Source organism: Mesoplodon mirus, assembly GCF_964341445.2.
Source record: "Mesoplodon mirus genome assembly, contig: SUPER_3_unloc_4, whole genome shotgun sequence".
In the NCBI taxonomy this organism is placed as follows: Eukaryota; Metazoa; Chordata; class Mammalia; order Artiodactyla; family Ziphiidae; genus Mesoplodon; species Mesoplodon mirus.
Window position 1 is genome coordinate 479381 of NW_028295514.1, and position 72089 is coordinate 551469.

Below are 72089 nucleotides of genomic sequence, written 5' to 3' on the forward strand. Positions count from 1 at the left end.
TGTTTTTAACTCCCAGAAACTAAAAATCAGCTCTGCAACATGCAATCAGCCATGAAGAAAGAAACAAACAAAAACCCAGTATTGAAAATTTTCTGCCTGATACCTGAATGTATTGGCGAACAAGCCTGCTACTTCTAGTATTTACATAAAGACAGTAGTCAAATAACCAATGCAGTAAAACAAACAATTCTTCTGTGAGAAAAAAGAATGATGCTTCTTACAGTTGACGGACATGAACTTTAGGAATTTTAGAGCTGAAAATAATCTTGGAGGCCTCCTTTTATAGATGAGGAATATGAGGTCTATGGTTGTTAAGTGAATTGTCCAAGCCAGAGATGGGTCTAGGGTCAAAGTTGAGGTCTTCTGCCAGGATGTTGAGCTTACTCTTTGAACTTGCTGGGTGTTTACATATTGCATCAACAGAGCCCATATGTACTGGATTTTCTTCCATTTACTAATAGAAGCAAGTTAGTGCCTTTACAGGTATTGTAGTATAAAATCAGCCCATTCAGTCAAACTAGTCAAAAATTAGTCCATCTAGGAGTCCCAAAGAGACAATGCTTTGCAGGCTTTTTCTTTTCTTTTCTTTTCTTTTTCCACTGGAAATGGGAATTAGATAGATAATTCATGTTTGTGTGTATGTATGTATATATATATATATATATATATATATATATTATATCTTGTTCAAATTTAAAAGAATACAATTTTTATAGTCTATGTATGACATAAAAATAGAACGTCATTAATCAAATACATTTGCAGTATTTATTTTTGTAAGTAACTTCCTTTCTTTATGTATCTATACAGTTTTAAAGATAATGGGACAACACAGAAATATTATTCATTTTCAAGCTAACACTGATAAATAATGTTTTGTAAGTGCCCTAAAATATGTAAAGACTAAAAGTTCCATTGTTCTATATATTCTATGGAAAGTGGTTGATGTTTAGCTATGAAATAATGTATCAATCTCAGGAAACAATTCTTAGGTTAAAAAACTCATTTTCCCCGTGATGTCTTTTCTTTTTTTTTTATTTTTATTTTTTATTTTTTTTATTGTTTTTAATTTATATATTTTTTTATTAGTTTCTGCTTTATAACAAAGTGAATCAGTCATACATATACATCTGTTCCCACATCCCTTCCCTCATGCACCTCCCTCCCTCCCACCCTCCCAATCCCACCCCTCCAGGCGGTCACAAAGCACCGAGCTGATCTCCTTGTGCTCTGCGGCTGCTTCCCACTATCTATCTACCTTACGTTTGGTAGTGTATATATGTCCATGCCTCTCTTTCGCTTTGTCACAGCTTACCCTTCTCCCTCCCCATATCCTCAAGTCCATTCTCAAGTAGGTCTGTGTCTTTATTCCCATTTTACCCCTAGGTTCTTCATGACATTTTTTTTTTAATTCCGTATATATGTGTTAGCATACGGTATTTGTCTTTCCCTTTCTGACTTACTTCACTCTGTATGACAGACTCTAGGTCTATCCACCTCATTACAAATAGCTCAGTTTCGTTTCTTTTTATGGCTGAGTAATATTCCATTGTATATATGTGCCACATCTTCTTTATCCATTCATCCGATGATGGACACTTAGGTTGTTTCCAGCTCCGGGCTATTGTGAATAGAGCTGCAATGAACATTTTGGTACATGTCTCTTTTTGAATTATGGTTTTCTCAGGGTATATGCCTAGTAGTGGGATTGCTGGGTCATATGGTAGTTCTATTTTTAGTTTTTTAAGGAACCTCCATACCGTTCTCCATAGTGGCTGTACCAATTCACATTCCCACCAGCAGTGCAAGAGTGTTCCCTTTTCTCCACACCCTGTCCAGCATTTATTGTTTCTAGATTTCTTGATGATGGCCATTCTGACTGGTGTGAGATGATATCTCATTGTAGTTTTGATTTGCATTTCTCTAATGATTAATGATGTGGAGCATTCTTTCATGTGTTTGTTGGCAGTCTGTATATCTTCTTTGGAGAAATGCCTATTTAAGTCTTCTGCCCATTTTTGGATTGGGTTGTTTGGTTTTTTGCTATTGAGCTGCATGAGCTGTTTATAAATTTTGGAGATTAATCCTTTGTCAGTTGCTTCATTTGCAAATATTTTCTCCCATTCTGAGGGTTGTCTTTTGGTCTTGTTTATGGTTTCCTTTGCTGTGCAAAAACTTTGAAGTTTCATTAGGTCCCATTTGTTTATCTGTGTTTTTATTTCCATTTCTCTAGGAGATGGGTCCAAAAGGATCTTGCTGTGATTTATGTCATAGAGTGTTCTACCTATGTTTTCCTCTAAGAGTTTGATAGTTTCTGGCCTTACATTTAAGTCCCGTGATGTCTTTTCACAAAGATTTAATTCAAAGAATTTGCCTTTGTAAGATCTCCATCACTTTTCACCATTGTTCCCATGCATGTTCCTGTTAAGAGTGCCTGATTCTGTTGCTAAGCAACCTTGCAGTCTTGTTGGGTCATGATGATGAACTAATAATTATTTAAAAAGTGTCTGTTTGGATAGGGTCTTTTAAAGAATATCATGATACTTTTGTGTAAGAGGCTGGGTAAGAGGGTTCTTCATTTCAACTTACAGTTCGACAGGAATATAAGTGACAGAATGATGTTTTCCAGAAGAGTTGGAAGAATGGCAAGAGTACACTAAAAAGCACTAGGTCTTACTTCCTCCTGGTATGCTTTTTTTCTAGAAAAGGGTAAAAGTCAGTCAGATGACAAGTCAAGAAATTTACCAAAGGACTTCAAAGAAATATGAGGAACATCAATATTCCTTTTATTGACTAGATTAAATTATTATGTTTTTCCTTCTCATCCCAAATTCTTAAGAAAAATTGTCAAGCCATATTATGTTGAAAAATAAGTCCCATGTAAGCGAGACATGGGTATTTGAATTTTATCAGGCTTCCAGAGAAAACTAAATTGTTGAATAAATCCTCATCCTGCTTGCTCTTGTCTCAGACATCCCTCTCCAGTTCAGGAATATCCTCCTTTAAATAGCTTATTTAACCATATGGGACTGATGCCAGTAGCCTTAATATTTTCTGTACGGTATACTGTGATATATAAGGGGACTACCATCATATCTCTAGCATGTAGTGAGAGTTAGTAAATAGCATTCTCAGTGTGTATCTGGAAAAACAAAAAGGTTGTTCCTTTAAACCATCTTTTTTGGTGATAAAGCAAAGAATCAAAGGTATTTCATTACTAAAGAATCCGAGAATGTCCTAACTCTAAGAGAAGAGCACTTCTAATGTCATCTCAAAATCCATCCAATCCAGAAGCAGAGCTGATGGTGCTACCAAGAGACAGAGTCTCCTTGTGGTGACACCACCTTCAAAAGTTTGGCAAGGTACCCCCAAACATCACCAGTTTTCTTTACAACCTTGCTTGTCTCTAGTATTTAAAGACACATCTGATACTTATTGATTCTATTTATATTTTGAGGGTGATCCCTTCTTAGGGATATCATCTCATATGCAAAGTTAAAACTATTGATCATTTTTCTCTCCTAAACTTAAACGATTATAATTTATGTTTAAGGCAGCCAAATTTAACAGCTTTGGGGCCATAAAGGTGAGTGTTTAAATCTTGGTTCACTGTTCTGTAGGTGGTATATGGCCACTCCAGGTATCAGTTTTCTTACTTATAAAATAGGGTTTGCAGTGCTTTCTTCACAGATAAAGGATTAAATTTGATATGCTAACATAGTGTCTACCATATAGTGTACATTAAATGTGAGCCCTCTTTCCTATCTCCACTGGGTGTGGCCAACTTCTAGTTTTCTAGGATTTACTAGAAAATTTCATACCTTCTAGGAATATATGGCTTCTGATCATATTCCCTTACCATCTTCATTTTACTAAACTAAAGGCTCTTAATTTTTTTGTAATCCCCACATTCTTATTTCCTATCTCAGCTACTTTTCTGTTAATTTTTTAGAATTCAGTTTATTTTAGCAGGCATTAATTGAGGTAAGGGGAATTACAGTAGGTCCTGTGGTTACAAATGTAAACAGGATCCCTGTTCTCAGGTACCTTACAGTCTAGTGTCAAGAGTAGTAAACAGACAAAAAATTGCAATTTCACCTGATAAATTCTGTGATATTGGTAAGCCTGTGACAACACAAGGGAAATATCTAAATCAGATTAGGGAGGATGGGAGATTAAAGGTAAAGGAGCTTGCCGTACTTGTAGGCTTTTCTCTAGATTTGGCAAACATGTTCAAGGTTTAGATTGACCAAGACAGCCTTCACATTCCTTTCAGCTTAATAAAACTTTAGACAGGTTTCTTCCTGACTTATAGGCCCTTGACCTCCCCTTATTTAGAACATTTACTCTAAAAAACATGCAAATTCTTTTTTCACCCCTTTGACACGTAAATCTTCTTCTAGTAATCTTGCCAGATTTACAACCCAGGAATATCTTTCTCACGGACATGGGAGCCATTTTTCGAAATGTAATCATCAAGAAAGATAGCACCGCATTCTCTGTGGGAGGGCAAGAGTCTAACTTCAATAAGTGCTGATTAGAAAACACAGATGGCCTAATCACATTAACCAGTCTCCTCCTAATGTCCTCCAGTACCAGTCCACTAGCTCACTCCAGAATTGATAAACTGTCCCACCTTTTGTTTCAGCAGAGTTTAGTCCAATCTCTCTCTCCAATTGCAATCGTTTTCAATAAACTTTCCCTTGCCTGTTTAAGTCTGTCCTTGGACAGGATGCATCCAGGTTTTGTACAAGGGGGAAAAACTGATTTTTGCCCAATAATCTACTCACTGATGCCTGGCACTTGGTCAACTTTTGTAATTGCTGATTAAAATAAGTCCATCATGTCAATGTCTAGGGAGAAATGTTTTCAATGGCTCTAAACACTTTGAGCAGTGATAAATGAAATCTCTGAGTTCACCATCTTCTAACTGGAACTAGAATTATTTTTCCAAAAATATATTTCTCTACACTTATGCACAAAATGAGCCTCTGCCTCAAAGAGACTGTGAGTAGGCTCAAGTATCCACTCGTCCTAATAGCTTTATACTCGTTCTTTTGGTATTTCAATTATCTCAAGTGTTCAGAATCATGAATAAAGTTGGGAGCAATTCATGATGATGTTAATCAACTATAAATTACTCAACAAGGGCTCCCCTTATTATACTCTCCATGAAGCTCCCTAGAGGATCAGCTCAGGTACTGGCCTCATGCACAGTCTACATTGAGAGGATTTCCAATAATTGATGGTTTTAGCCAAAATTTTGAATTCTAAAAATGGATGGAAATTTGGAAATTCTAAATCAATCATAGCAAATTACAAATTATCATCAAGAAAGACTGCATAATAAAAATTTCTAAAGGTTACTGTAGAAATTAAGCTTAAATTCAAATTTAATTCTAAGGTAAATAAAAACATGTACTCCATTTTCTTTTTTTCATTATAAAATTTATAAAGCCAGAATTTTCCTTCTAATGTGCGCATTGGGTGTACTTGCTTTTTCTTTCCAAAAAAAGTTTCACTAACTTAAGGACATATACAACATATGGCACCTTAGAATTAAGGAAATATGGGAGAATGATTTTGATTACCTCCTCATGCTACATGAAAATTCATTACTTCAAACTTTCTTGGACAATTTTTTAAAAGATGCCAGTTATCTAACTCATACAAACACCCATATACATATGTACATCTTTCTTGTTGGGGAACAGACTTATATTAGTGTAAATAAGTGGTCATTAAAGTTAATGTGTTCATTTTATATAGTTATAATTTAAGATATAGTAGAAATTGGTTTGAACATGATATATACCTTTTTAAAATATATTAGAGACTTATAGAACCACCTCACAGTGACTGTATTTGTCCATTATGAGGTTTAGAATATATTTTACTACTTAAATGAGTTGAGTATGATATTTTATCATTATACCTTTGCTTTTATCATATATTGTGGATGTAGAGTCTTTGGTCAGAAACACCCTCTATATTATAAAAACATCATTATAGAAAAATGCAGTATTCTTTTAATATATAATTTAACATGAAACTAGGACAGATTTTCAGCAGAAGAGGGGAGCTGCATATATTTGGCTTTTACTGGCAGGCCTGTTTCTGCCCAGTAATTACCCAGGCTTTACATACATGTTACAGTTCAGTGCTTTTAAGGAAATCCAGCTTTCTTTGCTCTCTGATCTTTTCTTCTCACAAAATACTTAGCAAACACATAGCTATTAGCTCCATAGGAAGTGGTTGTATATATCAGGTATTTTTCACAAGCCCACTTAACCAAGGTACCAAGTAATTTGACTAGAATCCAAACCAAATCAGTTGAAGAGCTAAGTGTGCAAAAAATCCTGTAACACACTAGATTCCAATGAGCCACAGTTTTATTAACACTGCATCACTTAGCAAACTCAGATGGGGTCTTTGGGTCTTTATGTTGAGTTTCTTTAATTGGCAAATGCTTAAGAGCACACTTTATTTATTGATTGATTGATTTATTAAAGAATCATCTTTTTTAAAATTTATTTATTTTGGGCTGTGTTGGGTCTTCACTGCTGCACGTGGACTTTCTCTAGTTGCGGGGAGTGGGGGCTACTGTTCGTTGTGGCGCGCGGGCTTCTCATTGCGGTGCCTTCTCTTGTTGCAGAGTACAGGCTCTAGGCACGTGGGCTTCAGTAGTTGTGGCACACGGGCTCAGTAGTTGTGGTGCATGGGCTTAGTTGCTCCACGGCATGTGGGATCCTCCCGGACCAGGGCTCGAACCTGTGTCCCCCGCATTGACAGGTGGATTCTTTTTTCTTTTTTTTTTTTTGCTATATGCGGGCCTCTCACTGCTGTGGCCTCTCCTGTTGTGGAGCACAGGCTCCGGACATGCAGGCTCAGCAGCCATGGCTCACGGGCCCAGCCGCTCCCCGGCATGTGGGATCTTCCCGGACCGGGGCACGAACCCGTGTCCCCTGCATCGGCAGGCAGACTCTCAACCACTGTGCCACCAGGGAAGCCCCGACAGTTGGATTCTTAACCACTGCGCCACCAGGGAAGTCCCTAAGAGCCCACTTTAAATGCAGTTACACAATGACATCATGATAAGAAATGCTATAGGAATATAGGCATAGAAAAAAAAAATTATCATCACTCACATATGCCCTGAGCATTTTCTGCTGAAGAGAGAATCTGAACTCCATAATGAGGGTACTAATACATTACATGCTTCTGATAGTAAGTTCTTATCACTTGAGAAATATCATCAAACATTATATCTCTGCAGCTTAATCCTTCTTAACCTGAAATATACCTTTAGAAATAATATTTTAACAGTTTGAGAAAATTCAGCTATTACATAGCTATTTATCTAAATATTTACATGAGATAATTATGAAGGCATTCTATTAATAATTTTGTGAAGACATTGTAATAACAATTTAGTCTTAGAATTTTAGAAAAAAAATAAACCAATAAAAAGGTACTTCTTCTGGTTCAAACTGTACAAATGAAAATTCTGAAGCTAAGTAAATTGGGCAAAGTATGTTGCTGTTTCATAAGTTAATGAAAGTAAATTTATTTATTAAATTTTTATTTATTTATAGTTTCATGGGTTTATAACACATAAGGTTCATGTGTATAATATTATATTTTGACATTTATATAAACTACAGTGTGCTCACCACCAAAAGGTTAGTTGTCAACTGTCATCATATTGTTGACCCCCTTTACCCATCTTGCCCTCCCTCCACCCCCTTCTCCTCTGCTAACCACTACTCTGTTCTCTGTATCTATTTGTTTCAGTTTGGTTTCTTCATTCATTTTGTTTTGCTTGTTTTTATATGCCACATATGAGTTAAATCATATGGTATTGGTCTTTCTCCATCTGGTTTATTTCACTTAACATAATACCCACAAGGTCCATCCATGTTGTCCCAAATGCCAAGATTTCATCTTTTTATGGCTATTATTCCATTGTAAGTGTGTGTGTATCTTCTTTATCCATTCATCCATCAGTGAACACTTAGGTTGTCTCCACATCTTGTCTATTCTAAATAATGCTGTGATGAACACAGGGGTGCATATATCTTTTCAGATTAGTGTTTTTGTATTCCTTGGATAAACACCCACAAGTGGAATAGCTACATCATATGATAGTTCTAGTCTTAATTTTTTGAGGAATCTCCATGTGATTTACCATAGTGGCTGCACTAATTTACATTCCCACCAAAAGTGCACAAGGGTTCCCTTTTCTTCACTTCCTCTCCAGCACTTATTTCTTGTCTTTTTGATAATAGCCATTCTAATGGGTGTGAAGTGATATCTCCCTGTGGTTTTGATTTACATTTCCCTGATAATTAGTGATGTTGAACATTTTTCACATGCTTGTTGGCCATCTATATACCTTCTTTGGAAAAATATCTATTCAGTTTCTCTGCTCGTTTTTTAATTGGATTGTTAGCTTTTTTGTTGTTGAGTTGCTTGAATTCTTTATCTATTTTGGATATTAGATACATGATTTGCAAATATCTTCTCCCATTTGGTAGGTTTTCATTTTGTTGATGTTTCCTTTGTTGTACAGAAGCTTTTTAGTTTGATAATAGTCCCATTTGTTTAGTTACGCTTTTGTCTCCTTGCCTGAGGAGGCATATGCAGAAAGATATTGCTAAAACCAAAGTCAAAGCGAATACTGCCTATGTTTTCTTCTAGGAGTTTTATTGTTTCAGATCTTACATTGGAGTCTCTAATCCATTTTGAGTTGATATCTATGTATGGTATAAGATAGTGGTCTAGTCTCATTCTTTTGCGTGTGGCTATCCAGAAAAACTAAATTTAGATGCTCTCCATCCTTTCATCAAATTTTCAACCCATTCAGATTAATCTGCAAAACTGCATCAAGAGGTTTGAGGGTAGAGAACTTTTTACTGTCTAGCTGATTTTTAAGAGTGATTAGGGCAGAGTTATAAATCAAATTACTGCAAAAAACGTTCTGGCTAGTCCATGTCAGTCACTTTCCTAAATTTCAAGGTTATTGACTGCTCAACTTATCTTATGACTTTAAATTTGAAAGCCTCAAATTAGCAACAAGTTCTCATAGGATTCAAAGCAGTAGGGGTTTTACAGAATGATTCTGTTAAATTAATCTTTTCCTCATTTGAAACATAGATGATTAAGATACATATTAATTTATTCAGAAAAGTCATACATTTTTTCAATGGAAAAAATCTTCCCTTCTGTGCTCCCTAGGGCTATTTGTGTGCAAAATTTAACAAATATTGGTTCAACTCTTTTTTTTTCTGATTCAAAACTTCAGCATGAGTGATGATTAGTTGGATGGCTAACGAGACAGTAATCTCCTCAAACATCTTTTAACCCACTTGTACATTCTACATGAAGCAGCAGCTCAGTAACTGTTGAATGAACGAGTGGACAGATCCCACGTACCCAGAAGACTGAATTCTTCTTTAAGAATCTGAGGTTTAATTTTGTGGTCAAATGTTTAGAAATGGAAATAGAACTCAAAGTTCCACTTGACTTATAACGTGACTTCTGTCCTCAGCAGATGGTTAAAAAGGTTAGTTCTACCAGTGGCTTCAGAAAACATACAGAAGGTGTTAGCAGAACCATGATATTTACGGTATATAGTTGATTGTTTCAAGAACTGAGTGAACAGGTATTACTTGTAAGGGCAATCAGGTGCCAATTTCAATGATCAGGCCTGAACTGCAGGGGTTCCACACTCAGCCCTGCTGCTTGTTAATTCTGGCTTCACTCATTATGCTTCCAGATGCTGCCACACAGCTCCTTATTTTGAGGTAACAGGTGATCTGACTATGCTTTTTTGTTTGTTTGTTTTTCTACCGTTACACAGAAAGCTAGAGTCAAAAATTTGTGTGTAGTCTGAGAATGATACTTTGGATATATTGCTATTTATGATAAGCCCAGATTTACATGTTTACCTCGAACTGGAAAAAAATTGCTAACTAGAATTTCCCCCGTAAAAGTAATTACTGACAATGTCTTCCTCCTTAACCACATGGACCTATATCAAGGCTGCTTATCTGTGCAAGATACCAAAGTTGTTACCACAGGACTATGCTATCAGAAGCAGATTTTCTGCCAGTGGGCTGGGCCAGCTTTTGCAAACTACAGGAAACCTGGGTTCCTAAAATAACCTAAGGGACACTCCTGATCTAAACTCAAACAGAATGGGGTTAATACATAAATCCTTGCAGGAAGTTTGGACACTGAAAAGATCTGTCACTGAGGATGGCGATTCAGCTTAACAAATGAGGCAATGAGACTGATGGAATACGCCCTTTCCAAAGAAGTTACAATGATTTCCGTTGATACTATCAGTATTTCCACAGTCCTCTGTTTCCAGGAGGTTATATATAGTATCACAGAAGAACCCTGAGAACAGATAATCAAGCCTTTATAAAGAATCAGAGAAATATATTAAATGCCTCTTAACAAGGAGAATTGAACTTTTTTTACTAACAATAACCATTATTATCATTATAGAATTATTATATTGTTCTTAATATTTTATTATTAAATAAATATTATCTGCAGGGAAGGCAGATTGGCATCACATAAGTGTTACGTCACTGAAAACTAATCAATACACACACAAAATAAGGTGCTAAGGCTACACTAGGGAGTCTCACTTCTGATCTCAAGGTTATGCCAGTTTATCCTAATTTCTCAACAAAACTCTTTATCAAACTTATTGTATCTTATCCCGCACTATATCGGAACTGTTTTAAAAGGGATCTTGTTAGTCATTTTCCTTAAAAAAAAAAAAGAGAAATCCAAATCATGCCTTTTCTATGAAATCTTTGGAGGTTGCTATGACAATGTTATTTGTAGCTCAGCCCACAATTCATATTCTTCAGCTTTTACCCAAAGTAACCTGGTTCTGCTTGCTAGGTATCATCTTCTAAGACTCCAAGAGATATTGCCAAAGCTTTCTCCAGAGACTAGGATTGGAAAAATGACGGCATTATTAAATGCTGAACTTTACAAAAATCATTTCTATTTTGAGCACCCTAACATAGTTATCTTCATTTTGCATAATCCTTTTTTTTTAAAACAAGGATGTACATTTTTACATGGTTGCAATTACAGCAAACACAGGGTTTTGTGTTATTCCTTCACCATTTCCAATAACGAAAGCATTTTTCATATATTACAATTGGGGGATTATTTTAATGTTAAAGAATACATGATATTTAATGGATACAATCTATATTTAATTTAATCAGATTCCTATTACTAGCTATTTGTCTTCATTTTTTTTCCTTATTACAGATAGATTCACAAATAATATTATTATGAATATTTTTTTCCTCTACAGAATTGTTTCTTTGAATGAGACAGGGGTTATGGATTGTTTGGCTTGTATCGACAGTATTTATAAAAGTGTAAATCTGAATGTGTTTAGGTGAGGCAAGTACAGTAACCTGTATTCCCATTGCCTTCCCCCAGGCCAACATTGTACATTTAGATTACCTGCTTGACCCTGAAAGCATTTGAATTTTTGACTCCTGGATTACTGGGTCAAAGGCGTAAGTATCTTTATGACTTTCAATAACAATGATCATTTAACTCTTCTAAACCAGTTATACATGTATTTCAATGTCACCAACTTTCATTTATTTGAGTACTTTCCAAACGTTAGGTGCTGTATAGGCATTGGGGACACAATGAGCAAGTAAGACAATGAACAGGGAGTTACAATGCAGTCTGAATCAATAGAACTTAGAATAGGGTACTAAGGGAACCCATAAGAGAAGCAGAAACAAGTCTTCTCCAAATCGGGTCATTACATGGGGAAGTGGTAGCAAGTAGAAGAACGGAGGAAGGAGAGAAGTCCAGGCAAAGAGAGCACCACATGCAATGGCCTGGAAAACATAAAGCAAGCATATTTTAAGTATTATGAGAATGGAGAGGGTGAGGTTAGTGTTGAAAGACATGAATATATATATATGAAAAAGCATATATATATGATTTTATAATGTAGTCATCATTAGGTATCATTTAATAATTTTTTGTCAAATTTACTAACTATATAAGCATGTTATACATGTAAAGTAGATTTAGTATGCATCACATCTAAGAAAATCCAATTCCTGACATAATCAGCAGAATGAAAAGTGACACAGAGATTAGAAAACTCCCCAGCACTTGAGAGAAGAGAGGTTTGTGCAGTTTGATGGCAGCACAGGCCCATGTGTAGGAGAAGGGGAGGTGATGGAGCAGCAGGGATAGGTTAGAACAGTTGGAGTGCCTGGAGGGCCAGGCCAAGGAGTTCACTTTGTATTAACTCAATGGTCAATGAAATTACATAGCCATTTTAGAGGAAACAAAATTATAATTAAAACTGTAGAGGAAACACTCATTCCTTTCACTAAAGCAAAATGCAGAACATCCTGGTGTCAGCACTGGAAAACAATCTCCAGGTAATTGAAGCAGGAAAACCACATCCATTTAGGGGTTCTCTCATTTTCATTATGACTGCTACCACCATAGCAGCCTCTAGGCTTCCATTCTAACACTTTTGTCCAGGTATGGAGCAATCAAAAACATCTTGCTTTGTTTCACTTTAGTACAAATGATATAGAAAAGACATCAAAAGAATTTATTAAGTGATAAGAGAGAATAACTGGGAAACAAAGCGTGTGTATGAAATATATAAACAGTCTAGTTTACAAAGAACTACTTTATTCTTTATAGAACATTGTTAGCCCATAGTCCATGTTATTCTACATTGGACACCAAGTATCTGTTAACCCTATGAAATAATATGTAAGACATTATGTGCACTTATATAGTCTTTGTATACAGGATGTGATGGAAGAGGACCTCTACCAATAGATAGAAAAGAAGTTCTTGTAATTGTGTGTTATGCAAGCCAAAAGCGGATGGGGTAATTTGCCAGAAATAATACTATAAGGGATATAAGTAATTTGGTCCAAGTACTCCACTCTCTGGGTTGCATTATTCAAGAGTAAATTTTAGAATGTCTGGAAGCAGAGGTCTTACCCAGTGTTCGAGACATATGAGGTCTCTGAGAATTTCTCTGAAATCACACTGAACATCTTGTGTACATGTATGTGTGTGTGTATATCTCCTGGGAAGTCTTTAAAAGGCTCAGAAGCTCTTTTATGGCACTTCTTCAATTCACTTCTGTGCTGGACCTCCCCATTTATGAAAGCAGAAGTTTCAGCCTCTGAGACTTTGGGCACAAGTCAGCAGGTGGTGACAGCTTTCTCTTCCAACACTGCATCTTTTAAGCATTCTTAAGAAAACAAGCAGCCATCAGTTATGAACATCATTCAGGTGACGTTCTGTATGTATGAACTGTATTTGAGATTAAAAGACGGGGAAGAGATGGGAAGTGAGTAGACATGAGACTATTATAGGGCTCAGGAGAAAAGTGGCAGAATCTAATTACGATGGGATGAGTGGGAATACAGAAATGAGGATGGGCAGAGGATGCACATCTTGGTATTTGGTATATACCGCAGGGTTTTTTTCACCAAGTTGTCATTCTGTGTTTGGAAAACAAAATTGGGGGGAAAATGAAATCAAAGAGTAAGTCAGTGCTTGGCATATAATAGGAATGTAATAAATTTTGGAAAGACTCACACTAGCATGGTGAAACTTTTAGTACTAAACATATATTTAGTATTAAACATATATTCATTTGCAGAACAGACAGAAGTTGGACTTTTATATTACTAATGCTTACAATACTTCAACTTCTGGTCATCTTATACAAGTTCATTAGACCACTGATCGTTGTTGCAATGGAGTTCTATAAGTTTAATTTTGAGATGTGAATGAGAAATGAGGTCATGGCATAGATGAAGGCAGGCAATGAAACTATAAAATTGGTAAGCTTGGTCTATGAGAACCTATATGAGCAAAGAATCTGAAAAAGAATAGATATATGGATATGTATAACTGAATCACTTTGCTGTACACCTAAAACTAACACACTGTAAATCAACTATACTTCAATAAAATTAATTTTTTAAAAATTAATTAGTTAAAATTAAAAAACATTAAGCTTGGTGAAGTGTAGTTGACCTCATTCAGGAAAGTAGAAGTAGGCACAGGTTCTGGAGGATACAGGAGTGGTTTGAATAGAGAGAGGGCCAACTTTACTTCCTAACAGTAAGTTAAAATTAGGGGAATACAGAGATTATAGAATAATAATCAGAAAGTGGCCTAAATGTAAGAAGCAGGCTGGCTCTTCTTATACTAGAGAAAGAGAAAGCTAAATTTGTGGTGGAGATGGTAGGGGAATCATTTGAAACAATCCAGATTTCAATTGAAGTGAAGAGGTCAGAAAATATTAAGGATAAATAAAGCTTAGTTTATTCATTAGGAACATGGAAATTAGGAACAGGGAAGTTAGAGTTAGTAAAAACCAGTCTCAAAATGATAATTCTCTAATTTGATAATTCTGAACTAATCAGAAAAAAATATGAACTATAGTGCACATTAAGTCAATGTTGAGGAAAATGATGTATTATTTGAGTACAATTCAGTTGTTATTTTACAATGCTTTAACAAAAGTACACACTAAATACATAGAATTTATATATACTATAGTATAAGTATACTTTTTAGCATAGAAAATTACAAAATTATCTAATCACTTAAAAGAAAATAGCATTATCCTTCTCACAAAGTTCTGAAATTAAAGAAAATAATTATGAAGATATAAACTATTCACTGAAGTTTCTGAAATAATCAGAAAGCTTGAATCAAAGAGAGATTGCATTTAAGGAGGATGTGTTATTGTTTAATTCAATGGTTAAAGAAACAGGAAAATAAAATGGGAACACATTTCTGTTAAACTTTCCCCTCGGGCAGCCGGTATAAATAAGGGAGCTAGTATGGACCCTCCGTTTCCCTTGAACAGGTGTTAACTTCTTCCTGTTTAGAGGGTTTCACTTCATGGTTAAGAGCATGGCCTCTGGGCTCAAATCTTTTGTGCCTGAATCCTAGACATGTCACTTGTTAAGTGTGCAACTTTTGGCAAGTTTCTTACTTTCTCTAAGCCTCAATATTTAACTGTGTAATGTGGATAATATTTGTGAGGGTTAAATGCCACTGACAAACGGTAACTGGTATACATTTAAGCACTCAATAAATTTGTCTATCAGGAGGAGTTTGGACATAGAGGGAGATGGTAGATAGATTCAGAAGGGAAATGTGAGAATTCGTTTAGAGTGAACAGTTTCGAGGAAGATGACAACTGAAAGGGGGGTCCTCCTTCCCATTCAGCTGCTAGAAAAAGAGCTGTGTTTAACAGAACAGAGAAAACAGGCTGAAATCTGGTGGCCCTGTGGGCACTGGAGGAGGGGAAGCATGTTAGAAGTGTTTCACACACAGACCGAAGAAGCTAAATCCTACACATCCAACAGAGCTGCGGATATCTATTTAAGTATGTCTGTAGGTCTATCTGTACAATGTTTCTCTTGAAAAGTCAGCAAGCGCTGTGAAGATAGAGCTCCAATCCTCTCTGACACTTGTTTAGGGGAGGGGCGGCAGCAGAGAAATCTCAGAGTGGAAGACAACCTACAAATACCTGCAGGGACACACATGACTACTTTCCACTTTCCTCCTGGTATCAGAAGGCAAACACGCTAGCACCTCTGTCTTGGACTTCCCAGCCTCCAGAACTGGGAGCAATAATTGCTGTTGTTATAATCTACCCAGTTGGTGGTATTTTGTTATAGCAACATGATTGGAGTAAGATAGCATCTTTCTACCCTAGAGGAATAATTCCTAGACTAATTACCTAGTAAAAGTTGTCCATTACCTCAACATACACCAAGTGATGCTGGATGAGGTAAAATCCAGAAACAAGGTTGCTGAAGAGTTCTGTCATGATCGACTCTCACATACTATCACATACCTCAGAGATACTACATATTTACTCGTGTTAGGAGCTTCACATGGCAGTGGTTTTCTTCATGGCAGTGTGAACACCAGCATCACTGCTACTTGCTACTCCTAAAGGAGCTCGAATGCCTCACTCCTCTTCCTTGGGAGCTATTCCAGTTTTCACTTGGCTAATCTTCAAGCTACTTATCATAAGTGTCCATTCTCTTGATTTTCAGGAACACTCATTACTATTATATCCCTCAGGGCAATTTTAGAAGTTTAAAGCAATGAAGAGCAGCTTCTTACGATAAGAAAAAAGAATAAGGTGGGTTGTTGTTCATTTACTGATCATTTATGAGTAGCTGTCATATGCCAGGCATTGGGCATTGTGCTTTTGACGTCAGAAGCAGTCCCTGCTTTCAAGTGGTCTCTGGTAAAGCTGGGAGGAGTTTCAACTGGACAGAATAGTATAACATAATGAGTAGATAAGTGCCAGGACAGGGTGCCAGGGTGGGAAGGAGGACACAGAGAAAGAATGAGTTCATCATGAAATATTTTTGAAGAACAGGACACCTGATTTGTGTTTTGAAGGAAATGTAGAAGTGTGAAAGACAACAAAAAAGTTTCAGAAGTGAACATTCTAGGCAGAGGCTACAGCAAGATTTAAAAAGCAAGAGGGCACAAACCACAGAGCTGATCTCCCTGTGCTACGTGGCTGCTTCCCACTAGCTATCTATTTCACATTTGGTAGTGAGTGTATATATGTCCTGTGACCACCTAGAGGCGTGGGATAGGGAGGGTGGGAGGGAGACGCAAGAGGGACGAGATATGGGGATATATGTACATGTATAGCTGATTCACTTTGTTATAAAGCAGAAACTAACACACCATTGTAAAGCAATTATACTCCAATAAAGATGTTAAAAAAAATAAAATTAAATTTTAAAAAAGACACGAGGGCATACAGAGCAATGGTGGTCCTAAAGAACTGCCAATAGGTATGTATGACTGGAGTGTAAGATCATTTGAGCAAGTAATGCAAAGGATACCAAAATGTGCAGTGGATAATCTAAGGTAAGGATATATCACCTTTCTTTTTTTCACCCTAGAAATATTTACTGAGTGACTCTTATGTGTCAATGATTGTTGTAGGTTCTGCAGGGAAAAAATCATGACTCTACCTGCACGGAATTCGCATTCTACCTAGGGAAGAGACCGAAAATAAACCAATACCAAAATATTGATATATTGTTTGGCAGACGGGAACAAACATATGGAGAAAACTATATCAGAGATGGAATGGAGCATGTGTAGGTTAATGTGTGCACCTGCATGGGGATGCACAACAGCTGTTTTTTATAGGATGATCAAGGTCTCACTGATGTGGTGACATTTGACCAGAGACTTGAAGGTAGTCATATCCTATCTATTATCATAACCTCTAGTATCATATTCTATTTATATGTGTATGGATTACTTTTCTAGAACATTTCCAGAGGATGAAATCGTAAATGCAAGGGCCTTTGGATGGGAGAACGTTGACTGTTGAAAGTACAAACTAAGAGGCTGGTGTTCCTGGTGTGGAAAGAGTGAGAAGAGCAGTGGATAAACTGGAGAGCTGGTGGTGGCGAAGGGGGTGCAGAAAAGATAGGGCTTTTTAGAGTCTCTTTAAGTACTTGTTCCCTTGTGGCTCCCCACCTCTTAGACAGAATCAAGGAACTGTCTAGTCACAGGCAGTGGAGAATAGGCATTTGATAGTTTTTGCTAAAGAGTTAAGCTTAAAAGCCTAAAATCTTTATGGACAGAGAGAAATTGTGCTCAATTTCTTCTTTACTACATCAGAGTAATAGATGGATAAATCCAAAGAATTTTCCACAAAGGGAAAGCGCCATCAGGATTTGCGTATTTTTTGTTTTGTCTTGTTTTTTAACAAGAGGGAAGGGAAATTACCGTTACTATTTGTAATCTAGAAAGACTGGGGTAAAGAGAGGTTAAATGGCTCATTCACTGCAAACCTGGGCTTAAGAGGACAGTCAAGAGTGTTCAACATGATGCCCTCGGGCAATCACTTACTCAGAGGAGGGACAATTACTTTTTAAATTAAATTAAATTTATTTATTTATTTACACAGCAAGTTCTTATTAGTTATCTATTTTATACATATTAGTGTATACATGTCAACCCCAATCTCCCAATTCATCCCACCACCACCACCCTTGCCCCGCTTTCCCCCCGTGGTGTCCATACGTTTCTTCTCTACATCTACGTCTCTATTTCTGCCTTGCAAACCGGTTCATCTGTACCATTTTTCTAGATTCTACATATGTGTGTTAATATACGATATTTGTTTTTCTCTTTCTGACTTACTTCACTCTGTATGACAGTCTCTAGGTCCATCCACGTCTCTACAAATGACCCAAGTTCATTCCATTTTATGTACGTACTACGTCTTTTTTATCCATTTGTCTGTCAGTGGGCATTTAGGTTGCTTCCATGACCTGGCTATTGTAAATAGTGCTGCAATGAACATTGGGGTGCATGTGTCTTTTTGAATTCTGGTTTTCTCTGGGTATGTGCCAGTAGTGGGATTGCTGGGTCATATGGTAATTCTGTTTTTAGTTTTCTAAGGAACCTCCATACTGTTCTCCGTAGTGGTTGTATCCATTTACATTCCCACCAACAGTGCAGGAGGCTTCCCTTTTCTCCACACCCTCTCCAGCATTGGTTGCTTGTAGATTTTCTGATGATGCCCATTCTAATCGGTGTGACTTTCAATACGCTTCCCTGGGGCAGTAGTGATTATCTTCCCAATAGCTTGGGCAGCTTGGTGAAGAAGATCAGAAGCTGACTTCAGCTTTTCATAGCTCTCTATCTTTCTACTTCCTAAATTCCCATTCCTTTTACTTGAGCAGTGGTTCATCAAATATGTAACAGCAGCAGAAGCTTCTCCTAGAAACTTGTTAGAAATGCAAATTCCCAGCTGAGGCTCCAGAAATCATTGTTTTGACAAGCCTTCTGATTCTAGCTATAGCTTGAGACCCATTGCTCTTCTTCTGATCTGAGAGGGAGGGAGGGGGGGAAAGAGAGAGAAAGCCCAGGAAAGAATGCTGGAAAGTAAATTCAGAGAGCTTTTTATATGGGGTTTTTACTGTGGTAACTTACAAATGGTTGAAAAACACCCACAAATTGAAACATGTAGCTACTTTAAGGACTCTTTAGCAGAAATCAATCTTATTCCCGATCTATTACTTAATAGGTCATTTCCTCATATGGATGGCTAACAGCAATTCAACAGAAAATGCTTTTTATATTTAAATAACACTTTCTGTTCCAAGATGTCAAAATGTTTGACAAGTGGTCAAAATGCAGCTCACTAATATTCTCAACCCCATGGTAGTAAATAACCCACATCTACCATCACTGCTGTTTACTGGTGATTGCTTTTCTGGGAAAGTTGAAGCGCCTTTGCTATCTCTGTAGAAAGTCAATGACTAAAGGAGGAAACGTCCTTCATCTTGGTTCCCATAGGAAACCAAATTGATAAGTCACTCACTGACTTCTATTATTGCATCTCAAGGATAGTTAACAATGCTCATCAAGGAAAAATCCCAAAGAACACTCTTGCCCTATCTCTGATTAAACCTGATTTTGGAAAATCATCTGGCTCAATCTACATTTAATTACAATATGAATGCTACTTAATTCCCTATTACTTCTGGTTACACAGGATCAATGCCACTTGAAGAGTAAGAAGCAAAGGTTCACTACATTGGGGTCTCCTTGACAGCCAAGCCTGTGCCTTAGTCATTTTGACTCCCTAGTGACCAGCTTGGTATCTGGAATAGTATATGTGATCAGTAATTATTTCTTGAATGTATGATGTATGAATGAGTCAAGATATCTTGAGAGTTGGAGTCATGGGTCAAGAGGAGAAAACGTGGTTTAAAAAAACCCACTGAATTCTCAGAAGCCGGTGCGGCAATGAATGCTAATAACAACTTGACAATGTCCTCTGTCATTGCAAATAATGTGATACCAACATCTACTAATCAATCAAAAAAAGACTTTCAGAATTCAAATTTGGATAGGATTTTGAGCTGGGGATTCCTCTCACCCACCTTTTCTTATGATAAAACTTGGAACTGTAGTGTCAATAGATAATATGCCAGGTTTTCACTTAAAATTGGAAAAGTTAATCTAATTTCGGAGGCATGAAATAAAACTGATGGGCAAATGTTAGAATTTCCATCAATGAAAAAGCTTAATTTCTAAAATGCTGAAGGTTAGTTTATCAAAATACTGAAATTGCCTCATATCATAAGTCAAAGCACCCTCTCTTTACTAAATAAGGAGCTACAAAGTTGTACAATTACTGTCAATAATTTTTTTACTTGGTTTGAAAAAAGGTTGCTTGTTTTAAATAGAACAAAGTTCAACTGAAGTGACTATAATATCATCAGTCTTGTAAAACTCCTTGTGTTAGATTTCTTCTATCCCCAAGATGCCAACCATGCATATTAAACGGACTCTTGTTTTTTGCATATGATTTCTGTACATCTTTCCTATATGAATTTTCATGTTAAGTACCCTTTCTTAGAGTGTGGATTGTAACCACTCTGTTTAAAACTCTATCGCCAGTACCTAGAACAGTGCCTGCCACATAAGAAACACTTAATAAAATTTCTAAATTATCTTGATTAAAATCCATACTCATCCTAGCTTTAAGCACATGAAGACAGAAATAGGTTCCAACTGCATAAGAACACGTGACTAATCCAGAGTAAATGTTAACTATAAATACAAATTATCTGTTGATTAAAATACAGAACATGTCTGAGATTTGGAATTCCTTCCTAATAACCCTGAGTCAGAGCTGTGGTAAAGGCTTACTGGGGGCATGGTACCATTTTCTGAGGACACACTCAGAAGAGGAAGAAGTTGATGAGACAGCATGCAAGATTTTCCAGGCTCAAAATGGAACTTGACTCATCTGCATGGAACCATCCAGCGAAACACAGAAGAGCTCACTCTTCTGCTGGATTAAGCTCACCCTGGTGGAATGGAATGGAACAGAAACAAGAGACTGAGGTCTAGGTTTTGAGGATCTTCACTCCACTTACCTGCTTTCACAGGACCAGGCAACGGACAAGAAGAAATGTGGAACTGTTGCTGTGTACCTCTAAACAAATACAGTCACCCTATGTAATAGGATGTGTCATAAATCTGACCAATTAGAATAATTCCTCCATTCTTGGTGGAGTAGCTCTGATAGAAATGGACAGAGCTGGGCTCGGGGTGGGAAGGGGGTGGTTTCCTTCTGTTACAAGCTCTAAACTTTCTTCAAGTTTCCTATGATTTAAGCCTAACTAAAATTTATGGACTTTTGAAAAAGAGTAGGTACCAAAATTAAATAAGCTGAGAGTGTTGAGGGTGAAAAACATGATAACAAATTTAAGGAAATGTAGAATTATTACTATGAGAATTACCAGAACTGTGTTTGTTCCAAATATGAGCCTGCTATAGCATTTTAATTATGAAGAGAATTAAACAGAAATTCACTTGCTGTCACCATCTGATAATATTACCAGAGACTTCCCTTAAGGAAATTTAAAATTATTTCTTCTATGTAAATCTCTACAAGTCCTTATTTTCAACCTTATTATAAGAAATAACACACAGTAGCAACAAGCTGGCAGAATTTTGACAATTCTCCTGCCTCCCTCCATTCCGCCTTCTTTTCCTCTTTCCCTCCCTCCCTTTCCCTCCTCTTCCCTCACTCCCTTTCTTTCCACAAAGCAAGTAAATGGGTACATAGAAAATAGTAGGGGTCACACGCTTTCATTACAGGGGTTGGGAATGTGGACTCTCACAAAAACAGACTTGATTTTAAATACTGTATCTGTGCCTTACTAGCTGTGTGACCATGAATAATTTAATCATTCTGTGCCTCAGTTTGTCCGGCTGTAAAATAGGTGCAAACAGTACCTACCTCTTAGGATTGTTGTCAGGGGGGATTCCAACTGGTTTTAAAATAGTATTTAGCACAGAGGAAGCATAATAATTATTATTTTTCACTTCTCTGAATATATAAAACATTTAGTATTGGGATTCATAGTCTCAAAATCTAACACTCACTGATGTGAATATCTGACTGGCTAAATGGAGAAAGACATTGTTATAGTAATTATTTCTTTAGTTTCTCATTTTGTTTTTTTAACTGAAAACCAGAATCACAATTTCTTGGTATTATCTGTTATCAATGAACAGTATAAGACTGTAATATTATTTTTGACAAGGCTCTGAATATTTGAAATGAAGAAAACTAAGAAATAGTAGTAAATAAAACTTTTCTTGTACTAATCCCAAGTGAAAGATGAAATTAATGATGATATATATGTGAAAACTCTGGAGAAGTCATACAGAAAGAACCTCAAGTACTTGAGGCACACTTGAAATTCAAATGACATTAAATGACTAATTCTTAAATCAAGAACCCTTCACTAAAATTAAAAACACAAATGCTTTCTTTTTCTTGATTTCTTGTAGGAAGTGAAAGAGTACTCGGTAGGTGTCAGACTATTTTAAAAAGCAGGTCATAGAGATGATATTTCAGGAGTGTAAAAATACTAAGGCAGATCTCATAAATGATTGGTATATTATTTAATTCAGGTTAGCATCAGAATTGTCAATGTTTGTTTCTTAAGCAATGCAATCCTTTAGGTAGGAAGCATGGTTCTTTGGAGAAGTTGAGAGACACAAGATACACAAACTGGAATATGGTGCAAAAACAGACAGTATCGATTTTTTAAAATTAAACCTAGGAATTATTTAACATGGCCATTTCTTTGGGCTGAAGAAAGAAATTCATATAGATTTTCCTGGTTCAGGCTCCAGTGAGGTTTATAGGCAAATTTGCAACTAGAGCAAGATTCAGACCTATTTCCATGTTTGTGCTTACCTCTTAAATATGTCCAGTTCCTACAGCATAGAGGAAAGCACTAGATTGGCCATGGCATGAATGGCCAGGTTAGGATTCTGGCCCTGCCACTTAATAACTGTGTACGGCTTAAATAGGCAATTTGCTAAACTTCATGAATTTCAATTCCCACTCTCCAACCCCCACCCTGGGCAAAATGAGTAGAATCTTTTTTCTACCAACTCTAGAGAGTTAGGATGGTCTGAGGAGAAAATGTACATAAAAATGCTTTGAAAATTATTTAATGCTTTAAAAATATTATTTATCATTATTATTTCAAAATGAGGGAAAACTCCCCCTCCGCTAATATATTCAGCTTTTTATGGCCACCTAGATCTTCCAGAAAGCTACATAAAAACTGAACATTTTAACAATACTCGGCAATGTTTAGATGTTAAAATAAAATTATCCAAACTGGCACATTTCTTCTTAAACAGTTCTAAAAGTAATACATACATAGTGCAATGAATTTGGAACTACAGAATGAGAACGGGAGGAAGTAAAGGTCACCCTGACTCTCTTATTTCTTGAGTTAACCATTGATAAATAATTTTTACATTTTCTTTGGGTCTTTTTTCTCTATGTGCGTGATATTCAAAACCAAGTGGTGAATATCCTGTATTTATTATTTAACATTCTTCTCTTCTCACTTGACATTTTACAAAAAACAATTTTAATTTGTTAATTTCTGTATTGTTTCCGATTCTAAGTATCATAAAATACTTAATAGTGAAGGTTACCTATGAGCTATTATGTAAAAAAAAGTTCAGCATCTATAACCTAAATAAATATATTAGAAATTCATATGCTTTAAAGCAGTGATCCCCAACTGTTTTGGAGCTAGGGACCGGTTTCGTGGAAGACAATTTTTCCAACAACAGGGTGGGTGGGGGGAGGATAGTTGGTTCAGGCTGTAATGCGAGCGATGGCGAGCCATGGGGAGCAGCAGATGAAACTTCGCTCGCTCGCTTGCTGGCCACCCACCTCCTGCTGGGCGGCCCATTTCCTCACACAGCCAGGGTGTTGGGGACCCCTGCTTTAAAGGATATCCCTATGTTTTTATGTGATTGACCATTTCAAAAGTTTCATAGACAATTCCACTATTTATATTTAATTAAAGACCATGAAACTTGTTTTTAGTATTTTTAAATAAAAGATAAAGATGACTTCATTTAAAAGCTGATAACAAACCTCTAGAACACGTCCTTCTACTTAAGTGAGGTGTTAGATTAAAAAAGCACTATAGAAATATAGATTATACTTGACTTTAAATAAAAATCTGAATAAATACTATAGAATTGTTATCTCCCCTTTATTCTGTTAATAATTGCTAATAGGAATATTATGGAGAATGATTGAAGCTTAATAGTCATATGTCAGTTACCAAGATCACATTTGTGTGGTACAATGAATTTGCAAAGGTAGACTATCAAATATATTTTATTGTCAAAGGTGGTCTGCCAACCGGCAAGTCATTTCGTAAGTTATGCTCTAAAATATATCATTTACCGATACCCAAGAGACATCTCGGTATGTCATTAATAGTGCAGAAACTCTAAGCCAGGGATATTTTTGTCTTTATAATTAATTTGAGACAGCAGCTAATAAAAACCAGAATAATAACACTAATAACCTTCAAATTAATTTTGACCCTAAGCTATAGCAATTTCAACAGAAGTTAGTATATTTACATACCAAATTAAGATTCCTAAACTTGTATTACAATTGATGCAATGTTTTTATGAAATACTACCTGTATAATATTTCATTAAAATAATAAAATGAGAACAATATAGAAATGTCATAAATGTTTATGTCCTAGAAAGGATTTAGAGGGAATTTCTGGTAGTATAAATTAATACATGATTAATCATATTACTTTTATTTATAAAGCATCCAAACATACACATTTGTAATCTTATATGTCTTTACCATCAAGAGAAATATATTCCAGAATTAATTTTAAAAACACTGCTTTTACTGTGCTTATGTATTCTAGTTGAGAAGTCTGGACTTTAAGCATTTTTAAATTATAGAACTCATCAGAAAGCAGGAGGAAACCAACAATACAACTGATGGCATTTGTTAATATAAAGCTTTGTGTAAAAATGTTATGAAACTAAGAATGGAAAAAGAATAGAATTATTAAGCAACAAATGGCTGTTTTAAAAAATCTAGTTAATAGTATATACTACCTGGGTTATTCTTTTACTTGAAAAAATTACAGTATATTAGGTTGTCCTAATTTGGAACTATGTAACTGCCACTCTCATGTTTCTAGAAGAGTGCATTTTTTTGGTATAAGCGTAAGAAAAAAAAAAAACTGGAACGTTCCATACTGCAGTTTCCTTCCTCCCTTTCCCCAACAGAAAAAATAAGAAATACTGTACCTAACCAACAGATCTGATGATTCCAAAAGGGACAAGTCTCTATTATGAAACACTATTCAAGTCAGAACATTCCAAATTATGATTTTGTGAGACACTGGAAAATTATGGCATGAAAAATTGAAGAATATTTCTAATGCACTATAAAATGTATTCCTCAAAGCAAAAGAGCTAATGGAAGGCCAGGGCACTTAATGGATAAAGTATAATCAAATGAAACAGAAGCATGTTCCAAGCTGAAAGGCAACAATCTCACTATTCTCACATAATTGGATAGTAGACATAACCCAGTAAGATCAGGTTTAAAAACATTTAAATATATAAATACACATATGTATAAATAACATATATAGCACCTGAAGTAAATACATATTCATATTCATATATTAAAGAATCACTTTAAAATTTAAAAATATTTTTTTAACTATTGAAAAATAAACAGCTAGTGAAAAAATAAGTTTTCTTTGCAAAACTTGACTCTGGAAACAAAGATTCTTCAAATGCTTCTCCAAGAACTTGTCTGTTTATTTTAAATATAACCAAAGAAAAAAAATAAAAATAAATAAATATAATCAAATATTTGAAATAGAAGGCAAATGTTCATGAAAGCAGACATATATACATGCATATATATGCATATATACACATAATTGGATAATATAATGAATATATATAATACACATAAAATACAGATCTTCCTTAACTTACTATGGCATTGCATCCTGATAAACCCATCATCAATTGAAAATATCATAAATTGTAAATGCTTATACTACACCCAATCTACCAACTGTCAGAGTTAAGCCTAGTCTACCTTAAATGTGCTCAGAACACTCACATTAGCCTAAAGTTGGGCAAAATCATCTAACACAAAGCCTATTTTATAATAATCTGTTGAATATCTCATTTGTTTTATTGAATACTGTACTGAAGGTGAAAACCAGAACGGTTGTAAGTGTGTCAGTTGTGATCGAGTCACTGAGTGGGAGGAGTGGCTTGCTGTTGCTGCCCAGCATCACAAGAGAGCATCATGCTGCATATCAGGAGTCTGGGAAAAGTATAGTTTCTACTCTAAATTCAAAGTATACTTTGAAAAAGTGAAAAAATTCAAACTATAGTTTCTACTAAACGAGTATCACTTTCGCACCATGGTAAAGTTGAAAAATCAGTAAGTCGAACCATTGTAATTCGGGGAATGTCTGTATATAAATCTTTGTATAATATATGTGTATATGTGTTTGCACGTGTATATTTAAAACTGGAATTTAGACTGTTTGCTACATCTCATCTTAGAAGCAGACTAGGCCCAAAATCTATGCCTCAAGCCTTTGGTGAATAGCTAATGAATTCAGTATTCAAACAGGGATTAAAAATATTGACTTGGAAATTCAGGACACACTTACTACTAAAATGTTTTACACTTTTTACTTAAAAGAACATAGTTAGGTACACATGATTAGACTCTACCAACTAAAATAAATTATTGCCGATTTGGCTAGAGTTGTTGATCACCACAAAATACTTTCTTGCGGACAACTATGGCTTACATATTAAATGGGAGGCTTTAGGCAGTTTTTGTACTTGTTTCCTTAGACCTAAATGGTCCACATAATGATAAAAAGTCAAATAAGAAAAAAATGTAAAATTATGTGCTTTTCAAGCCCAACAAAACTGTTATCATACTAAAGCTTGCCTGTGTACTAACAGTGTAGTTTTTATAGGCAGGTGTTTCTGCTACTAAAGTTTTCACGTTAATTGAGGCTCTATTTTTTTTTCTTTTTTTTTTTTTTTGCGGTATGCGGGCCTCTCACTGTTGTGGCTTCTCCCGTTGCGGAGCACAGGCTCCGGATGCGCAGGCCCAGCGGCCATGGCTCACGGGCCCAGCCGCTCCGCGGCATATGGGATCCTCCCAGAACGGGGCACGAACCCGTATCCCCTGCATCGGCAGGCGGACTCTCAACCACTGCGCCACCAGGGAGGCCCGAGGCTCTATTTTTGATTTCAGTTTAAAGGTGTTGCTAGTGATTGAATCTACTCAGTAGTGCACTTTTATGAATAAGACTCTGAATATTAAAATTCTTACATGTACTCTCTCAATTCATTGAGATTCAGTCAAATAGAAAGATATCATATACCAAGAAGATTCCTTTGTATATGATGTACAATGGAGTAACAGATTAATTTTCCTTTTTGGACAACTTAATGATATTGATTAACATTAAAAAACTTCAATAGTTACATATTAAAAAAAAATACTGGGGTACAAGGCAGATAATTAGTAGTATTACCTTTAAAGGCTTTTGTTAGAGGAAGTGAATGTTAACAACTCTTTATAAATTAAAGTTGCCCTCTCCCAGGAACTTCAATACTGTACCAGAAAAAAATAAAATAAAATTGTCAACTATTGCTTTTAAGAAAGGGAACAATTTCCATTTTCTATAACATTACTTCTGAAATCAACACCCTTGATATCATTTCTGATAATGAGTCAGTGAAAAGAGTGATTAGACAAATGGTACAATTCAGAAAGAAAATAAGATGCAGAAAGAAATTCAGAAAGAAAATAAGATGCCAACTGAGTTTTCCCAGGTCATCCAATCAACTCCTTGCAGAGTTAAAAATAGAAGCTAAGGCTAATTCCCACAGCTACTGCCAGATCAGAGCCTGACAACTTTGCATTGTGGTAGCTTCAACCTCTCCTGCTACTGGGATTCCCTGCATTGAGACATCTTCCTATGAGGTTCAGTCATTTCAAGGTTTGCTTTAAAACGGAGAGGGGTAGGAAAAGGTTCATAATTTTAGGGAAAATCTGTGGTAATGAGATCTCATTGTAAACTGCTCTCGAGAATTAGAAAGATAAAAACTGGAAATATTTACTAACCCTTACTATGTCTCAAACACTGCAGTAAGTTCCCTTTTATGTTATCTTCTTTAATCTTCGCAACAACCCTGTGATTTTCCTGTTTTAAATATCCAGAAACAATTCACAGTGGTTAAGTAACTTACCCTAAGTCATAGAGATAGAAAACAATAGAGGTAGGATTCAAACTAGGTGAGGTTCAAAGTTCAAATTCACTTCCTGAAAAACATGATTAGAACATAAATGGTAGCCAAAACTCCCCAAAATAAATTAAAAAATTAAAAGAAAGAGAGAAAGGAGGGGAGGAGGGCCTAGTGATCTGCATACCTTAAAAATAATGTTTATAACTTTTTGATTGATCTTTAAAATGACCAAAAGCTAGCTGCCTGAGAGCTCTAAGAATAAAATTATTAACAAACTAAACAAAAAATATTGATTTTTATACTCACTCACTTTGAGATCACCCAATTGCTTTCCTTTCATAACACTGTACTGCCATTTTATTTCATTTTCTATTATATTTATTAAGGGATAATTTAAAGACAAGTATTTTGCCTAACAGGTTAATGATTTTTTTTTCTTCTAAACGATGACCAAGATGCCGATCCTCCTCCCCTTATTCAATGGACTAATTAGTGTCAGATCATTTTAGTGTCATATTTAATTTCTGTGGTGAAATAGTGATTTCACAAACCCTGTGAAGATGTTACACATCCACTATAACATGCATGCAGGTGGAAAAAATTTTCAACTGATGTAGATTTTGCTTTCTCTATGATTGTATTCTTCACAATCAATGAGATAGAAAAAGACACAGAGATAAGAGAACTGTTGACTCATATTTTCTTATTAAAATGTGTATCTTGGGCTTCCCTGGTGCAGCAGTTAAGAATCCGCCTGCCAATGCAGGAGACATGGGTTCGAACCCTGGTCTGGGAAGATCCTACATGCCGCAAAGCAACTAAGCCCATGTGCCACAACTACTGAGCCTGCACTCTAGAGCCCGCGAACCACAACTACTGAGCCCATGCGCTGCAACTACTGAACCCGACGTGCCCTAGAGCCCGTGCTCTGCAACAAGAGAAGCCACCGCAATGAGAGGCCCGCACGCCACAACGAAGAGTAGTCCCCACTCCCCGCAACTAGACAAAGCCCAGGCACGGCAACAAAGAACCAACGCTGCCAGAATTAAATAAATTACTTAAAAAACTAAATAAACCCTGTATCTTGCATTTTCAGTTTTCTAGAAGTTCGAATCCATGGTGGTTGAAAAAAGAAGAGTAATGTCATATGTTTTCTTGTCCTGGGTAAATGGATTGTGCTTGGTTGAGTGACTTTTTTTTGCCAAAATTTCATTTTTATTATTTTTATATCTACTATTACTTATTTGAATTCTACTCACAGTTTTTTGTTTTTTCATCTTTATTGGAATACAATTGCTTTACAATGGTGTGTTAGTTTCTGCTTTATAACAAAGTCAATCAGTTATACATATACATATGTTCCCATATCTCTTCCCTCTTGCGTCTCCCTCCTTCCCACCCTCCTTTTCCCACCCCTCTAGGTGGTCACAAAGCACCGAGCTGATCTCCCTGTGCTGTGTGGCTGCTTCCCACTAGCTATCTATTTTACATTTGGTAGTGTATATATGTCCATGCCACTCTCTCACTTTGTCACAGCTTACCCTTCCCCCTCCCCATATCCTCAAGTCCATTCTCTAGTAGGTCTGTGTCTTTATTCCCATCTTACCCCTAGGTTCTTCATGACCTTTTTTTTTTTTCTTAGATTCCATGTATATGTGTTAGCATACGGTATTTGTCTTTCTCTTTCTGACTTACTGGTTGAGTGTCTTGAACTGCTCAAACTTTAAGGTCCATCATCTCTAATTTCCACCTAACCAAAACCTCAGACAAGAAACAGGAGAAAGGGTAGTGCCATCCATAATTCATTCCCACCACACCTACAAAAATAATCACAAGGAACTTGTGTAGAATACCAATTCTTTTGTATTAGGAAGGCAGTTTTCAAAATTAAATGGTATTGGTTCATTTGGTTGTTTAATAAATATCTTGCAGATGCCTATCATAAAGCCAAATACCAAACTGACCATTTAAGTTGCAGGAATTTGTACGGTCTTGATATTTTACTATTTTAAAGTAACAGTTTACATTTGAGTGCTTACCACAATATGTAATACCAATGAGCTCCCTAGAAATCTAAACATTTATAAAATACACCAGATGCTACTGTCTCATGCCTTGCTTTGCAAACCTGGATTGCTTTCTCCTATGGAGATGATGTAAGAAATATAAGCTAGATATCTCTTCTATGGGATCACCAGCCATGTCTCAACTAACTTTTATCAGTGGAGACACTCAGTACATACATATTTATTTATTATAAAACTCTTCGGTACTGATCATTAGGTAATTCCGGTAAATGTGGGCACGTAATAATAGTTAAGAATGTCAGCCCCATTTCATTTCAGCTTGATCCACTGCAGGAAAGCACAAATTAGATGAAAGCAATTTCCCCAAGAACAACTCACTTCCTTGAGATGAGACATAAACTTGGGTGAACAATGATTTGTCACAATTTATTTTTGAGGGTAGTGGTTTAAAAAAAGTGCTAATGTAATCTTTTCAGAATGAATCCTTTTAAAAAAGCATTAATTCTCCAGTGAATATAGCTTATAATTAAAAACCTATACATGTAATTTTACTTTTCTAAATTTTTACATATGACCATATATAATAAATATGGAAATCTTAAAATCTTCATTATCTTTAAAATTTGATGGCCTTTAAATCTGAATTTGGATTTGGTGAGTCTGACGGATTATTCTTAGTGACTCTATTGGGTACCACCAATTCAGATTCAACATTATTTCTGCAAGTCTCAGAAGCATTAAGTTTTGTGAATGGATAGAGGGTATTAACATCCTGGTGGTTTTTCACTACATTGAGATGACCAGAAAACCTGAGTGTGAAAGATCATGGAGAGGAGTGTAAGAAATGGCACTAAAGGTATCACTGACTTCTCTCTGTTTACTCAGACTCTGCAGTATACAACAGAAGGAACAAAGCAGGTTGTATTGCTGCTACTGTTGCAATGACCAAGGATCCTCAGTCTCATCGCCACTGCAGTCCATTGTTTAAGATGTGAGCTTGTTGTTGCTTATTCAGGCAAAAGTCAGAATGCTTATTTGTTTTATGTCTGTTTTTTAATGAGGGTTTGATTAGACAGCAATAAAGACAAAAGTAAATAGGAGAAATGTTTATTAATAGGTCCCTCCATCCCTATCAACCAAAGAAAAGGCATACCTTAAAATATTGTAGTGAAATGTCTAGGGTGTGTCTGTCTGTGTTCTTGCCACCCTTCACCTTTAAGTAGCTTTTCAAAAATATGTTATAAACATGTTGTTTCATCCTTGCCCTTTTAGCCTGTTAATGTCTAATTTAAGTAAAGCAGGATGCAATCCCCAGCAAGTTATCTGTTTCTCCTTTCTTGGACCATGCAAATCAAAACAGTCTTCTTCTAAGGAGGGTAGTGAAAAGTTGTGCCAATTGTGTTCATACTTCAGCTATTCCAACGTCCTTTAGTTTATCTTAAATGAGACATTCTCATCTTTGGGCTTTAATTATTCTGTTTAAAAATAAATTTTAAAAGATACTCTGAAGAGAAACTAAGAAAAAAAACAACAAAATAAAAGATTTACCATAATGCAGGTACATAAATATGAACTAAAAATACTTTTAAATTAAAAATTAATCTTTTTTATTTTAAAAATTAATCTAATTAAAATTACAGATTAGGCTGGATAGAATTGATCCATTGCTGAAGCTTAAAAGCAAACTAGCTATAAATGTTACTAGTTTTCTACACTGTTGTTACAAGACTTGACTGACATCCGTGATGTACTCTGCAATATTTTTGAAATGATGAAATGTGTGATCCAGAGACTTGAAATATTTCAATCCTTGTGTATAGGAATTTTCTTCCATGAACTAGAAATGAAAAAAGTGAGAATGTTTCCTTGCTCAAATCACATTAAGTGGATTCCCTTACATTAGTTGCATTCATTTTTAAGATAGTCATAAATGGTTACAGAAAATACAGGAATATTATCTGTTGAAGAAGTTGATGGTTTTTATAGTCAATGTATGTATTCAAATGATAAATGTTTCTGCATAATCTCTGACCCAACAATACCATTCCATGCCACTCCAAGAATTCTTCCATCAAAAGTAAAAGCTCCAGGACATAAAGACATGAACCTCTATGCCCATTACCACATTTCTTGAAATCATAAAACTGTTTGGAACTTAATAAATGTTTATCAATGGGTTTTGACTGAATGAAATTATGGCTCACTCATAGTACACATTACTGGGCATCTACTAAAGGTAATATGGTAGTGATATATGCTAGATATCATTAATATAATAGAAACACAATGTACTAAAAGTGTTTTGCAACTAAAAATCACTATACATTGTATGGCTTTAAAAAGGAATGAAATGCTGCTACATGCTATAACATGGATAAACTTTGAAAACATTATGTTAAGTGAAAGAAGCCAGACACAAAAGGACAACTATTATATGATTCCACTTATATGAGGTAGTTAGAATAGGCAAATTATAAACCCAGAAAATAGAATAGAGTTAACCAGAGGCTAAGGGGAGGGGAGAAATAAGGGGTTATTGTTTAGTGCATACAGTTTCTGTTTGTGATAACAAGAAAGGTCTTAAAATGGATAATGGTAATGGTTGCTCAACATTGTGAATGTACTTAATACCAATAAATGATACACTTAAAAATGGTTAAAATGGTAAATTTTACATTATGGGACATTTTACCAAAATAAAAAATAAAAATATACTATAAAATAAAGTACAAATTTACCTCATACTAGGCATACTATGAAGTTTGCATAAAATTGCACTTATTTTAGGAGCTTATATGGTTATTATCATATTTGGGGACATGTAAAGAAAGCAACAGCTTAAGTAGTCCTCTTGAGTTCTTTCTCTCCATCTTTCCAACCTGGTGTTTTCTAGATTAATGGTTTTGTCACGCCTCTCTTTGAATACTAGCATCAGTAGGAATGCTAGCTAGTACTGGTTTCCTTAAGTATCAGCTAAAAAGTTTAATGTATTTTTATGCTGGTAATTGTTTTAGAACCTGGGAGGGATGTCATTGTTTTCTTAACTTGCCAAAAGCAAATATAGTACTGTAGACAGCATTACTAGAAAGAAATAGTAACTTTGAAGTAGACATATGTCCATCCTAAGCAAACTGAATATATTTCAAAGCAGACCACACCACTCAACTGCTGGCAATGTTCTTCCACATACTTGGCAGTATACTACTCGAAGTCTGAGAACTGTTTCTTTTTTGTAAAAATGATTTTGATTGGAAAACCCTGAATAAATCCTTTGGAATGTGTAACGTTTAGAGCTCCTTCTGGGATTCCTTTTCCATGAATCAAGGTTCTTTGATTCACTATCCTCCTTGGCACTTGCTTCCTAGTCATCTCAGCAGCCTTTGTGCCAGTGCTAATGAAGAGCTCCCAGTTTAGGTCCTAAAGCAGGGAGAACAATAAAAGGAGAACCTCATTTCAAGTACCAGAAATGTCTGGGCTATAAAGGACACACATATTGTCAAAGTAAGCCCAGAGTGGGGTGACATCACCAAGGTCATTCCTGGCTCCACGTCCCCCACAGGAGGAACAACTAACAATTATTTGGAAACAGGACACTATTTGAGAGAATCCTAGAACATGGAGGTGAGGCTGAAGCACCCCCGTGCACCACAGAGACCAAGACAGACTGCATTAGAAGGGTGAGAAAATGAGCTACACGTTGACCACACTGCCCCTCCCCCAAGCCAGTGGAGCACCATGGGTGAGGTCTCCCCTGAACCTCTGGTTCCTCCAGTAGGAGAAGAGAACTGGGGGACAGCAAGCACCACCACTACCATTGGGGTTGCTTTGTGGGAGCCACTGCTCTAACCTGCTCCACTGGGATTGCAGGGGAATCTGCAGGGTTTGACCACTAAAAGTTGGACTGTGATGAAGGGGGAAGGGGCATGCAACAGCCAGCACATGGATTGCGACCGATGGAATTCATACCTGCAGTGCCCAAGTAGTGATCACAACTGGCACCTTTGCTTATCTACAGAGCCAGGTTGGTGGGACACTACAACCGGGGAACTCAGCAGGGTACAGATCCACCTGATATGCATCTGGCCCTTGAACCTGGTTTGCCCATACCCAGGGAAAGAGCAGAGTCACAGCCCACCCACTGTGGAGAGTGTCTTCTGGCCATCTGACCAAAAGGGCTGGCAATAAATCCTGGAAGCCATTTGGCCCAGTCGTGCTCCAGCCAAGAGGCAGGCAGCCAGAGCTCATCACTGGCTCTGGTACAAAGCAGAGCCAGTATCAGGTGTGGAGGGATCCTGTACCATGCACAGGCAGGGAGATTCATTCATATCCAAGGCTGAGAGGAGCTCCCAGCTCCTCCCAACTGGGGAGCCTGTTTGAGAAATTAAGAGTCGCCGGGAGTGGTCCCTCCTCATCCCACCCAGGCAAAGGAACTGGGACTAGCCCCATCCCATCTGCTGTGGAGAGTGTCTTCCTGGCCCATCTGACTAGAAGGATTGGTGACAACTCCTAGAAACTGTGCGGCCCAGCAGTGCTCAAGCCTAGAGAAGGGTAGACAGAGCTGATAGTCTGCAAAGCAAAGCCAGTGGCCTTGTTCAGCCACAGAACGTGGAGTGTGGATCAGCTTGAGTTAAGACAACAAAGAGCTTTACTGGCTTTAGAGCTGCTTCTCCTGCTGCACCCAGGCAGGAAATCTAATTCATAGCCCTACTCATCACTGAATACAGCCTTCAGCACGTCCAACTGGGGAACCTAACCAGAGAACATGGGAAGCTGTACAGCCCATTAAACAGCCCTAGATACAGTGGCACTTGAACAGACAGCACAGCCTGTGGCCTCCCCCTTCTGCAGGGCAAAACCAGTGCCCTCACCTGACCAGGGAATTAAGTGCACACTCTGGCCTGATTTGGGTTCCCAAACAATGAACTCTACAGGCTCTGGGTCCTGTCCAGAGCCAGGTCCTATACAAGCTCTGATTCTCTGCCAGGAAACTAATTCATAGCCCCATGTACTACTACTACTGAATATAATACCCAGTTAAGTCTGGAGGAAGAGCCCAATTATTCAGATATGCAGATACCAATGTAAGGAATCAAGGATCACAAAAATTAGGCAAATAGGACACCACCAAAGGAAAGTAATAAAACTCCAATAACTGACCTTAAAAAAATGAAGATCTGGGCTTCCCTGGTGGCGCAGTGGTTGAGAGTCCGCCTGCCGATGCAGGGGATGTGGGTTCGTGCCCCGGTCCGGGAGGATCCCACATGCCGCAGAGCGGGCTGGGCCCATGAGCCATGGCTGCTGAGCCTGCACGTCCGGAGCCTGTGCTCCGCAACGGGAGAGGCCACAACAGTGAGAGGCCCACACACTGCAAAAAAAAAAAAAAAAAAAAAAAAAAAAAAGAATATCTATGAACTGTCAAAGAATTCAGAATAATCCTCCTAAGGAAGTTTAGTGAACTACAAGAAAACACAGACAGCTAAGTGAAATTAGGAAAACAATGCTTGAACAAGACAAGAAGTTTGACAAGGAAGTAGCAACATCAAAGAAACAGGAACACTAGATTTTAAAAACACAATAACTGAACTGAAGAATTCAATAGAAAGTTTCAAAGGTAGATTCGACCATGCAGAAGAAAGAATCAGCAAACTGGAGGACAGGACTTTAGAAATTACCCAGTGAAAGGAACAAAAAGGAAAAGAATAAAAAGAGTGAAGAAAGCCTATGGAAATTATGGGACACAATAAAGTAAACAATGTTCATGTATGGGAATCCCAGAAGAAGAAAAGAGAGAGAGAAAGGGAAAAAAAGTATATTTAAAGCAATAGTGGATGAAACCTTCCCAAACCTAGGATAAGAAATGGACATCCATATCCATGAAGTCCAAACAAGCCCAAATAGATTGAACTCAAATAGGGCTACTCTGAGACACATTGCAATTAAATCATCAAAAGTCAAAAACAAAGAAAGAATTTTAAGGCCAGCAAGAGAAAAGAGAGAAGTTACATACAAGGGAACCCTGGGATAATTGGATATTCACATGTAAAAGAATGAAATTGGACCAATATCTTATACCACTCACAAAACTAACTTGAATTGGATTAAAGACTCAAATGTAAGACCTGAAACTATGCAACTGCCAGAAGAAAACATAGGAATAAAGCTCATTACATGGGTTTGGTAATGACTTTTTGGATATGACACTGAAAACACAAACGACAAAATAAAAAATAAACAAATGGAACTACATCAAACTAAAAAGCTTCTGCACAGCAAACAAAAGCAAAAACAAATCAACAAAGTGATTGAAAAGACAACCTATAGAATGCGAAAAACATATTTGTAAACCATATATCTGATAAGGGTTACTATCCAAAATAAATTAAAAATTCATACAAATCAATAGCAAAAAAAAATTACCCAATTAAAAAAAATGAGCAAAGGACCCGAATAGACATTCCTCCAAAGAAGACACATGAAAAGCCAACAGGTACATGAAAAGATGCTCAATACCACTAGTCATTAGGGAAATGCACATTAAAACCACATTGAGATATTACCTCACACCTGTTAGAACAGTCATCCTCAAAAATGTCAAGAGGTAACAAATGCTCATGAGGATGTAGAGAAAAGGGAAGCCTTGTGCTGTTGGTGGGATTGTAGATTGGTAAAGCCAGTATGGAAAACAGTATGGAGGATCCTCAAAAATTAAGACTAGAACTCCATATATCTAGCAACTCCACTTCTGGGAATATATCCAAAGAAAATGAAAACACTAACTCAAAAAGACATCTGCACCCCCATGTTCATAGCAGCATTATTTATAATAGCCAAGACATGGAAACAATCTAAGTGCCCATTGATGGACAAATGGGTAAAGAGGTTGTTTTATATATTTATAGATATATACGTATTATATGTATATACACACACACACACTGAAATATTATTCATCTGTAAGAAAACAAAGAAATGCTACCATCTGAGACAACAGAAATGGACCTTGAAGGCTTTATGCTAAGTTAAATAAGTCAGAGAAAGAAAGGCAAACACTATATGATCTCACTTATATGTGGAACCTAAAAAAAAAGAAAACAATCATAGAAAAAGAGATCAGACCTGTGGTTACAGGAGACAGAGGGTCAGGGGAGGGGAAATTGGAGGAAGATGGTCAAAGGTACAAGCTTCCAATTGTAAGATAAATACATACTATGGACATAATGTACAACATGATGACTATAGCTAACACTGATGTGTGATATATAGAAAAATCGTTAAGAATAAATTCTAAGCATTCTCTTCACAGGAAAGTATTATTTGATCTCATTTATATAAATTTGTGTGTTTCTGTGAGAGAGAAGGACAGAATACAAAAATGCAAAAAGAAAAGTTGTAAAGTACAAAGCTGCTTAGGTTTATATCTCAACTATAACAGATAACAATTTGTTTAATTTTAATAGGTACAAAAATAAATATTAAGCATAGAACAAGCAAAACGAAAAACTGAGCCCAGCGTAGATGTCCTTAAAGCATTTGCAAAGGAGGGCTTTATTAGGTCCACGAACACCTGCAATTACAGGCAAAATTCTATGTGTGTGTGTTGTGTATGCACTTGGGGAGTGGACGCATAGCCTTTATTGAATTATTAAAGGGGATGTTAAGACCCAAAAGTTTAAAAAGCACTGGAAAGCCTGACCACAAAACCATTTTAAACTACTCTGATTATGTTTTTATAGTTTTCCTTCACTCGTTAACACTTCAAAGAACAGCATGTGAATGTGGAAAGAATCTCTGCCATTTAGGTAAGATCTCTGAGTCTCAGTGTAAAATTAGCATATAGTAGAAGGATGAAATTATACACCATAGATGAAAGTACCTAGCAGAGCGCTTTAAGACTAGTACTTATTTATGCAAGACATCTTCCCCTGCTTACTTGTTTTCCATAGAATGAAAGCATACTGAAAGCTGGTACAATGTCTTCTTTAAAGTTTTCTTTTGTAATGCTTACTATGCTTTTTGATACGGATGAGCCAATATCCACTTAAGGGCATGTAAGCTCACAATAACTTTTGTTGAATGTAACTGTTTGAATGTACTTTCACTATATTATTATATAGGGATTTTAAACTAAAATGTACCTGCACACACTATTTAGAGCCTAACTTGGATATTAGAGTAGGTGGATATACACCCCTGGAAAATAATAGCTAATTTCTTCACTAAAATCAAATTGCTGAACGTCTACTTTGCATATACATAGCTGGGCACTGTATTATGAGTTTCAGGTGATAAAAAGTTGTTAGTCAAAGACTCTGCTCCCTAGGGTTATTTTACAACAGCAAATCATGTTCAAACTAAAGGATAGACCAAAATAGAAAGTGCCACAGGCATTTAGACAAGGGAGAAACACATCTGAAATGAGAAGGAAGGTGGTGGGTATGGGGAAGGGTTCATGGAAGAGGCAGTGTATGCTGTGAGCAAGGTTTCAACGTGTAGCAGGGTGAGTGAAAGGAACAAATGAAGACATATAGTCGTGATATCATGAGGCACAAACTAGAAATAAACAGCACTTGTTCTAGGCTGGTCATGAGGTAATTTAAGGGGATTAGTGAGAAACTAGATAAAAAGATATCTCTTTATGTATTACTTATTAATAATACTTTTGAACACAAGTATTTAATTTTTAAAAAAAGAACAATATAGGGATAGGAGACTAGTAGGTACAAACTATTATTATAAAATGAGCTATAAGGATATACTGCATAGCACAGAAAATATAGCCAATATTTTATAACTATAAATGGAGTATAACCTTTAAGAATTGTGAGTCACTATATTTTACACCTGTAACTTATATAATATTACACATCAACTATACTTCAATTAAAAATGCTATTTTAATGAATAAAACACCAAGCAGTAAAATTTTTAAAAAAGAACTTAGAAGAGAACTTAAAAATAAAGGCATAAAGAGCAGGTTGAAACAGCGCAGAAATCTGGCAATTAAGAGGCCATTGATAACTTTCAAAATAGCACTTTTTCTACCCATTCTCAGTGGAGGCAAAGCCTTATGAATCCTACTATTTCTTTTTCTGTTTTTCAAAATCTCAGGATAAGTCTATTTCAATTGTAGCTAATGGCAGTAATGCAGCACCAGAAAATGCCTTTTGTAAAGAGAGGGCAACTTTGTGAATCCTAAGTGGGTACTCAAGTCTTAAATTACTGATAACACTGACCACCCACCAGACTACATTTTTTTTTTACGTGATTGGAAAGCAGATTGATTTCAATTCTATCTTGTCATATCTACAAAAAAGTTCCTACAGTTCATTTAGCAACTAATAGAATACATCCTTCTATTTGGTATTACTCCTCCTTAACACGGGGCAATTAAATTTTCCTTTCTCTGGGAAACATTTTTAACAAAGGAAATAGAGTCATAAATTAGTTTCGGTTAGGAAATCATACAACTATTTCTACCTAGGGCTTTGAATTAGAAACTTTCCTCAGAAATTGTTTAAATATAACGAAGTCCAAATTCAGAAATACCTTAAATTTAATTATCTTAGTTGCACTAAAATAACAAATTCTATTTTCTATCTTGTTTTCTTTCTTCCCCAGAAGGCTTCTCCAACCCTAATCCATCACTTAATGCATTCATCTCACCTATACAATCACTGGCAGGTATGATGCCGGCTTTGGCGGCTCCAGTCCCCTAATCCTGACCCATTTCTTGCCAAAGAACTCAGTTTCTTCAGAAACCAAGTAACAGACATTTCAGTTTCTAACCATCATTAGCATATTTTCATGTACTAATACTCAACATAAAAACACCTTTCAAAATTACAGAAATTTTTACTGTACTTAAGATCAATTGCACTAACCTGTATTTCATAAACCTTGGGCTACTTTCTAAAAAATGAATTATTATTTTAATATGTTTTTCACTTATTATTCAGAATAATTATTCATATAATTAAATATTTTACAATTAGGTAAGAAAGGTGGAAAATAGTTTTGCTATTCTTGTTCTTTGTTCTCTCTTCTAGTTGGTGTGCCTGAGCCAAAATTTTAGAATATTGAAAATTTAATATTTCAAACCCAAACCACATTTAAAGATAATAATAACAACCAGCCAAAACAATATCGGTCCAGAGGTTTGCATGGTCCGGGGAACAGTTCTCTGAGGGGGCCATTTGGAGTGGGATTTGCCCACACCCCTCCACTCCTTCTGCCTCATATACTGAAGATAGAGACAAAGAAACCAACTCAACTCTTTCCAAAGTGTATCTATAAATAGAGAATTTGTAATCAGAAAAACAATAACGATATATAATAGAAGTAACATGATTTTTCAGAACCAGTATCTTGTTCTAAAGCAATATTTAAAAAAAGAAGGTAAGAAGGTTAGCTATAAACCCTGGACCTCTTTTTCATTGGTCTCCTATTTTAATTTGTTAAAATAAAACCCATGGCCTTTTGAGTCAAACTGTCTCTTTAATTTCAGATTTAAAGATAACAAATCTCTTTTTAAATGGAATATTGGCACACAGACACCACACAGTCTGGCTTATTGCAACTGTTCTCTGTTGGTGAAGTGGCACATTTGTAATCCCCACCATAGCAATCTTCACCATTTCACAGAATATCATTCAATTGTACATCCCTAGGTGAGCAACAAGAATGGGCACTTGAGCTCAGCAGCAAAGCGTTTGTGGGGAAATCCTAGGTCAGAACCCCCAAAAGGGGAGACTAACTTGAGGATGCCCAAATAACCTGAGGTTTACCTTGCCCACCTCCCCTGGCTTTCTGACTGCCTGTGGGAAAAGCCTCTCTGGAATCTCTTTTGAGGTTATTGGGGGAATCCTAGGACAAACACACTGCTTGCTTTTGCAGGAGGACTTGCCCCATACCCTACCCAGCTAGGTGTCTCACAACCTAGCTGGACTAAAAAAGCTTCAAGAAAAACGGGACAGACTGACATTTGCATTTCTACTTCCACCTATTCTTATGCACGTGGAGCAAAATATGTAGGTATAGCCCTCTTTCTCACACCCCAACAGATTCTGCTGTCCTCAAAACCCATCTGGTAGCTGCAGTGACTACAATGAAGGGAGTTATCGGAAACCATGTTGGTACTGGGTTTAAAGGATTTTTCATGCCATGTATTTTGGGGAAGGACACAGATAATAGTCCAAACATGGTATAAGGCAATGTCCTTTCTGGGTCCTTGAAAAATCAGTCACGGAACAGAGGTGGTGGACAGGAGCTGACAAGAGCTGGCTTGTTAATGAGCACAGCATCCCCGGGGTGGGGGGTGGGGGAATCAATGAAATGACTGACAAGAGAAGATGGTAAATGAAGGGAGAAGTGGGGACAAGTGCTGCTCAACCCAAGCTGAACTCCAGGAGGTAAGTTTCTCCTCTAATTTGAGATTCTTCCTAAAGGTTCAGTATTGAAGTGGGTGTTTGACGTTGAAATGTGCAGACCCATTCTAATAACTGGAAAGGGAGAAGACTGAGGAAGGCAAAAGGAGAGGGAAGATTTCCGATTACTTCTCTAGGCTGCTGACAAGAACCTGCTGCTCGCAAACCAGAAATTAACCAAGCGAAGGTTGAAGGTAGCAACGTAAAAGTGAAACTCAAATTATTTTCCATTCTGAATCCTCTTCAATATCGAAGCGAGTGTGGCACAGCAATGGTTGATTATCTTAAGATTACAGAGGCTGACCGCCTTCTTTGTTTGCCCAGTAACACCGCTCCTCCAATCATCTCAAGCACTTGGCTGATTAATATTTCAATTCCAGTTGCTGCTCCTTTTCCCATTGCAGAAGGTGGCAGGGATATTCCCCTTCTTCCCTCTGTATTACAAACCCCATTACTAACCAAGCAGAAAGCACCGCGCAGTGTGGCCGAGGCTAATAATAGCCGGGCTGCTTACCTTCTCCGGAGGGATCGAATCAGCGCATGTCCCCGCGCCGGCTGCCCTGGGGCCGCAGTGCCGCCGCGCCGGGTCTGTGCTTGGTCAGTTCGGCCGGCCCCCACCCCACCTGCCAGCTGCAGCAGCTGCTCCCGCCGCTCCCGCCGCCGAGCTCCGGCCACAGGAAGTCATCCCCCGCGCCGGGCCGGATCGCCACATTCCGCGCCAGCCGCGGGGGGAGAGGGGCCTCTCCCTGCTGCGGGGACCGGCTCCTGGAAACTGCACTCAAAGATCGCTACCCTTCCCGGTTGTAGGGTTATTTTCTAGGAATGCTTTTACAGAAGAAGCGTCGCCGGCTGGTGGACCAAGAGAGAAGAGCCAGAGTGACTTTCTCTGCAGAGCGCCTTACCTCTGAGCGCTCCCCTGTCACTCCCGCGGCATGGACAGCTCCATTCCGCTGTGTGGGTTTTCCACCCTCTTCATCTTCCTTATCTGTATTGTTCATTTCGCTGAATTTGAGAGTGGGATTAGCTTTGAAGATATCATTCAGACACTCCGAAAATATTTTAAATTGGCGACTAGTTTTTCTAAGCCCCTGTAGCAAGCTCCACTTTCCCTCAACACACACACACACACACACACACACACACACAGTTACTCGCACGTACACACCCAGCCAAACCACTCACAATTAGGAAAGCTGGGACCTCTCGCCCTCTTGCCTACGTAATGGAACAGGAAACTCCCAAAGGAGTGGGGAAGTAGGACCGGCTAGCGAAAGCACTCGAGGAAAGAGAGAGGGGTCGCCCCAAGATTTTGTTGCTGTTCAGTAGTGTCCTTAGTGGACAGATGTTCCCCCTCTAACCCCCTGGCCCCGCCCCAAGTGGAATGGCTGGTCTGGTGACCGCTGTAACATTTGGAAACAAAGAAGCTGAAGCCACATTAACAGGTGGCTGCATCTCTTTCTTTCCCAAAGGATTTATCAGAATTGGCTTTAGGAATAATATTAGCATATACGTATATAATAAACCCTTTCCTTCTCTCTTTAAATTGGCACCAGCTATTAACAGGTTTCTCTCTCTCTCTCATTTTCCTCCCTCCCTCCTTCCCTCCCTCCCTCTCCTAAGCTGACCAGATCATCAGTTTCCGGACTTAAGGGGGAAAAAAGGCCAAGGATGTGCTCTCTTTACAGCTGAACCAGGGCTTATTTTCCCGGTGTTCAGCCATTCCCAAGTAGAGAGGCTTTTTGACACTAGGGTTCTCTGTGAGTGAACTTCTCACATTCAGCTTGCTTTTGGAATTGCCCATCACTAGGTCCAGGCCAGTTTTATCCTTGGATTTGTCCAGCAACCTAAACAGTATAATTGCACAAGGCCAAGGCAGTACTTTTAATCTAGGAAGAGTTCCCAACTCTCTGTTTAGCAGTTCCCAAATTAGGAGGTAGTGTAGCAAACAGTTTCAACAAGGCTCAGTAAGAATTCTTGACCCTAGAATGCGGGCTTTTTAAAAGCTGGAACAACCTAATTCATCTCTCTGAGTTTCACTTTCATAAAATTAGACCTCACCAAAGAGCAGGGGATTCTTAATATGTATCAAAGTGTATGTGGAATCTGGATGGGAATATTACATCTTTAATTTCACTAACCTCTAGCTGCAATTTAGTATTTAGCATGTCCTTTAAATCTAAATGCAGACAACAAACCACAATAATATTAGGAGTACCTGTGACTATATCCCCAGCAGATACCACAGACAATTTCCTAAGGCAGTTTTTATAGTTATCTCAAAGTATCACTAGTCTGATGTTACAATCAAATCATCATTACCTTTTTTGTTTTATCTAATAGACTATATCTATTTTAGAATGGTTTTAGATATACAGAAAAATTAAGGGGATAATACAGAGTTCTTATATATCTCATTCCCAATTTCCTCGATTATTGACACCGTACACTAGTGTGGTACCTTTTTTACAATTAACGAGCCAATATTAATACAATAATATTAACCAGAGTCTGTACTTTATTCAGATTTCCTTGGCTTTTGCCTAGTGTCCTTAATTCCATTTCAGGCTTCCATCCAGGACACCACATTACATTTAGTTATCAAGCCCCCTTAGGCTCCTCTGGGCTGTGGTAGTTTCTCAGGCTTTTCTTGTTTTTGATAACCTTGACAGTTTCTTTTTTAAATGTATTTATTTAATTTATTTATTTTTGGCTGTGTTGGGTGTTCATTGCTGCGCGTGGGCTTTCTCTAGTTGCGGAAAACGGGGGCTACTCTTGGTTGCAGTGCGCAGGCCTCTCATTTCAGTGGCCTCTCTCGTTGTGGAGCACGGGCTGTAGGCGTGTGGGCCTCCGTAGTTGCAGCACATGGGCTCAGTAGTTGTGGTTCACGGTCTCTAGAGCGCAGGCTCAGTACTTGTGGCGCACGGGTTTAGTTGCTCCCTGGCATGTGGGATCTGCCCAGGCCAGGGCTCGAACCCGTGTCCCCTGCATTGGCAGGCGGACTCTCAACCACTGTGCCACCAGGGAAGCCCCAACCTTGACGGCTTTGAGGAGCAGTGATCAAGTGTTTTGTAGCATACCTCACTAATGTAAACTGTCCAATGCTTTTCTCATGGTAAAACTGGGATTATGGTTTATTGGGAGGACAACCAGATAAAGTGCCTTTTTTATAACATCTTATCAAGGGTACATGCTATCAACGTGATTTGCCTGTTGATGTTGACCTTGATAACCTGGCTGAGGCCGTGTCTCAGATTTCTCCACTGTAAAGTTACTCCTCCACCCCTTCCACACTACACTTGTTGGAAGGAAGTCACTATGTGAAGCACAAACCCAAAGAGTGGAGAGTTATGATCCACCTCCTTGAGGACAGAGTATGTACATAAAGTATTTGGAATTCTTCCACACAGATTTGTCTATTTTCCCCTAAACATTAATTTATTCAATTATTGATATTTATTTATATCAGTATAGACTCATGGATATCTATTTTATCCTTTGGGTTATAATCCAATACTACTTTATTTTGTTGTTTGAATTGTTCCAGCTTTGGCCATTGGGAGCGTTTGCTTTTGGTGCCTGTGCTCCTTTGACATACTCCCTTTGGGGTGTGTGAGTTTGTGTGTGTCTGTGTATCTGTGTTTAGCATGCATGTTTGTGTGTGTGTTTAACACTTCCTGACTTTCTGGTACCACAAGATGCTCCAGGCTCATTTTGTGTATTTCCTGCCCCAGTCCTAGAATCAGTCATTTCTCTGAGGAGCCCTGATTCCTTTTATTGGAGAGTAGTAATAGAAACCAAGATCTGGGCTCTAGATGTGCTGTTGCTAATGGGCTATTATTTGATTAGGCTCTCTTAACTGAGAGAACAAAGAAATATATATGTATACTAACCCATGTATATACACATATCAGTAAATATTTCTATATATAACTATCTATATCTATATTGAGCTGAGTGTATACTGATGTCTGCAACTATAATGCATTAACGCTGAGATTAGTTTAGCCTTCTCCTCTTGTTTATCTGTAAATTCATACTTCAATATTGAGAAATGTGGCTACCACCATCCACCATCTATTTATTTAATTGTTCAATTTCAGTACACATGTATCAGAGTTGTGAACCCATCTCCCCAACATCACTATTTTTAAGTATAGTAGTTAATAGAGTCTCTGTTGTATCTCGTTATTTAATGAGTTTAAATACCCATTCGTTTCTATATCACAAATTTGTTTTTTAAAATATTCTAATGACTGCACTTAAAACATAGTAACTAGTTTCTTTTGAGATTCTATGTATTATATTTTATGAATTTAAAAGTGTTGTTTTAAGACTCTTTAAATGGGCTACTCCATATTGTCAAAGGGATCCACAGTAAAAAGAAGGTTAGGACCCCAACCTCACAAAGATTATTGTCAGTTTATAATGAGATGATGTGAAATTGTCTGGTGCAAATGTTGGGAGCTCATGCTTGATAAGTGTTAGCTTTGTCCACTTGGGCAGGCTTCTTTCTCCTTTAAAGTTCTAAATACCTTGGAAGAGAGAACATGCTAAACCTTATGGTTAATAATTTATAATGTAGTGGAAGGATTTGCTAGGTATCAGGGTTGGAGGTAAAGGTCCATATAAGGTTGACGGAGGATGAGTGATTCCACTGCAGAAGTTTGTACTTGATATAAATTAATATAAGTGCAAGCAATGTATTTTAAGTTCATTCTAGAGGAGTAGTTCAGAATAGCTTCACAGAGGAGAAGACCTGAGCTATCTTGGGAGATGTTTAAACAGATGAGGAGTGGAGCCGGAGTTGGGAAGGCAAAGGCAGTGTAGCCTTAGAATGCAAATGTTCACAGACATGATCTTGTGGCTTATTCACCATCCTTACCAACCTAATAAGGACACCTGCTGGTAGCTGCATCATCATCATCATCACCATCAACATCATCACCATCATGTTAATAAAGAATGGATATATTTGCCAGGTAGTCAAACAAGCTCTTTGCACGTAGCACCTAGATGTTTTCTACGATCCACCTTATGAGTTCAATCATTGTAATTATTCTCATTTTTCACATACAAAAATGAAGACTTAGAGAGATTAAGTAATTTGTTCAAATCTTGGTGTGTGCCCTCTCAACTCCATGCTCTTTACCTCTGTGCTTAACAGGCTAGGATGATTTGCCCATATTAAGGGCTCAAATATTGGTTGACAAGTATAATAATCTCATAAAAGGAAAAGTGAAGTAATCTACTTTGATGTTTATGATGCAGTTTGGTGAATGCACTTAAGTGCCAATAGATGAATAATAAAAGTTAGAAACACACAAAAATAGAGAAGAAAAATTCATATGTGTATGTCTGCTGGGAACAAAAAATCCTCCTGAATGTCTAACTTCTTAGTAAATATCAGGATATCACATACACATCATTAGGCAGCATCAATGGAGGATCCTCTGTACCCTGCAAGAGGGCACTGTTATAGATGCACAGAAAGAAAGTTCATATTTCCTGTACATTTTAAATAAGGACATACTATGATCACTCTTTAAGAATGAAGTAATTTGACTTTTCAAATTTTCCTTATCAATTGGTGTATATGAATCATGTTAGGTGAAGAATTATTGGTTGATTGGACACTTTATGTTTTAATTCTTTACAGAAAACAGTAAACAAATCCTTTTAGGCTTAAAATATCACATTCAGCAAATGAGTTATTATACTGAAGAAAGTGATGAATTCAGTAAAGTGTCTGGAATCTAAAATAAGAAGTAATTGAAGGAACTGGGAATAGATGACATGAAGCAAGACCAGGAGAGAAGTAGGTGGTCGCTCTAAACGATTTTAGGAGTTGTCCTATGAAAAAGGGTTTAGACTGTCCCACACTGAAGATTTTAGACCAAGTAGACAGGTTTAGGTTGATAAAAGGATGAATATTTTGACAAGTAGGACCTTTCAACTATAAAATGGACCGACTGCATTTTAAACTCAAGAACTCCCTGTTACTGAAGTGCTTTAACAGAGGTTGAAGTTAAGCAGTTGGAAAAGTAAGAGCCTTTACAGTGAGAAAATTCTATGATTCTATGGTTTTCAACTCATAAATTTGTGTAGTTCATCCATTTTACTCATTGTATACACTTAAGTATATTGTTCCTTGAAATGACCATTCAAAGTTGTTTCCTGTGCCACACACTATGAATGTTAGGGTTGGTCCTGTGTAAATCTTACCCCCATTGAATTAGTATTAACCCTAAACAAGCAGCTTTCTTACATAAGGAAACAAAAAAAGAGGTTCAGAAATGTCCAAACTAAGTTTTTATGAAACTGTGTTATCAAATCTAATTTATCAAAAAACTTCAAACAGGGGCTTCCCTGGTGGCGCAGTGGTTGAGAGTCCACCTGCTGATGCAGGGGACATGGGTTCGTGCCCCAGTCCGGGAAGATCCCACATGCCGTGGAGCGGCTGGGCCCGTGAGCCACGGCCGCTGAGCCTGCGCCTCCGGAGCCTGTGCTCCACAACGGGAGAGGCCACAATGGTGAGAGGCCCGCGTACCGCAAAAAAATAAAAATAAAAGGAAGATGCAGACCTGTATGCTTCAGGATTTTCTCACCAAAGCCCCACACAATTTCTTTACTATTCCAGCCAAGTATGGCCTAGCCCTACCCTCATCCCTGTTTTTCTTGGTTTAGTAATAAAGAAAGAGATGGGAATAAAGAGGATATATCAGGTAGAAAGATATAAAATAGTGGGGAAAATAATATAAGTGAAGTCAAGTACCACCATCATTTACTAGAAGTGAACTTTCAGCACCAGCATTAATATTTTTCCTGTTATATCTGTAAATGATAATAACTAATATGTACATAACAATTTTCAATTTAAACAAATCTCATTTTTATAACTAACTACTTCACAACAAGTAACATGCTAAGGCAACATCAATAGATGAAAAACGGTAGTCCCTGGCCCCAAGGAATGTTGCCCAGGAGAACACAGATATATGTAAACAACACAATCACAATACAGTGTAGCGAGTGCAACAATCAGGCATGCAGAAGTGCAAGGGTAGCAAAAAGGAGCATGTGATCACAACACTAAAAAGAAGACTGCACAAAAGACATAATATGTAAACTGAGGTTTGAAAAATGAAGTGGGTTTCCCAGGTGCCCCATAGGGAGAAAGGAATTCTTGGAGGAGGGAAAAGCATAAATGAAGACAGTGAATTGTTCATATAATCCAGAAGTGAAGTAGGCAATGGCAGGAGAAATGATTGGACACAGGCGTCATGAATACTTGCATGTCTGCATTTTAGCAAGTCCATTCTAAAGGAAACTTTGAGGATCGACTCGGGGGTGGGGGGCCGCGGAGGGGACAGAACTAGTCATTGCTGCCAGAAACACGGGAACCACTTTCTACCAACCCACCAAAATAACGACTTCAAAGGCAACATGTTATCACAGAAAAGGTTTGTTTGTTTGTTTGTTTGTTTTTAGTTCATTAGGTCTCACTTAAAATTCTGATTCCACAATGCACTTGCTTTGGGATCTTGAACAACACTCATAACCTCTGCAAGTTTCAGTGTAGTAAGTTTATGTGATTACCTTCATCTGTAATATCCCTGTGTTGCAATCTTAATGGAAACTCAAGTTCAGGTCAAAGACAAGTTTCTCTGTGACCTCTCCTCTGAATTGATTCAAAAGCCGTCTCGCCCGTCCTCATTTGGCTTCTCTTATGGAATCTCATAAAAACTTCTATGACCTCTTTCGGGTTTTTTTGTTGTTGTTGTTGTCTGTCTGTTTGTTTTTTAATTTAAGTACAGTTGATTTACAATGTTGTGTTACTTTCAGGTGTACAGCACAGTGATTCCTTTTTCACATTCTTTTCCCTTATAAGTTATTACAAAATATTGAGTAGAGTTCCCTGTGCCAATAAGGAGATCCTTGTTGTATCTATTCTATGCCTTATTTGAATGACCGTAGCACTCGTTGTCTGTATCATTTTTATGTCTCTGGTTGCTTTGTGACTGAAAATGAAAAATGTCTATTTGTTCATTTCCTTCCTTAAAAATGTGTTCATTTATGTATTTCATATTTATTGACTACATCTTAGACACCGTGTTAACTGCTGGTTCTAGATGTTAGTAAAATATAGACCTTCCTGCTCAAAAGGTCACAGTATTTGTGGGAAAACGAAAAAATGAACAACCTATATCTCAAAGAGCTTTGTACTTCCCAAAGAGAACACACCTAGTAGGTACAATAAATACATGTATCATACATAAATGTATAAATAGTTAATGGGATTAAAAACTAGAGATAACTGCTTTTCGATTCTGAGGAAATGATGATTATATTTCACCAGGAGCTCAATACCACTCTGAGAATGAGGGCTTAACCCCCGTCCTGACTCACTGCATTGCTTTTCTGTATAAAAATACACAAGTCTGTATATGCGCTCTAGAAAAAGGCTTATCTGGCATGAATTTCAGAGAGCAAGAGGAAAACTTCAAGAAGTTCAGAGAAGCATCCAGAAGCTCAGATGATTGGCACTAATACAACTTGCTTGACAGGAAAATTGAGCTGTAAATCTCACAAAATTAGATGATCTTTGAAGAATTTCAAAACCTCCTGCTATTAATTGGAAATCCTAGAAGAACCGCTTCTTTTAAAGCATACTGATAATATGGTTTACAGCTTAATATTCAGAAGGCTATGTTTTGGCTAAGTGAGCTTCAGGAAAGAAGGAAACTTGTGGTTCAGTTCCATCTACTCTGCAACCTCTGGTCAAGACATCTACTTCTGTGCTCAGCCATCTTATCATCTGTAAAATGGAGGCAACTCTAAGAAAACATAGTTACAGAGATGTGGCACAGTTTCATGTGTCATTGTCTTCATTTGTTTCAGAAAACCAGTAACATCTAAGCTACTACTGCAAAGAGTGCAATGTTACTTGGGGTCATCTAGTGCAGCTCTGTCAAAGTAAAGAAAAGGAAAGGGGCCTAGAATAACTATAATTTTCCCAAGAGGACACTTTTATTATATGGTAACTCTGGGACAAGAACTCTGATCTCTTTGATGCCATTCCATTGTTCTTTCGTTGGGTTCTGAACAACCCAGAGAAAGAAAGAGAAATGAAACTCCTATGTGCTGTGTCACTGGTACAGGACGTGGCAAGATTGGAATTGGAGCACTACATATTAACAGGTATTTGGGGAATTCTTCAAACTAATTAAGATATATACCAGGTCCATAAAAAACAGTATGTTTTCTGAAGATGATTCTGTGGCATGAACAGAACTGGTAACTGAAGGTGTCTGTGTGCTGCAGTTCCAAACAGCATGGATGAATGCTTGTTTTCTGGCACCTTGAAGACTCCATCCCAACATACACATTAAAATAAAATTAACATTTCAACTGGGTCATATTTAATTATGCATGCTCTTGTAAGTCAGCAAAATATTCCATATATCATTTAAGTTGTCACTCACTTTCTTTTTTTTTTTTTTGCAGTACACGGGCCTCTCACTGTTGTGGCCTCTCCAGTTGCAGAGCAGAGGCTCTGGACGCGCAGGCTCAGCGGCCATGGCTCACGGGCCCAGCCACTCCGCGGCATGTGGGATCTTCCCGGTCTGGGGCACGAATCTGTGTCCCCTGCATCGGCAGGCAGACTCTCAACCACTGCGCCACCAGGGAAGCCCCATATCTGATTTTCGTATTAGGACTCTTCTAATTTTTTATATATATTGGAAAATAACTGATGTCTTTCTAAGGTGTATATCTTTGATTATGTTTTCTATTTTCATAAAGCTTCTTGTATTCTCTACTCAAAACAGGAGTAAATAATGGCTGCATATAACTAATCATAATCAGCCATTTTGTCCAGATTTTTAGATGTGTTGGTATAAAGCTACCATAGTATTCTTTTGTAATTAAAAAAAAATTCTCTGTTTTATAGCTAGTCCCATCTCTATCATATTTGCCAAATATGGCTTATTTTATTGGTGTTTGTAAAGAGCAAGCTTTTGGTTTTCTTTGTCACGTTTACTGCTTTTCTTCTCTATTTTTGACTTTTCTCTTGATTAATTTTGTCCTTCCACTCTTTGGCATTTACCTTGTTCTTTTTCTATGTCTACTGTCCATTTCCTGTAGCTTCAAGAGCCATTTTCCAAAACTCAACGAGCTCTGCCGGCTGTGTCATGGCCACTTCATCATATGCCATTAAAACTTAATCTCATACACTGGGTGAAGACTCGGCAGTCTTATTTTGCTTTCAGAATTGTTCTATAGTCTTGGATCCTTCTTCTTCTCCTAAATTAGCACTATCATCAGGGAAAATTCTAGTGGGCCTAGAATTCTAGGCTTCCTTTCCTGCAGTTTCATAATCAAAGAAAAAAACATTTCCACCCTTTTTTTGATGTTGATCGAAAATTTAGCAACACTTCTTTGCACTGTATTCAAATCCCCAAATATAAGCAAGCCTTCATGCACACAGGCTCACTGAAATGTCATAACTTTAAACTATGTATGACCTTGAACAATGACCTTTCCAGATACTCCACACTCTTTCTAGGTGTTCAGACTTTTTCATTCCTACAACATCTTTTACATATGGTCGATTTGTGTCATAAGTTCTTCCTCACTCCCACTTCTGAGTATATATCCGAAGGAAATATCATCATAATTTGAAGAGATATCTGTACTCCCATGTTTATTGTAGCATTATGCACAAGAGCCAAGGTATGGAAACCACCTAAGTGTCCATAGTAGATTAATGGAGAAAGGAAATATGGTATATATATAGAATAGAATATTATTCAACCTTAAAAAAGAAGAAAATCCTATCATTTAAGTCAACATGGATAAAACTGGAGGCCACTATGCTAAGTGAAATAAGACAAAGACAAATAGTGCATGATGTCACTTATATGTGGACTCTAAAAAAATAATGAAATAAATCAACTCTTCCCTCCCTGGACATTTTCCTCAGCAGAATCTAGCAGCCTCTACTATGAGTCTTAGCTCTTTTCTTTTTATTGTTTGTACCAGATCACAACCCCAGGGAACCTATGTATTTACTGATGTATATCTACATTACAGTTTACCATTGTTCTTTTCCTTTGTAATTCATTCCTTCCACTTCTGGCCTCAGAACCTCATTTTTACTTTGGAGAAGTCCTTGTGATTCAGGTAGGCTGTGTGTCTCCTTCCTAGGCTGTGTGACTTGGGGCTGGCTAGACACAGTGTTTCACATATACTCTATATGTCTTAAGTACTTATTTCTCTGTTTTCCATCATTTTCCCTCCAAATTTTTGTGTAGTTATTTTTTAATTGACATTTGTATTCCTTTCTTTTGTTTGACTAAGGTACTGTTCAACCAATCTTCTGAGTGCTTAATTTCAACATTTTTAATTCTAGAAGTTTCTTTTGGTTGCATTTCACAGATAATTTTTGCTTAAATTGTACATGTTGCCCTTCTTTTAATACATTAATCATAATTTTAAATAATAGTTTCATTGAGATATAATTTACTTTCCATATTATTTAAAGTGTACAATTTAATGTGTTATGCATCTACCACCACAATCAATTTTAGAACTTTCATCCACCCACCAAAAGAAAAAGAATCTATTATAGGTCACTCACTCCCCCATTTCTCCAAACCCTAGGCAGCCACTAATATACTTTGTCTCTACAGATTTGTCTAGACTGGACATTGCATACAAATGGAATCATACAATTACTTAGCATGTTTTCAAGGTTCATCCATGTTGTAGCATGCATCAGTACTTGATGTCTTTTTATGGCTGAATAATATTCCATGGTGTGGATATTACTATGTTTCATTTATCCATTCACAGTAAATGGCCATTTGGTTATTTCCACTTTGGGGCTCTTATGAATAATGCTGCTGTGGTTGGATTTACGTGCAAGTTATGTATGCAGGTCTAGATTTGTTTTTTAAATTAACAGACTATTTCGGAGCAGTTTCTGGTTTACAGAAAAGTTAAGCAGAAAGGACAGAGTTCTCGTACCTCCTTAGCTCTCTACCCAGTTTCCCCTATTATTAACATCTTACATTAGCGTAAGATGTTTGTTATAGTTAATGAACCCATATTGATACATTATTACTAACTAATGTCCATGGTTTACATTAGACTTCACTCTTTGTTTTGTACATTATATGATTTTTGATAAATGTGCAATAACCTGTATCCACCATTACAGAACCATACACAGGAAGTCTCTTTGCCTTTAAAATTCCGCGCTTCACCCATCCTTTTCTCCCTCCCCGCAACCTCTGGCAACCATTGATCTTTTGACTGTCTCCACACTTTGGCCTTTTCCTAAATTTCATATAGCTGCAATCATATAATATGCATGTAGCCTTTGCAGATTGGCTTTTTTTTTTCACTTAGCAATATGCATTTAAGCTTCTTCCATGTCTTTTCATGGCTTCATAGCATTTTCTCTTTATTGCTCAATGCTATTCCTTTGTACCGATATACCATAGTTTGTTTATCCATTCACCTATTGAAAAACATCTTGGTTGATGTCAAGTTTTGGCAATTATGAAAGAAACTGTTATAAACATCCATGTGCAGGTTTTTATGCGGACATAACTTTTCAGTTCCTATGGGTAAATACCAAAGAGCATGATTACTAGATCACTGTATGGTAAAAGTATGTTTAGTTTTGTAAGAAACTGCCAAGTACCCTGCTAGCAGCAAATGAGAATTTCAGTTGTTCTGCATCATCAACAACTTTGGTATTTCATTATTTGGATTTTAGCTATTTGAATAGGTGTGTAGTGGTATCTCGTTATTCTAATTTAAAATTCCCTGATGACATGGAATGTGTAGCATCTTTTCATATGCTTATTTGCCATGTGTCTATTTTCTTTGTTTAATCATAGTTGTTTTCTTTTGTTTTTTACCCAATGCCTACTCACTCTTGTCCTCCTGTGTCTATTTATATTGTCTTTTTTCTTTCTTTCTTTCTTTCTTTTTTGAGCTTTTGATCATTTAGTCTTTTTCCTGGTATGTCCAATTATTTTTTATATTAAAATTGGGCTTAACTTATTTTAGGAAACTATAAAGGTACCTCCACATTCTGGATGTTGTTATTGTTCTCTTGAAAAGATTTCCTTTTGCCCATGGCAGACAGTTACTATAGGGACTGGAAACCTTAGTCCATTCTCAGTTTGAGCTCATTAAAAGCCTTTTTTTTTCCGTCTGTGTGAAGGGTGCTCTATTTCTGTCTTGTCCTTCCTCTATGGGTGTTGCCCTTTGGGATTAACCGTGTGAAAGTTTGGATTCTCCCTATTCCCAACTACCCTTGTATTTGTTAGGCTTTAAATGTAATGGTTCCTGCAGCCCTGTGAGACTAAGGATACGCGTAGCTTGTCATTCCATTAGTTGTTGCCTTTAGCTTGAGCTCTTGCCATTTGGCTTCTGTGGTTACAGTCTTTTGAACTCCTTGGCTTTTCAGCTCCTAGGCTGTAACATTTGAATCAGCAAATGCCCCAAGGAGAAAAGCTGCACCAAATGTCAGGCTTGCATCTGTGTTTCCCTTCTCTCCAGAACTTGGCCCACATGTCTTGGTGTCTCTCTAACATTCGGATGCTGGTGAACAGATGTTTTCTTACTGTATCCAGGTTTTCTAAAATTTCTTTAGACCTCACCTGATCTTATGTTATTATTGAAGTATCATCTCAATTAGCCCTAGGAAGAAAGTTTACAATTTTATGTTTTTTTTTTAATTTTCTATATTACCTCAGTTTCTGTAGAGACCTTTTACCTGATAGTTCAGTCTAGTTCCTGTGTTACCAGTAAGATGGAGATAGGTGGAGGCTAAGAATATTGGGGGGAAAATCACTGATGAATGATATGGCTCGTTCTTTTGTTTTTCCTCTCCTTATTTACTCTGGCAGCCTACATTTGCCCTTCTTGATTTGACCCAGTTGCCCAGATAAGCAACCCACTCTGGCAAAGACATGACTTTACTCTCATAAATGTCTGCATGTTAGGATAAGTTAGATGATGAACACCATGCCAAAGTTTTTTCTGTGACCAGTCAGAATGGCCATCATCAAAAAATCTACAAACAATAAATGCTGGAGAGGGTGTGGAGAAAAGGGAACCCTCTTGCACTGTTGGTGGGAATGTACATTGATACAGCCACTATTGAGTACAGTATGGAGGTTCCCTAAAAAACCAAAAATAGAACTACCGTACGACCCAGCAATCCCACTACTGGGCATATACCCTAATAAAACCATAATTCGAAAAGAGACATGTACCACCATGTTCATTGTGGCAGTATTTACAATCGCCAGGACATGGAAACAACCTAAGTGTCCATCGACAGATGAATGATAAAGAAGATGTGGCACATATATACAGTAGAATATTACTCAGCCATAAAAAGAAATGAAATTGAGTTATTTGCAGTGAGGTGGATGGACCTAGAGACTGTCATACAGAGTGAAGTAAGTCAGAAAGAGAAAAACAAATACCGTATGCTAACACAGATATATGGAATCTGAAAAAAAAAATTCTTCTGAAGAACCTAGGGGCAGGACAGGAATAAAGACGCAGACGTAGAGAATGGACTTGAGGACATGGGGAGGGGGAAGGGTAAGGTGGGATGAAGTGACAGAGTGGCTTGGACATATATACACTCCCAAATGTAAAACACAAACTAGTGGGAGGCAGCCACATAGCACAGGGAGATCAGCTCGGTGCTTTGTGACCACCTAGAGGGGTGGGGTAGGGAGGGTGGGAGGGAGACACAAGAGGGAGGAGATATGGGGATATATGTATATGTATAGCTGATTCACTTTGTTATAAAGCAGAAACTAACACAGCATTGTAAAGCAATTCTACTCCAATAAAGATGTTAAAAAAACAAAAAGTTAGAGAGTAAAAAAATTCAAAAGAATTGGCCACACTCCTCCAATAGATTCTCTAACATTTAGCAGAACAGAATTCACACTGAATCTGGTTTATGAGTAAAAGACAAGTCAACTTTAAAGTGGATCAGAGATGACAACATTTCTTTTCCATGTGGCTGCCTTGGAGCCATATTTCTGCTGACCACTCAAAACCTTCCTCTTGAGTATTCTGTGATATATTAGAACCAGGAATAAGGGGTGTTAGTGCTGGAAGTGTCAGACAGTGGTCTGCGATTTAATTCACATATCCTTTCTGCACCAGACTCTTTAAGATCATTGAGTTATCCTAAGAATTTTGAAGCTGTAGAATTCACGACAGTACATTACAATATGCCAATATTACTATTCTCCTGCTCTGACATTCTCCACTGATGGACAGATGAAGGAGAAGGAAGGGCAGTCAGCAGTAACTGAGAGTAAATGAAACTGGAATATTATAATTCAGTATCATTTGAGTGACTGAATTGGCTGGCAGAGTGTTCTCCAGTTAAGGGTGAGGGAAGATTAATTCTGCACATGACACCACTACTGTATTTATACAAGTCTACTGGGACAGTTGTTTGCCTTGATTTGTTTTCTTCATTCATTTCAGTCAGACAATTGTGTTGACTGATTTTCCTTTTTGATGTATGAAATGACTGTTTGACTGAATTTACCATTTACTTTACACTAGTGCACTGGAAAAATGATACATTCGTCAAATTGGATTGGCAGGTATGAAAATGTTTACCCCAGAACTAGACAGAAATATAATATTGCCTTCTACAGAAATGTAAGTCATATGCCCTGGATTTTGGGGAAATGTTCCAACTTTAACTATTTTGCCAAATTTCAAAAATGTAGGGTAACTGATCCCATAGTAAAAATAAGAAGATCTGTGAAGTCCAGATAAAAATAGTTTGGTGTGACTCTGACAATCACATAACACAAAAGAAATAAGAATTATGAGATAAATTTTAGTGATTTTCATACTTATTAAGAGGTGTTTCTATGTTAAACTTTTGAGTCTTATTCTAGAAGTTCTGTAGGAACAAACACTTCAAATATATTCATAGAAAACCCACTTTATTTATAATTCCATTCTTCCAATATTTATAGTTACTATGACAGGCCATTTCTCCACATCCCATCCCATGATTCTCTGCTCCTATTGAACATTTGGAAATTGGTGGCATGAGCAGGAAAGTGAAGCAGTTTTTGAGAGTACTGAATAATGCTGATTTTATAAAGACTGCTTTCTTCCATTGTTGACAAACTTATTATGGTACCGATGGTTGGATACTACTCTTAGAGATGAAAAAGGTCTTAAGGAATCTTCCATATTCCATTCACCAATCTGTGTTCTTGTTCAAAGCAAAATTAATTCCTTTCAAAATTAACATATTAGCTTAATAATAATTTTTAATCTTAAAATAATCTATCTGTGAGAATGGGAATTTTTGGTGGGAAAAAGTGACAGAAGATGGGACGAAAAGAGAGTTCATAGAAAGACAAAACAGCATTTTTTAAATGGTGGTACGAACTTCTGTTTCCAACTATATCAGTTTACCTTAGGAAAACATACTAGAAAGGCCAGATAAATCATAAGCAACATTGGACTGTGAGCGTTAGAAAGCTACTGAGGTAGCCATGACCTAGAAAAGTAAAATAGAGAAAGAAACTCACTGAAGTGAGAACAATATTCTGCACATGCTTTTCTAGCCCAGTCATTTAGAAACTACTGATGAAGAGCAAAAGGCTGAGAAACCAAATGTGGCTCCTAAGAGGTAGAAAAGCCAGTAGATCTTAGGACAATGTCATAGGACTAAGGAAACCAGAATTGGAATTGAGAAATAACAAGGCAGCTAGAATTTTAAGGACCAAAATCACAGAGAGAGTAAAGATTCAGAGAACGGAGCTGGATTCAGCAACAGTGTTCCCTTGCAGTGTTCCCTTTCCATGTATAATAGGTAGACAAGGCAAGATGCTAAGAAGTCAAACAAAAGCTAACTGAAGTCAAAGCAAAGACTTAGTTGGTTCATAATGCTGAAGAGACAAAATTGGGGTTCAGAACCTATGAAAGATTTGTGGCCCAATGGTAAACTAATGATATGAATTAGGACATTGAAATCTCTACATGTGTGTGTGTGTGTGTCTGTGTTTGTGTGTGTGTGTGTGTGTGTGTGTGTGTGTTAGGAAGGTTGAGGCAACATCTACATTGAACCTTATAAAGAAGGAAAATGAGTATGAAGTTGGTCCAGTGACTGAGGTGATCTTCCCCTCTGCTCCCTACCTAGGAATAGGAAATTCTCTCCTCAAGAAAATACAGTTGACCCTTGAACAATGTAGGGGTTAGAGACACTGACTCCCTGTGCAGTCAAAAATCCACATATAACTTTATGGCCGGCCCTTCTTATCTGTGGTTCTGAATCTGAGGATTCAACCAACCACACATCATGTAGTACTGTATTACTTATTGAAAAAAAAAATCCATGTATAAGTGCATCTGTGCAGTTCAAACCCAGGTTGTTCAAAGGGCAACTGTAATGTCATTAAGATTCTATACAACTTGTCATATCCCAAGTCTGGTATTCGCTGAAGAGCCACCAAGACTACCAAGAAAAGGAGAATTAGAATAAAAAACAAAACAGAATCAGAATCATAGATGACCTAAACATTAAAGTTCATACATATTTTGGTAAATATTATCAAGTTCAAGAAAATAGATGACAAGGTGGAGAACTTAACTTGACGACAAGAAACTATAAACTGATTGAAGTTGAACTGATAGAATTAAAAACTATACGAAATTTAAAACTCGGTACTGGATTGGACACAGGTAAAGAGAGGTAAGTGAACTGGAAGATAGAGTAGTAACAATATTAAGACTAAGGCATGGGAAACGAAAAGAATAAAAAGTAGACAAAAGCACATTTGAGACACATGGGCCACAGTAAATATTTTTTATCATATGTGTAAACTGGAGTCCAAGGAAAAAAGGAGAGAGAGATTGGGATGAAAACAATATTTCAGAAATATTAACAGCTGAGAGTTCTCTAAAACTAAAAAGAATATATGGAGCCATAAATTCAATAAGCATTAAAAAATGCAACAAGAACAAATCCAAAGAAAACCACACCTGAGATCACCACAGTACAATTCATGAATAGCAAAGAAAAACATGACATCTTAAAAGCTGCCCCACGAAAAAGAGAGAGATTACTTTCAAAGGAACAATAGGATTAAGATTACAGCTTTCTTCTCAACAAAACTGACTGGATACTAGAAAATAATGGAATAACATTTTTAAGTGCTAAAGAAAAGAACTGCCCGTTGGGAATTCTAGAGGCAGAGAAAATGTTGTTTGGAAGGAAAGATGAAATAAGGAAATTTGCAGACAAACAAAATTTAGAAAATATGTTCTCATCAGAACTGACTGAATTAAATTATACAGGGAGACCCGCAGGCTGAAGGAAGATTATCATAGACGAAAATAAGGACTTTATAAAGAATTATGTATAACAGAAGGAATAAATAAGTGGATAAACCTAAATAAAATCTAACAGCACAAAAAAGTAATAATAAAATATATCAAAAATTAAAATGCATTAAAACAAATGGAAGAGAAAAAGTAGTAAAAGATATTTAAGATCTCAGCATTGCTTGAGAAGCAGTAAAAGAGCTAATAAGTCATGGTACATGTGTAACTGCTACTTATGTAAAAATAACAAGCTAACACAAGGGAAAATGGAATTTGAAGAAATCTAAAAGGAAGAAAGAAGAGCAAAAGGAACATAACAAGGTGGGACAGATAGTAAACGAGGAGTAAACGGTCTACAAGAAAATACCTTAACTGTAAATACTCAAATTAAAGGACAAGGATTATTAAAAAAAAACATAATTCTATGCCACCTACAAGAGACAAGAGTCAGATTGAAAATTAAAGGATTCAAAAATTATGTCCTAACAACAATAAGTAAAATTGAAGAAGATTTTTTAATGTTAACATAAATTTGAAAGCAAAAAGTATCACTGGCGATAAGGCAGGATAATAAAACCCACTGTTACTTTACAAGCAATATATTATAAATCTAAACTTCAATGCAATAGATGAAGGGAAATTCCAAAAAACTAAGTAGAAATAGAAAAATCTAAATTACCTAGATCAGTAACATAGAACCACAACAACAAATCAGCAGATTAGAGAAGATCTGAATACCAACATTAAAAACTTTGGCCTAAATTTACATAAAACACTGCAACAACAATGATGGAATATATATATTATGCAGAAAATTTTAGGTGCACATGGCACGTTTATATAATTGACTATATTCCGGTTATAAAACAAGACTCCGAATAAGGAAGAAATTTAAAAATATATAACCAATATTTTACCAAATAATTGGATATTAAAAACATACTTCTGATCATTATGTAAGTCAAAGATAAAGTCACAATGGGAATTAGAATTTTATTAATTGAATGATAATGAAAATATGCCATAACCAAACCTGTGGGTTGCAAATAAACCTGTGGCCACAGAGAAGTTTATGTATTCAAATTATATTTTCCAAATGTAAAAGGGAAAGGAATAAAGCAACTAGAAGATAACCTATCACCCTGAGGTAGGCAGCTCCTGAACTGTACCTGGTGGGGAAGGCAGGGCAGAACTTCAGGAGGCCAGCTGAGAGCACGGTGAACGCCACGTCAGGAGCAGTCTCCAAGAAAGAGCATTTAATGTACAAAGGGATGACTGAAATATATTTAAGAGCTAGCACCCTGACTCCTCTTAAGGATGACTTAACTTTGCTGGGGAAAAAATAAGAAGTGCTCGATGTAGAAGGTGAATAGCTTTATAATTCCCAGGAGAATCTTGGTACCAGGACCACATAATGAAGAACTTGGAGTCCCCGTGGCTAATCCAGCAGAGAGAAAAGGAGAAACAGAGATGCGAAAGAAAATAAAGGGAACTCCTGGTGCAATTTGGTGCTGCTGCAGGCCCAAGTCCAGGTATGTGCTCTCTAGCTCCCCATCTTAAATAAAAGCCACCATGTTCCTCAGTCTTTCAGGTACTTAGAATTTCTCTTTAGAACCTGAAAATGGGGTCAGGTTTCCTGTCTGCATTGCTACAGTCCAAAATAGAGGCAGGATGTTTGAAATAGTTCTCCATCTGGCAGAGGAGGCCTTGAAGCTGTGAGCCACTCACTGCAAACCAGCAGGGCATGAAGGATTCTTGAGCAGATCTGAAGCTACTGGGAGAACTTTCAGGAGTTAACTCCCTTAGTATATACTGTACCTCCAATTCTCCCTCTCTGTCCAGTCTTCCTCCACTCCCATGGGGACCCAAAGGGGCTAAATGAGCACTCTTTGACTTGTACTTGGTGGTCCCAGAACTTGACTTGGGCTTGGAGACTTCCATGAAAAGTCTGCCTTCCACCTACTGGCTTGGGTTTCTTGGTCTCTCTGCTCCAGGCTAATCCCTTCAACCTGCTTTTTCCATTTCTGCCAATAAGCCCCCTCTCCAGACCTTCCTAATTCTCTTCTGGGGTGGGAGGAGACTTACTGAAGGCAATGTTTATTTCTAGAAGGAGAGGTGACCACATGACCTCACAGTGGTCATCCCCTTGATTACTCAGTTTCTGTCTAGATTAGTCGTGGGTGTCTGTGCACCCCAGCCTCACCCCCAGGAGGCTGTAGATCACTGTCCTTATCTCAGCCCTGAGCCTCTCTCTATCCTCCTTCCCTCTCTCTCCTTACCCTTCTTTACCCACTGACTCGCACGCTTTCTGGACCTCTGAGGACGACAAGCACTTCACAGAACCTCTGCTACAGAACCAAACATACTGAAATGAATCTTTACAAAGCTATTGAAACAACAGAAAAAGAATACATGAGGATTGTTTCTCCTGAAGGTTCAATTACCTAGGGGGCCTTTAGCAAACTTTGATTGATAAATCTCACCTTTCCTTCCTTGGCAATAGTTGATCACACTGTGAGGAAAACAAGTTAGAGAAAGGAAAAATAATATTTGGATTTCAAGGAAATAATAAAGATGCAGTGGCTATCTTTGACTTTTGCAAGCTGAGAAGAGGTTTACATTTTGATTATTTGATGGCAGGAATCCCTTTTAAAACAGGGCCAGTCTCCATGATGCATTTAAACATCAACCTTTTCAAATAGAGCCATAACCCCCACAAGATTTCCTGATTTCTCTGGGGTCAGATAAACCATCACATTTCACAGTGGTGCCCTGTATATGAAAGTGATAAACATAATCTGGAAGCACGGCAGTGGCTAAAAATATGGGGCTGGAAGGCATTCGTTGAAATGATTTTTTGCTTTTAATTCATTGCATAAAATGCTAATGTCCAAATTCAGGCAGGTAGATCTTACTAACCATCAAGAGCTTCAACCCTGCTAACAGCTAAGTGTGCACTTTTAAACCCTACTTTGACTGCTCCATAAACTTACTGGGTTTCTTTAATGCCTCTGTTACTATTTCCTTTGTGTCATTTTGCTTTTCTTTAAAAACATAGCTGTGTGACCTTGGGGAAGTTATATTATTTCCTTGAGACTTGGTTGCCTTCTCTGTGAATATCTGGGTATAATTTTAGTATTGCTCAATAGAATTTTTGGTGATAATGAAAATATTCTATATCTGTACTATGCAAAGCAGTATTCAATAGCTACATGGAGCTAATAAACATCTTTGAAATATGGCAAATGCAACTGAGGAACTGAATTTTTAACCTTATTTTAAAATTTGTTTCCATATAAATAATGCCACGTGGCTAGCATCTGTTGACAGTACAGATCTACATAATATTTTAAGAACACTCTCCACTCAAAAACTCTACCATTCATTAAGTCAACCTAAATAATTTTGCCCTCTGACAAACAGAAAATAATTTATGCTTCCCTTGAAATTATCTGTCAAGACCTTTATCAGTTAGGGGACATTATATTCTTAAAATTGACTTTGCTTTATGAAACTTTAATAATGTTGGAGTTCTCTGCCCTTGGTACCACCTTTGTGATGATGGGAAATACTGTGGATGATCAAGGACTATTTCAAGAGATCATGGAGAGAAACCGTCTGGATTCAATTTCATTATGAGGATGTCAAAATGTTAAACTACTTAAAATAAAACCCATACTGTTTTTATGCTAAGTTATATTCTACATGTAGCTGGAAAAATGTTAAAAATATTTTTAAAGAACTACACATCTGGGCTTCCCTCGTGGTGCAGTGGTTGAGAGTCTGCCTGCCGATGCAGGGGACACTTTTTCGTGCCCCGGTCCAGGAAGATCCCACATGCCGTGGAGTGGCTGGGCCCATGAGCCATGGCCCTGGGCCTGCGTGTCCGAGCCTGTGCTCCGCAACGGGAGAGGCCACAACAGTGAGAGGCCTGCATACCACACACACAAAAAAAATTAGAAGTATCTGAAATAAGCCTAAATTCAGAGTTAATCAGATCGGCCTGCTTTCTCAGGGGGACTGGAATTCACTGCTCTTTCCCCTCAACTCCATGATGTCAGTGGCACTTTCCACAGATGAGGTGGCCTTCTCTGCCTACTGCAGAAGCTCAGTTCCCCCAGGCCCACTCCCTGTTTGAATCCCACCCTCGAGGCCAGGTGCACCCTTCCCAGAACATTCGTGGTCTCATTTCAGTTTTTGACCTGCTCAGATTGAGTCCCTGTAGACTCTTTCTCAGCTTGAAACCTGATCTTCAACCCCTTTCCCTGACCTCGATGGTTACCTTCCTACTTTAGGTCTCAGGTGCTTTAGCTATAAAATGATATAGTTGCCCTTAATTCTAAAGTCTTCTTTCTAAAGCTCTACAATGTGGTGGCTCCTTGAAAATGTTTCTCTTTGCTGGTTTTAATTTTGTAGAGAATTAAAACCACAGCTACTCTAAAAGACATTATGTTACATTGGATAAGGAAAGTGTGTTTTTGTAGTTAGATTAACAGGGATGGAAGATGACTTAGTATGTTTTAAGATACTCATGATCCATTCTCGTGAGAGTCAGGGGAAGAAGGGGAAGGGAGTTAATAAAATACCAAACCATTGTGACAAATTAAGTTAACAAAGATGTAGCTGATTAGTTACTACTTGAATAAGCCACACATATCCAATTCAAGTTTCCCTTTATTTTTCTAAGGAGGGATCCCAGTGAACTGAGTCCCATGTTCAGGAACTCCACATTCAATGGCTTAGTCTTTAAAAACTGTTATGTTGCTGGAAGAAGAAATATTTCCCATCAAGTCCTAATTGATGTTTAGCTATCACGCACATTTGAAATAAATTTATTACTTTGCCTGATCTCAGTGTAATGCATTCCAAAGGGCCAAAGAGCACACGGACATTTATGGAGTCTCCATCTTCTACACTGAAGTGTGCAATAAATTACAAAATATTGGGCCGTGAAATTCACAAGCCATAGAAACCACACCATTAGCAATGTATACAGTGGTAAACAGCAGGTAATGATAATCATATAAAACAAAATAGACTGTGTGTGTTGGCACTGCTGCCAATAAAGCAATCATTAAATGCATTCATATGCATCTACGCTAGGTAAGCTCTTTGAGGGCAATTGCTATGAATTCTACATACCTGTCAGGATATTATATAGAGCCCAGTTTCTATGGCCTTTATTCAGAGAGGCTGAGAAACGGTTACTGTGGGTAAATTCAGACCTTTTCTCAATATAGGATTTGGTCAACATGCATTCTGAACAGCAAAATTTCACACTGCTTTCAATTTTCCTACAGTAATTGCCACCTCAACAAATGCAGGATTAAGTATAATGGATTATAAGAAGTTAGAAAGGAAAGATGGAAGAAAAGAAGGAAGGTAGAAAAAAGTTGCGTATGGAGTACATCAACATTTACGTAAAGAGTGGACCTAAAACTAACCTGAGGTTACCCTAAACTATTAGCGTATGATATAGAAGCGTAAGTGAAAAAATAAAAAAAAAAACAGCAAGGAAATCTCAAAGATTCTTTGTTTTTTCACTTTACTGCATATACACGTCCATCTTAAACAATCTATATGCTTATATCCAATAAGAGCATTGTTTTGCAAGGCTATTTGGGTTCTATCAGCATGTAAAGGTCGGACAACTCAACTTTAGCAGAGTTAGCCTTCAGGTGAATAATTGCTTCTTTCAGGTTGTGAGCATTTCAATTTTCCAGAAATGTTCCCCAAAAAATGAAAACTAAAAGAGCCCTAGGACAGCGTCCTTTAGAAGTTTTATAGTATCAAGGTTTTTGGAGGAAGAGTATCCTTGTCGATTATCAACACAATGATTCCAAGCAGGTCAATTTATGCTGAGAATATTATATAACAGACCCCACTTCACCTCCATTATACTGACAATGATCTTCCTTACTTCAACCTTGTGCTTCTTAGTAAAGTTGAAAATACTGAGCCAAGAACAGACAGTGACAATGCCAGAGACTCAGATGTACCTATAAGGTGCCTTCAGACAACATCAGCCACCCAGGCTAAAGTCCTGGTTTAAAACATCCCAACATGAATGAATCTCAAAAACCATATGCTGAGCAAGTGAAGCCAGATCAAAAGGGCACCTACTGTATTATTCAACTTACATGAAATTCTAAACTGGGCAAAATTCATCTCTAAAGATAAAAATCAGATCTGTGGTTTCCTTGGGGTGGGAGATGGGGATACTTTTGCAAAAGCCTAGGAGGAAACTTTCTAGGGTTTTAGAATTGTTATCGATCTTAATGGGGGTGGTTGTTATACAAATGTGTACATTAATTAAAAGTCATTGAACCGTTGACTAAAAATGTCTGCATTTTATTGTGTGTAAATGATACCTTAATAAAGTTGATTACAAAATGAACCAAAAACAAAACAAAGAAGAAGAAAAACCTCTCAAGACCTCAAAGGAAATACACTGTTTTCTTTCAGGGTACCAGATTGGAAATGAGGCACTGGTCTGTTCTACCCTCAGATTATCTCGAGGATTATCTAGTCTATTTTAAAGCACTAGAGTCCCCTATCAGAAAAACTCACCCCATGTTTTTTTTTTTTTTTTTTTTTTTTGCGGTATGCGGGCCTCTCACTGTTGTGGCCTCTCCCGTTGCGGAGCACAGGCTCCGGACGCGCAGGCCCAGCGGCCATGGCTCACGGGCCCAGCCGCTCCGCGGCATATGGGATCCTCCCAGACCGGGGCACGAACCCGCATCCCCTGCATCGGCAGGCGGACTCTCAACCACTGCGCCACCAGGGAGGCCCTCACCCCATGTTTAATTACTTTGATTTCTTCTCTGCCTCTTCTCCCACACGGTGAAGTCATTTACGGAAGAAAAACCAGCTTTTTCCAATTTTGCATCATCACATATTCTTTCCAAAGCTACTATTTATGAAACAAAATTTGGCTACACTTTGTAAAAATCTAGTTTTTTGAGCCTTACAAATCTTAACAGTTAACCTATTGCCTCCTTTGGAATTTGGAAAAAAAATTAGTTTGAAAATGAATAGCTGAGATTTGACATTTTTGTGTTTTGTGATTTTCTCTTCCCCTAAGAGAGAAGTGAGTAGGAATGAGAAACACATACATAAAGAAAAAACAAGTTATCTTGCTGCCTTTGCATGGTTATAATTTATAGGAGGCCCTTTTCAACAATAATCTATTATCAGAATCAATAAAAATAATCTCCATGAAGGCCAGGCCAGGATATTTGTCTCTTTTTCAGCAGATTGCAATACAAACCACATTCATGGATATGCTTCTTCATGATCTTTGTAATACTGTAACAGCTGACCATTTCCTCATGCCTCTTCACCTTAACTTAAACCTGGTTTTCATTAATGACCTCACATTTCCTTCTCTATCACTTGGTTGTCGGCCTCTTTTCCAACTCCAACTCCAACTCGCATTTCACTCTGGAACCAAAGGAAGACTCACACCTTCCTGCTTTTTAGTGGTACCTCAAGGTCATTACCATATTGTGATCACCCTGAAGAACAGCCAGACAATTGTTATTGCAGAGCCATCTGACAGTTTGTAGCTCTAAAAATTAACTAAGGACCGCATTTGTCAAAAATACCCTAGTTTAAGATTTTGGTAATATAGCAACAGTAATTCCGAAGTCATTTATGACGATCAGTGTGGGAAGCACCCTCCTTCGGGAAGATCCTTTGCCATGCAATACACTTACCCTGTCAGGTAATAAGGAAGCACGGCCGTGGAAATTAAACTTTTGTGGAAAGAAATACTTGGCTTGAAGTTCATACATTTTTCTTGAATTAGATTCCCCATTAATTACATTATCCACAGAGAGGTAATTATCAGAATTATGTAAGCAATTAAGGAGATGCTACTCCACATTCTTTCAGCTTGTTGACCTTTCTCACTTTATTTCATGTGGCTATCTGAAACATCAGTGATTTACATGTCTTTCTTTTTTTTAAAACAGATTTCTGTGTGTGTGTGTATGTGTCTTCATGATGAAAACATCATTAAAATAAAATATCATGAATAGCCTCTTAAGAAGCAGAGTCTACTTAAAGTCCTGGAAAATGTGAAAGCACTAATATTCATGGACAACACTACACTCTGAACGCTACTCCAAATTTTATTGATCTCTATTTTGTCTAGGAGTTTTTCAAATTTTCTACCATGATCATTTGTTAGTTTTATAATTACATAATAAAGGCATTACATCATACAATCTTTTGTTATCCATTGCAGTTTAAAAACTATTCCTTTCCTTGTCCTCAGCAGATATGTCATAGATTATTAGTACACAAGCAAAGACTTTCAACGTAACAGTACTTTATAGTGAGAAGAACTATACTGAGCTATCTCTATCCTAAGACAATGCACTAGGAAAGCACTAGGAATTCTTAAGGACTAGGAATACAGAGACAATCAAGGGGTGAGTTCCTTGCCTTCGAGTATACATAATCATTATAGCAAATGCTTAAATAGCACTTAGTATATAACTCACCACAGCAGTCTTATTATACTCCTTTTAAATAGGTGAGCAGAGGAAGCCACAGGGAAGTCATAGGGTAAAGCCAGAATTTGAACCTAGGTAGACTAGTACACTGTCCACGGCTTTAACTACTATGATAAATATATATATATATATATATATATATATATATATATATATATATGCCATATATATATATATATATATATATATATATATATATATATAACTCCAAGTATTCCAAAGTTACAGAACACTTATCTACCATAACTCAAAAAGGAGCACACAAACTTGAATAGAAAATAAACATGTAAAAGGTCATAAATAAACCACAATATAACCTGCTCCACATAATATACTGACTGCAGTGTCCTGAGCCTCTCCCATCCTTAGGTAGCCAGAAATTACAACAAAATAATACTTTTCACTTTTGGAAGCCACACTATCTCTCATACCAACCAACCAATTACTTCCTTAGAGAGAATAGGAAATTAACCTGAATATCATAAAATATATCTATCTATATATATATAAATACTGATGTAGAATCTTTGTTTAAAGACAATAACTTCGATAGCAGAGGGAACTTTACCACTGCAGGCTTCAGATAACCTCTATATTTCTCAAAGTTCATGCTAAATCATAAAATGCCATATTGTGTCTGAAGCTATTTTATCCATAGTCCATTTTCTTAAATGGACTAGCAAAGCAGTAAATACTGAAGAACATTTTGGCTCCCAAATCCTAAAGCCATTCTGATTATGCCTGGGTCATCATGGGGACATCATCCGAACTACCAGAGGACTGGCAGAAATACCAGTGTCCTGGCCAGCTTATAAATTAGAAATTATACAGAATCCAAGTTTATTTTTTTGTTAAGTAATTCCTATGAGGTTTTTGGGATGTCAATGTAAAGTCCTTTCATGTGTAATGTTTATCCATAAAATAGGGAACAATGCCAATCCCCGTCATAAATACTTTCACAATCTGACACAGAAAATCCACTGTAGGGCATAGGACCTGCAAATAGGATATGAATCACACACATCCATCCACTCATTCAGACAATCCACAAATATTCATTTTTAAGTCTACTATATGCCAATAATGTACCGGGCTCTAAGATGCTAAACCATGCTAAATGCTGAAACAGACATACTCAGTTCTGGCCCTCCTGGAACTTATGACCTACAGAAGTGCCTTCATTGTAAATGGTCAGGACTCAGCCGATGCTATTATCATCAGCAGGTGACCAAATGATAGAGCTTGCTTTCTAAACAAGCTCCACACTCTTTGCTTTCAACATTTTTGCTTTCCTTCAAGCCACATAATCCAGTGGTCAGTTTCTCCCAGTTAGTGAGGTTTGGGGAAAATGTACCCAGTGAACAATTCCTTGTGGCCTCACTCTTTCCTCACACTCTCCTCTGTGCTCTTGAGCTAAAGAGACCTGGATTCAAGTCACTTGCTCTAACCTTATTATTTTAAAATAGGGCTGCTCCTGCTTTGAGGATCTCCACGGGATCAACACAGTAGCAAAGCAGCACTGAATCAGAAGCAGGTACATTTCAAAATGACAGCTCTAAAAATATCCACTCTCCTTTTGTTCTCCTCCTATCCCTTTGCTCTGAACACCTCTGCTCTGAGGCTTTGCCTTTACCCTTCTCTGATTACTGCTCCAAAAGGGTTTCCAAGAACCGGGAGTATTTATGGTTTCACTTGCTCCCAAGTCCTTGGTGGAAAAGGATGCTTGCTTTCTGATTCTTACTAATTCCACACTCACATTGTTAACACAAAAATCATCACTTAAAAAAAATTTCCTCAGCTTCATATTTCATCTGGGCCAACACTGAAAGAATATTTTCAAAGAAACAATATCCTCTCTCCTTTGCTCTTCTGAGTTTCACGTTTTTACCTCCAGTCTCATTTTCAACCCTTATTATGGGATGCATCACCAAAATAGAAGAAAGTTCTTTCTGCTTTCCCTGTACCAGCCAATCATTCTAATTTGTTCTGTCTCTAACGAACAGAATGCGAAATCAACACAAAGCCTGATTATGCGACCTCTTCCAAGGGAAAGGTCTGAGAGTTGTCTATTTACTAATGAAGCTCAGTGTGTATTAAGGGTTGACTGAAGCAATCATCAGGAATTTTCATCCCTTAAATTAGTGTTTTCCACCAGAGGCACATCGTTCATTTCAGATAATATAACTTTTAAGTTCAGGATACAACTGGACAAAAGAAAAGAAAAAAAAGTAACCAACACAACATTTGCAGTAATAACACAGTAACAGCTATCATCCTTCCCTGAGGAATTCAGCCTACTTTATGGACACAATTTAGTACAAACTCATAAGAAAGCTAACAAAGCCCAAAACCACTTCACAAGAGTGTAGAGAGGTAAAGGTCAAAACTTATTACTGCCAGGCCCAGCAGACAATGGCACCTACCGGAAAGAGCACAGGACGGGAAAACCTGGAAGCCTGTGTTCCAGTTTCGGTTATTCCTGTAAGCATTGGTATGATCTGAGTGAACTCAGCCTGCCCTGCTTTTTCCGTTTATAAAAACCTACATCATCCTCTCATTAGAATGAAATGCCACATCTGAAAAGTTGCAGATCTCTTTAGGAAAGAAACAAAACTCATGTTTCTAACCAAAATGGAATAATTCAGTCAATGGAGACATAATAAAAATCTGCCATAAAGCAACTGTTTACTTGAAATCTATCTTTTGTGGTGTATTTATATGGGTAAGGAGTGTAAGGATATCATAAGTAGAGTTACCAATTCTTCCAGAAATCAAGGTCATTGAGTTCATATTTCAACTTTGACCTTGACCCAGGCTTACAGAGATGTAACATGTGCCAATACCTCATATCCACCATACATGGGAGAAACAAGGTATGCAGACAGATCTTCTTCTAAGTATCCCATATGTAGTGGCTTTAATACAGGGTCTCAGATTCGTTGCCATTCTTCACATCCAGATGTGGGCATTTCCCCTTGAATTTGGGCAGGCTTTCCGTGGCCTCAAACAATAGAGCAGGGGTCAGTAAATTATGGCTGGTGGGCCAAATCTAGGCCTCTACCGGCTTTTATAAATGAAGCTTGATTGGAACACAGCTATGTTCCTTAGTATATGTATTGTTTGTGTCTGTTTTCACATCACAGCAGCGGAGCTAAGTAGTTTCAAAAGAGACTGTATGGCGTGTAAAGCCTAAAATATTGACCATCTGACACTTTATGGAAAAAGGTCTCCAACGCCTGCAATAATATATAATGAAAGTGATGCTGTGTAACATCTAAGACTAGGTCATAAAAGGTCATGCAGCTTTTGCATGATTCTCCTGGAATGCTTCAACCCTGAACACTCATTCTTGGGATACTCTATCTTGAATCCTAACTACCACGTTATGAGAAGTCCAAGCCACATGGGCAGACATCTATAGGCACTCCAGGCAACAGTCCTTGTTG

The 72089-nt window shown here is 37.4% G+C and overlaps 1 long non-coding RNA gene and 1 pseudogene across 5 annotated transcripts in view; one reads left to right on the top strand and one right to left on the bottom strand.

Annotated features, from left to right (window-relative positions):
- Positions 1 to 33406: 33406 nt before the first annotated feature.
- On the bottom strand, positions 33407 to 43138 carry LOC309801723. Of its 4 annotated transcripts, none has more exons than XR_014293635.1 (3): positions 42616 to 43138; positions 35448 to 35609; positions 33407 to 33707 (listed from the first exon to the last, which is right to left on the bottom strand). It is a non-coding gene; the product is annotated as an uncharacterized lncRNA (long non-coding RNA). The 4 variants fall into 4 exon arrangements; XR_014293636.1 differs by lacking the exon at positions 42616 to 43138 and adding an exon at positions 42228 to 42377; XR_014293637.1 differs by lacking the exon at positions 42616 to 43138 and adding an exon at positions 42228 to 42377 and having other exon boundaries at positions 35448 to 35655.
- Positions 43139 to 71502: 28364 nt separating this feature from the next.
- The window catches only part of LOC309801725 (ferritin light chain-like), a 13768-nt pseudogene continuing 13181 nt past the window's right edge, over positions 71503 to 72089 (top strand). The window contains exon 1 of the transcript in view: positions 71503 to 71516. The product of the transcript in view is annotated as a ferritin light chain-like (transcript). The remainder of the gene's footprint in view (positions 71517 to 72089) is intronic.